Source organism: Triticum dicoccoides, chromosome 5A (assembly GCF_002162155.2).
Source record: "Triticum dicoccoides isolate Atlit2015 ecotype Zavitan chromosome 5A, WEW_v2.0, whole genome shotgun sequence".
NCBI lineage: Eukaryota > Viridiplantae > Streptophyta > Magnoliopsida > Poales > Poaceae > Triticum > Triticum dicoccoides.
Genome location: NC_041388.1, coordinates 706,318,167 through 706,390,255, shown reverse-complemented (window position 1 = coordinate 706,390,255; position 72,089 = coordinate 706,318,167). Strand labels below are relative to the sequence as shown.

General features: G+C 44.3%; 1 protein-coding gene across 1 annotated transcript; it reads left to right on the top strand.

Moving 5' to 3' along the window:
* The first annotated feature begins 42,688 nt into the window (after window positions 1–42,688).
* LOC119298557 lies at window positions 42,689–49,202 on the top strand. Its single transcript, XM_037575914.1, has 7 exons — window positions 42,689–42,983; window positions 44,382–44,460; window positions 44,573–44,662; window positions 46,132–46,748; window positions 47,475–47,559; window positions 47,669–47,731; window positions 48,621–49,202. The coding sequence occupies exons 1-7, from the start codon at window positions 42,766–42,768 to the stop codon at window positions 48,957–48,959; spliced, it is 1,491 nt and encodes a 496-aa protein (XP_037431811.1). The 5' UTR covers window positions 42,689–42,765; the 3' UTR covers window positions 48,960–49,202.
* The last annotated feature ends 22,887 nt before the right edge of the window (window positions 49,203–72,089 follow it).

Below are 72,089 nucleotides of genomic sequence, written 5' to 3'. Positions count from 1 at the left end.
TTTGCGCATTTGAAAAAACAATTCATGAATTCGAAAAAAAAATCATGCATTTGCGAAAAAAATCACAAATAAAAAAAAGTTTGGTGCACTCGAAAAAGGTTCACAAATTTTTAAAATGTTCATAAATTTGGCAAAATTTCATGAATTGGAATTGTTTCGTGATCCTCAAAAAAGTTCACAGAAAATAAAAAAATATCATGAAATGTTAAAAGCAAAAAATAAAAGAGAACAGAAATAAAAAGTGAAAGACAAGAGAAAACAATAAAAAGCTACAAAACTAAAGGAAACCTTCTCGGAAAACCGGTGGAGGACAATATGAGCCGGTAGGCAGACGGGAATCTCTATGTCTCGCACAAGGCGAGAAACAGGGAAGGCTCGCCTAAAGTAAGGCACGAGATGGGCAGGCCGAAACGCACGGGACGCCACCGACTAGTGTTTTTCCTCGGATTTGTTTTTTTTTTCAGCTTTATTTATTAACCTTTTTGTACTTACAGTTATTCAAAATAAATATATTAGATCAATACTTTATATAAAAATATTTTAAAAATGTTTACCAAACATTTAAAAAATGCTAAATGTGCATGGAGAAAATGTTTCGCATGTTTACAAAAAAATACAATGTGTATGAAAATTTGATAATGTATTATAAAAAATGTTAATCAAGTATTAAAAAAAGTCTATATAGGTATTTGAAAAATGTTAATCAAGCTTTTGAAAAATGCTAAATGTGCATAGAGGAAATGTATACTATGTATACGAAAATATTTAATTTTGCATTTGAAAAAAGGTTAATCAAGCATTGGAAAACTAATGAATGTGCATAAAAGAATGTTGACAATGTATAAAAAAATGTAAATTTATTATTTGAATTTTTTATCAAGCATTCAATAATCTTAAAATGCGTATAGAAAAAATGGCGACTATGTATTGGAAAATGTTAATGACCATTTAGAGAATGAAAAAGTATAAAAGAAATACTAATCATTTATTTTGAAAATGTGAAATGCGTATATAAAAATTGTTCCCGATGTATGCAAAATGTTTGTGGCTCATAATAGTATACATCAGAAATTATATAAAAAAAATGTCACCCATGTATTTCAAAAATATTAAACATGTATATAAAAAATGTTCTTGATATGTTAAAAGTTTTTACAATGTGTATGCGAAAGGGAGAAGCCAAAAGTTATAAATGTTCCTGATCTATTATCGAAGTTTAGCAAAGTATCTTGAACATAATAAAAATTATATTGAGATTCCAAGACCACCAAACAATCACTACTGTCGCGAGAATGAGCCATCGATGTACCGCTGTCGCCGCTCCCCAACTGGAACCGGCTTGACCTTAAGCCGCAGTAGTCGCCCTTGAGCCCTTGCACAGATCTGAAGCACCTAACACCAAATCTCCATTAGTAGAAAAATGGCCATTTGTCCCGGTTGGTAAGGTCCATCTGTCCCGGTTGGCGAACCGGGACTAAAGGGTCGTTACTAATGCCCTAGGCCTTTAGTCCCGGTTCTTACACGAACCGGGACAGATGGGCCTCCACGTGGCCGCTGCGGCGAGCCCAGGCAGGAGGGCCTTTTAGTCCTGGTTGGTGGCACCAACCGGGACAAAAAGGCATCCACGCGTCAGCAACTAGCAGGAGCTGTGGTTTTTGTTATTTTTTTGAAAGGGAGTGGTTTAGGGGTTTTGGTGGTTAATTTAGGTTGTTAGCTAGCTAATAGAGAGAAGTGTCATCTCTTATCTCCGTGCTTGGTTTACCAACTTTACTGGTATGCCAAAACATGGTTTAGATTGAAGTGAAGGCAATATGTGGTGCATGTCAAAAGTAATACTAATCCTAACTTGATCAAGTTAGGATTAGTATTACTTTCGACATGCACCACATGCATGTTGCCTTCACTTCAATCCAATCCATGTTCATTTCACCCACTGATATATAATAACTCTTCATGCTCGCATCAGGCATCATCATAATAACAAGTCCTACTAATCATCATCATACAACTTCTACTCGTTATTAATAACAAGTCATACGATCATAATCCTCATAGTCATCGAACCAACCCTACTTAATTGTTCTTAGCTCATGATCATCAGTATTAGGTAGGACCTAAATACCCTCTTTAAGGTAAAATAGTATAAAACAATATAGACCCTGACTCTCCATTATGGAGAATGGAGATCATCCTGTCTCCAATTCTTGCACTTCGCTTCCTTTTGCTTCCACGAACCTCCTTGCGACTGTCCCTATATTTTTTCCATTGTTTGATTAGCATGTCTCCACTTTTTTTAGAAATCCGGTATGGACAGTTCAGATTCGTAGGATGACCCGGGTATATGTTCAAAACATCAAGGCTACCATTCTAATACATCAAATGAGGCACACAATCCATCGGGATTCTCTGTTGAAAAACATAGTAATAACTTCATAGTTAGCAATGATGTACTAGCTTTAGAAGTATGCAAAACATGCACAGATGTCGTAATACTAAAAAATCTTACCAGGGTATCTCCATGGTAGTTACCGTGGTTCAACACGTGCACTAGTGGCAGATATTGACCATAATGTTGAGGAGTTTGATTGTAGATATTGTAATTCTCAATATCAGTATAAAATGCCATCAGATGATTTTTCTCCTGATAAGTTAATTCGGAGCCATCGGTGTAGTGGGTTTTGTCTATCATCTTCCGCACATTCTTTGAAGAATGAAAATAAGTTGTCAACTATGTTTGAGAAACTCACATAGTGGTAGAATTGGAGGCATATCAACAAGGACCCAAATGTCCATATTGTCTTGCTCGATGTCAGGATCACCAAGATCCATGGTGACAAGCATATCCTCATGAAAACCATACATCTTGCAAAGTGCTTCCCATTTTTTGCAACCAAAATGTATTACGCTCTGAGAATTGTATAGTTTTACTTCGAAATCCATACCATGATGGGTCCTTAGGTGAATTTTCTTTGTTTCCAGCCTTTCATGGTCTTCAAAACCCATCCTCTCCAAGACATAGCGTCTTGCATGGCATGATATAAGCTAGTCGAATTGTAAAAGATGAAAATTACACGTTGAAATAGTTAAAGTCGTTCTTAGTTACGAAAAAAACACTTGTCGTCGTTGCGTATCGTTTCAACATCGAAGGTCTCCTCGAGCTTAATGCTGAAGCGCCGATCTTCGTCTAGGTGAGGCATGTCGCACGGACCTCGGTCGTCGTGGCACCAGTCGCACTCCCCCGGGAGACTTTCGTCGTCCGAGTACGACATTTCATATGTTCATAATTCAAATATTAAACTTGTACAATTAATCAAATGCATACGCCTTGCATAGTGCTCTCCAATTTTAGCATTCAAAGTAGGAGTAGTTTTCCAATTTAAGCATTTAATAAGCAAAACCAAATCGTAAAATAAAGTAGTATTCAAATTAGCATGCATTCAATTATAAGAAAAACTATATCATCTCTTGCGTCCGTACATCATGGAATATTATCACTAATAGACCTCAAATACTATCATACATATAGCATCGCTAATACAACTAGAACCGTAGCGCCCGACGGGTATTGGCGCGGGCGGTGAACACCCAAAGAGAAGGAACCATCACATGATCATAGCTCCAGTGAGATCCCTGAAGAACCTGCCAGGTATTGTCGAACCTGCCTTCCAACACAACCATGTAGCGACGGACATGCTCGTCCTCCTCGCTGACACGGTGACGTACCACCTCCGCGGTGTCCGGAAGCCTCGACACCGTCACTGGCCCACATGATCGCCACCAAACAAGGATTTTGTGAACGACGGGCTGGCTCCGCACCAACCTACGCCCCCGGAAGGTAGCACCTCCCAATACCACCCCGGCGGAGCCCAGTCCCGGAGATGGCCCCTTTGATCAAGCCAGCTTCCTTCGCTGAGTCGACGACAAGGATGCGGGATAGGCATTGTCGACGTCGATGCGGAAATAATTGCTTGAACTAAAAAAAACTAGTTCTATTGATTTTGTTGCTAAAAATAAACTACTTATATAGTAAAATAAAGTAGTTTTATTAAATCAACTAATTCAACTACTAAGCACTTACTATAAATAAAATAAAGTAGTAATTACTAAAAATAAACTACTTCTATAGTAAGTAGTTTTATTAAATCAACTAGTTCAACTACTAGGAACTTACTATAAATAAAATAAATTAGTACGTACTAAGAATAAACTACTTCTATAGTAAAATAAAGTAGTTAAATTAAATAAACTAGCTCAACTAGTAAGCACTTACTATAAATAAAATAAAGTAGTACTTACTAAAAATAAACTAGTTTAACTAATTCTATTATTTATCGACCCCCCCCCCTCATGTCGAAGTTATCGGGGAGGGGATATATCGACAACGACAAACCCGATAAAAAATAAGAAGAGGGAGAAGAATAAAAAAAGAGGAGAAGACGAAAGGAATAGAGGAGAAGATCAAAGAAAAAAAGAAAAAAAGAAGAAGAAGAAGAAAGGAATAGAGGCCTCTTTTCTTCTTCTTTTTTCCTCTTCTTATTTATTTCTCCACTTCTTCCTCTCCTCTTCTTCTCCTTCTTCCTCTTCTTATTTTCCTTTTTTCCTCTCCTTCCTTTTCTTCTTCTTCCTTTTTCCCCTCCTTCCTTTTCTTCTTCTTCCTTATTCCTTCTTCCTCTTTTCTTCCTTTTCATTATTTTACTTTTTCCTCTCCCACCCACTAACCTAGAATCTACTATCCTAAAATGCACTAACAGTAGAACTAATTACCTAAAATGCACTAAATCAACTAACCTTAAATGTAACTTTTGCAACACAATTTTTTCTAAATATGCACATATATATATGAACATATACAATAATTGACAAAAAAATCTATGAACAAAAAAAATCATAGATCAATGCATACATATCCATGGATCATACATACATCTGCATATATATACATATACATACAACATCCATATATACATACATCAATGAACAAAAAATTGTATGAAAAAAAGCAGCAAAGAGCAGGCCGGGGCGGCGGCGGCAGCGCGGGCAAAGCAGAGCAGGCCTGGGCGGTGGCGGCGGCGCGCGGCAAGCAGAGCAGGCAGGGGCAGTGGCGCGGGGGAAGGGATGGCTCACTGGTGGCGACGGCGAGGTCGGGGCAGAGGGCAGCGACGGCGAGGTCGGGGTAGAGGGCGGCCACGATGAGGCCGGGGTAGAGGACGTCGACGCGCGAGGTCGGGGCAGAGGACGGCGCGAGACGGCGTCGGAGGCAGGGCGACGACGGCGACGGCGAGGCAGAGGGGCAGCCTGGCGGCGGCGTCGGGGCGGGGAAGACGAACTGAATGAAAATTTTCACAAGTGCTACTTATATAGACGAAGCATAGGTCCCGGTTTGTGACACCAACCGGGACCAATGCCCCCTTTAGTCCCGGCTGGTGCCACCAACCGGGACCAAAGGTCTCTTTTCAGCAGCCCAAAGGGCGGGAAGTAGAGACCTTTTGGTCCCGGTTGGGGCCCCAACCGGGACTGAATGGGGGCATTGGTCCTAGTTGGTGGCACGACCCGGGACCAAAGGTAGGTATTGGTCCCGGTTGGTGGCACCAGCCGGGACGAAAGGGTGGTGCTGCTGCCGCGGCCAAAACTTTAGCCCCACCTCGCTAGTTGAGAGGGGCTCGGAGTGGTTTATAAGCCCCACTCCCGCTGCCCTCTCGAGCTCCTCTCAAATGCAGGCTTACTGGGCCTAATAACACACTATGCTGCATGTGGGCCTACTGGGCCTTATGCGGGCCTGAATCCTGGCCCATGCTGGGTTTCTAGTCGTATTCAGGCCGTGGTGGCCCAGTAGGTGGCATTTTTTTTCTTTTATTTATTTTTGCATTATTTATTTTATTTTGTTTCTACTTACAACAAAATACTTACTGTTGCTATTTTTATTTATTTTATTAAAGTTTATTTTCTTTTATTTTGTTTCTACTTATTTATTAAAGTTTATTTTGTTTCTACTTATTTATTTTATTTTGTTTCTACATATTTATTTTATTTTATTTTTTGATTATTTATTTATTTTATGAAAATTCTTTTTGCTTATAATTTTTTGAATAGAAAATACTTTGATAATTTTAGTTCCATAAATTTTATATAATTTTAGTTTCAATAATACTAGAGGTTTATAAAAGTTTTTTAGTTTATTCCTTTTGCTATTAGATTGCAGGGTTGCTTGAGAGAGACCATCTTCATCCTACGCCTCCTACGGATTGATAAACATAGGTCATCCACTTGAGGAAAATTTGCTACTGTCCTTCAAACCTCTGCACTTGGAGGCCCAACAACGTCTATAAGAAGAAGGTTGTGTAGTAGACATCAAGCTCTTTTCTGGCGCCGTTGCCGGGGAGGTGAGTGCTTGAAGGTATATCTTTAGATCTTGCAATCGAGTCTTTTAGTTTCTTGTTTTATCACTAGTTTAGTCTATAAAAGAAAACTATAAAAAAATGGAATTGAATTTGTCTCATACGCTTCACCTTTTTAATATCTTTCATAAGTATGATGGAAAGGATAATTGTGCTCAAGTGCTAGAAGAAGAAATCTATAAAATGTTTGGCACTAAATATTTGAATGATGAGAATGATTGCAATGTTGTTAGTACGAATTCCTTGAATACCCATGATGCTAATGATATGCAAAGCCACACGCTTGGGAAAGCTATGTTTGATGAAGATGATAATTTTTGTCCCCCAAGTTTTGATGAGCAAATTTATTATGATGAAAGCATGCCTCCTATTTACGATGATTATATTGATGAAAGTGGATTTGGAGAAGTCATGACTTTATTTTGTGATGAATCCACTATTCCGTGAGAGGTTCCAATTGATTATGAGAACAAAGTTGCTATCTATGATGATTATTGTGATGACTTGTATGCTATAAAGAATAATGATATCCATGAAACTTGTCATCATGATTTTTGTTTTCAATTGTATTGTGCCTCACATGATAATTATTTTGTTGATTTGCTCCCACTACTATTTAAGAGAATTTTTTTGCTTATGTCGAGAGTAATAAAATTTCTATGCTTGTAGATCATGAAAAGAATGCTTTATGTGATAGTTATATTGTTGAATTCATTCATGATGCTACTGAAAATTATTATGAGGGAGGAACATATGCTTGTAGGAATTGCAATAATATCATGTTTCCCCTCTATGTGCTTAAAATTTTGAAGTTATGCTTGTTTTGCTCTCCTATGCTAGTTGATTATTGTTCCCAGAAGTTGTTTGCTCACAAAATCCCTATGCATAGGAAGTGGGTTATACTTAAATGTGATAGTCATATTCTTCAAGATGCTCTATTTACGTTACAATTCTTATCTTTTATGTGAGCATCGTTGAAATCATCATGCCTAGCTAGGGGCGTTAAACGATAGCGCTTGTTGGGAGGCAAACCAATGTTATTTTTGTTCCTTGCTTTTTATTCCTGTTTAGTAATAAATAATTAATCTATCCTCTGTTTAGATGTGGTTTTATATTTTAATTAGTGTTTGTGCCAAGTAGAACCTTTGGGAAGACTTGGGGTGAAGTCTTTATGATCATGCTGTAAAAACAGAAACTTTAGCGCTCACGAGAATTGCTGCCATTTTTTATTAGAGAGTGCTATTTAGTTAATTATTTTTGAAGATTATTAACAGACAAATTCCTCAGGTCCAGCAATTTATTTGAGAATTTTATGAGTTACATAAGTTTGCGTTAGTTACATATTACTACAGACTGTTCTGTCTTTGACAGATTCTGTTTTTCGTGTGTTGTTTGCTTATTTTGATGAATCTATGGCTAATAAAATAGTTTATAAACCATAGATAAGTTTGAATACATTAGGTTTAACACCAATATAAATAAATAATGAGTTCATTACAGTACCTTGAAGTAGTGTTTTGTTTTCTTTCGCTAACGGAGCTTACGAGTTTTCTGTTAAGTTTTGTGTTGTGAAGTTTTCAAGTTTTGGGTAAAGATTCGATGGACTATGGAATAAGGAGTGGCAAGAGCCTGAGATTGGGGATGCCCAAGGCACTCCAAGGTAATATTCAAGGACAACCAAGAGCCTAAGCTTGGGGGTGCCCCGGAAGGCATCCCCTCTTTCGTCTTCGTTCATCGATAACTTTACTTGGAGCTATATTTTTATTCGCCACATGATATGTGTCTTGGTTGGAGCGTCAATTTATTTTTTTTAGGATTTTCTTGCTGTTATTTAGAACAATGTTTTGCATTATTTCAATAAAAGTGGTATTGATAGCCTTTACTATGCCTATGTTACAAGTATACATGTTGCTGTTTGAAAACAGAAAGTTTACCGCTGTTGCAATAATTCCCTAGAAAAGTCAGAATGTGATAAAATGTTGAAACCTTTTGCATATTAATCTCTGATAAATTTACTACAGTGGGAATTTTCTTTCATAATTTTTTGAGCTAGGGAAGTATGGATGTTGCAGCATTCTTTACAGACTATCCTGTTTAGGCAGATTGCTGTTATGTTTGCATTGTTTGCATATGTTTGCTTCTTTAATAATTCTATTTGAGGATACGAATATTAAATATGCAGAGGCATTTAGTATGCAATGTTGAATAATAATTTTAGTGATTTGCTACAGTAGAGTATGATAAGGTTTTTGCAATGGTTTATACTAACTTATCTCACGTGTCCTTACTGAGTTTTGTGTATATGAAGCTTTTGAGATTTAGGGAGACCGTGATATGAGAGGAATTAAGGAGACACAAAAGCTCAAGCTTGGGGATGCCCAAGGCACCCCAAGAGAATATTTCAATATGTCTCAAGCGTCTAAGCTTGGGGATGCCCCGGTTGGCATCCCACCTTTCTTCTTCAACAACTATCGGTTAGTTTCGGTTGATCCTAAGTTTTTGCTTCTTCACATGATGTTTTCCATTCTTAGAACGTCATTTTATTTTTCTTTGCTTGCTGTTTGAATAAAATACCAAGATCTGAAATTATTAAATGTTAGAGAGTCTTCATATAGTTGCATAATTGTTCGACTACTCATTGATCTTCACTTACATCTTTCAGAGTAGTTTGTTGTTTGCTCTAGTACTTCACTTATATCTTTTAGAGCACGGTGGTGGTTTTATTTTGAAGAAATAGATGAACTCTCGTGCTTCACTTATATTATTTTGAGAGTCTTTAGAACAGCATGGTAGTTTGCTTTGGTTATGAAACTAGTCCTAATATGATGGGCATCCAAGAGGGATATAATAAAAACTTTCATATAAAGTGCATTGAATACTATGAGAAGTTTGATACTTTATGATTGTTTTGAGATATGAAGATGGTGATATTAGAGTCATGCTAGTTGAGTAGTTGTGAATTTGAGAAATACTTGTGTTGAAGTTTGTGATTCCCGTAGCATGCATGTATGGTGAACCGTTATGTGATGAAGTCGGAGCATGATTTATTTATTGATTGTCTTCCTTATGAGTGGCGGTCGGGGACGAGCAATGGTCTTTTCCTACCAATATATCCCCCTAGGAGCATGCGCGTAGTACTTTGTTTGGATAACTAATAGATTTTTGCAATAAGTATGTGAGTTCTTTATGACTAATGTTGAGTCCATGGATTATATGCACTCTCACCCTTCCACCATTGCTAGCCTCTCTAGTACCGCGCAACTTTCACCGGTACCATAAATCCACCATATACCTTCCTCAAAACAGCCACCATACCTACCTATCATGGCATTTCCATAGCCATTCCGAGATATATTGCCATGCAACTTTCCACCGTTCCGTTATTATGACACGCTTCATCATTGTCATATTGCTTTGCATGATCATGTAGTTGACATCATATTTGTGGCAAAGCCACCGTTCATAATTCTTTCATACATGTCACTCGTGCAACATTGCACATCCCGGTACACCGCCAGAGGCATTCATATAGAGTCATATCTTGTTCTAAGTATCGAGTTGTAATTCTTGAGTTGTAAGTAAATAAAAGTGTGATGATCATCATTATTAGAGCATTGTCCCAGTGAGGAAAGGTTGAGGTAGACTATGATTCCCCCACAAGTTGAGAGGGTTACGACAAAAACTAGATGCACTTCGTGTACAAAATGGACAATCTCTTTCAAAGTATCAGGGTTTCGGACGAAAGCTCATCTGTTACAAAGGGATTTCATTTTTTGAACTTATTTGAACTCCAGACTTTTTGTGTGTTCAAAATGCAACATTCAAAGCCACATCATCAATTTTCAACCCTTTCTGACTTCATTTGTTATTTTTCATGCATTTACTAATTTATTTGCGCTATATGACCCAGAAAATGAAAAGCACTAAAATGAACTCTGAAAAGGTTGAAAGTTGGCATGGTATCATCATTTCACCCATATAGCATGTTCTAAAAAGTTGAGAGGGTTACGGCAAAAACCGAATGCACTTCGTGTACAAAACGGACAATCAGGGTTTTGGACAAAAACTACACATAGCTCCATGCAGTCTACACTATTTCCTTAAGGCCTGAAGCTAAGCAACATGCAGGTGAGCATTGCGCCTCTTTTTTTTAATAACTTATTACAACTCTGGACTTCTTGTGTGTTCAAAATGCAACATTCGAGATATCAGGGTTTCATACGGAAACTCGTCTGTTACAACAGGCATTTCAAATGAACTACAAAAAGGTTGAAAGTTGGCATGGTATCATCATAATAGTTGTAGTGAGAAAGTCTTCACTTTTTTCGGTTGTGTCCTTTGCTTATTGCACCGTAACCATGGATAATCTTCATCGTTTATCAGGATGCTTGGGCCAGCCTTGACTTTGACGGGAGGAATTTCATGAAACTTTTCATAATCTTCGGACATGTCTGTCTTGCCCTCCACTCCCACGATGTCCCTTTTTCCTGAAAGAACTATGTGGTGCTTTGGCTCATCGTATGATGTATTCGCTTCCTTATATTTTCTTTTTCTCGGTTTGGTAGACATGTCCTTCACATAGATAACCTGAGCTACATCATTGGCTAGGACGAACGGTTCGTTATGTACCCAAGATTGTTCAGATCCACTGTTGTCATTCCGAACTGTGGGTCTACCTATACCCGCCCTCCTGACAGATTGACCCATTTGCACTTAAACAAAGGGACCTTAAAATCATGTCCGTAGTCCAGTTCCCATATGTCCACTATGTAACCATAATATGTGTCCTTTCCCCTCTCGGTTGCTGCATCAAAGCGGACAACACTGTTTTGGTTGGTGCTCTTTTGATCTTGGGCGATCGTGTAAAATGTATTCCCATTTATCTCGTATCCTTTGTAAGTCAGTACAGTCGAAGATGGTCCCCTGGACAACGAGTACAGCTCATCACAAACAGTGTTGTCACCTCTGAGACATGTTTCCAACCAACTGCTGAAAGTCCTGATGTGTTAACATGTAATCCAGTCGTCACACTGCTCTGGGTGTTTGGAGCGCAGACTCTTCTTGTGTTCATCGACATACGGGGTCACCAAGATAGAGTTCTGTAGGACTGTGTAGTGTGCTTGAGACCAAGAATGCCCGTCCCTTCATATTATTGAGTCTCCTCCAAGTGTGCCTTTTCCAATCATTCTCCCCTCATACCGCGATTTAGGGAGACCTATCTTCTTAAGGCTAGGAATGAAGTCAACACAAAACCCAATGACATCCTCTATTTGATGGCCCATGGAGATGCTTCCTTCTGGCCTAGTGATGTCTACTACACAACCTTCTTCTTGTAGACGTTGTTGGGCCTCCAAGTGCAGAGGTTTGTAGGACAGTAGCAAATTTCCCTCAAGTGGATGACCTAGGTTTATCAATCCGTAGGAGGCGTAGGATGAAGATGGTCTCTCTCAAGCAACCCTGCAACCAAATAACAAAGAGTCTCTTGTGTCCCCAACACACCCAATACAATGGTAAATTGTATAGGTGCACTAGTTCGGCGAAGAGATGGTGATACAAGTGGTATAAGGATAGTAGATAATAGTTTTTGTAATCTGAAAATATAAAAACAGCAAGGTAGCAAGTGATAAAAGTGAGCGTAAACAGTATTGCAATGATAGGAAATAGGGCCTAGGGTTCATACTTTCGCTAGTTAAGTTCCCTCAACAACAATATCATAATTGGATCACATAACTATCCCTCAACATGCAACAAAGAGTCACTCCAAAGTCAATAATAGCGGAGAATGAACGAAGAGATTATGGTAGGGTGCGAAACCACCTCAAAGTTATTCTTTCCAATCAATCCATTGGGCTATTCCTATAAGTGTCACAAACAGCCCTAGAGTTCGTACTAGAATAACACCTTAAGACAGAAATCAACCAAAACCCTAATGTCACCTAGATACTCCAATGTCACCTCAAGTATCCGTGGGTATGATCATACGATATGCATCACACAATCTCAGATTCATCTAGTAAACCAACACAAAGGACCTCAAAGAGTGCCCCAAAGATTCTACCAGAGAATCACGACGAAAACGTGTGCCAACCCCTATGCATAGGTTCATGGGCGGATCCCGCAAGTTGATCACCAAAACATACATCAAGTGAATCACGTGGCATCCCATTGTCACCATAGATACACACGGCAAGACATACATCAAGTGTTCTCAAATCTTTAAAGACTCAATCTGATAAGATTACTTCAAGGGGAAAACTCAATCCATTACAAGCGAGTAGATGTTGGAAATATGCCCTAGAGGCAATAATAAAATGGTTATTATTGTATTTCCTTGTTCATGATAATTGTCTATTGTTCATGCTATAATTGTATTAACCGGAAACCGTAATACATGTGTGAATACATAGACCACAACATGTCCCAAGTAAGCCTCTAGTTGACTAGCTCGTTGATCAATAGACGGTCATGATTTCTTGACCATGGACATTGGATGTCATTGATAACGGGATCACATCATTAGGAGAATGATGTGATGGACAAGACCCAATCCTAAGCCTAGCACAAGATCGTATAGTTCGTCTGCTAAAGCTTTTCTAATGTCAAGTATCATTTCCTTAGACCATGAGATTGTGCAACTCCCAGATGCCGTAGGAATGCTTTGGGTGTACCAAACGCCACAACGTAACTGGGTGGCTATAAAGGTGGACTACGGGTATCTCCGAAAGTGTCTGTTGGGTTAGCACGAACCGAGACTGGGATTTGTCACTCCGTGTAGACAGAGAGGTATCTCTGGGCCCACTCGGTAGGACATCAAAATAATGTGCACAATGTGACCAAGGAGTTGATCACAGGATGATGTGTTACGGAACGAGTAAAGAGACTTGCCGGTAACGATATTGAACAAGGTATCGGGATACCGACGATCGAATCTCGGGCAAGTACTATACCGGTAGACAAAGGGAATTGCATACGAGATTGACTGAATCCTTGACATCGTGGTTCATCCGATGAAATCATCGTGGAACATGTGGCAGCCAACATGGGTATCCAGATCCCGTTGTTGGTTATTGACCAGAGAGATGTCTCGGTCATGTCTGCATTATTCTCGAGCCCGTAGGGTCTACACACTTAAGGTTCGATGACGCTAGGGTTATAGGGAAAGTATGTACGCGGTTACCGAATGTTTTTTGGAGTCCTGGATGAGATCTCGGACGTCACGAGGAGTTCCGAAATGGTCCGGAGGTGAAGATTGATATAGTCGACGAAGGGTTTTGGAGTCCGGAAGTGTTCCGGAGGTACCGGGTGATGACCAGCATGACCGAAAGGTGTTTCGGGAGCCCCGACAAGTGTTGGGGGGCTTCATGGGCCAAGGGTAGGGGGCAAACCAGCCCACTAAGGGGCTGTGCGCCCCCCTCACCTATTCCCACGTGACCAGGGGGTTTGGGGCGCTACATCTAGGGTTCCCACCTCCTGGCTTGGGGGCCAAGTCACCCAAGGGGGAGATCCCATCTGCCCTGGCCGCCGCCCCCCTAGGGGAAACCCTAGGGCGCCTCCCCTTGCCCTTGCCCCTATATATAGTGGAGGGTTTGGGGCTGCAGAACACACGAGTCTCTCTCGCCCAAGGCGCAGCCCTACCTCTCTCCCTCCTCGTCTCTCGTAGTGATTGGCGAAGCCCTGCAGGAGTACGCGCTCCACCACCACCACCACGCCGTCGTGCTGCTGCTGGACGGAGTCTTCCCCAACCTCTTCCTCTCTCCTTGCGGGATCAAGGCGCGGGAGACATCACTGGGCTGTACGTGTGTTGAACGCGGAGGCGCCGTTGTTCGGCGCTTAGATCGGAATCGACCGCGATCTGAATCGCTGCGTGTACGACTCCACCAACCGCCTTCTTGCAACGCTTCCGCTTAGCGATCTTCAAGGGTATGAAGATGGACTCCCTCTCTCTCGTTGCTAGTATCTCCTAGATTGATCTTGGTGACACGTAGGAAATTTTTTGAATTATTGCTACGATCCCCAACAGTGGTATCATGAGCTAGGTCTATGCGTAGATTATATGCATGAGTAGAACACAAAGTAGTTGTGGGCGATGATTTGTTCAATTTGCTTGCCATTACTAGTCTTATCTTGATTCAGCGGCATTGTGGGATGAAGCGGCCCGGGTGAGACAGGTTCCACCGACTGACATGCACTTGATGCATAAGGTGGCTGTCGGGTGTCTGTCTCTCCCACTTTAGTCGGCTCGGATTCGATGAAAAGGGTCCTTGTGAAGGGTAAATAACAATTGACATATCACCGTTGTGGTTTTGCGTAGGTAAGAAACGTTCTTGCTAGAAACCCATAGCAGCCACGTAAAACATGCAACAACAATTAGAGGACGTCTAACTTGTTTTTGAAGGGTATGCTATGTGATGTGATATGGCCAAAAGGATGTGATGAATGATATATGTGATGTATGATATTGATCATGTTCTTGTAATAGGAATCACGACTTGCATGTCGATGAGTATGACAACCGGCAGGAGCCATAGGAGCTGTCTTAATTTATTTATGAACTGCGTGTCAATGAAAACGCCATGTAATTACTTTAGTTTATTGCTAACCGTTAGCCATAGTAGTAGAAGTAATAGTTGGCGAGGCAACTTCATGAAGACACGATGATGGAGATCATGATGATGGAGATCATGGTGTCATGCCGGTGATGATGGTGTTCATGCCGCGCCTCGAAGATGGGGATCAAAGGCGCAAGATGATATTGGCCATCTAATGTCAGTTTATGATTTGCATGTGATGTTTGTCATGTTTACATCTTATTTGCTTAGAATGACGGTAGCGTAAATAAGATGATCCCTCGCAATAATTTCAAGAAAGTGTTCCCCCTAACTGTGCATCGTTGCTAAGGTCCGTTGTTCTGAAGCACCACGTGATGATTGGGTGTGATAGGTTCTAACATTCGCATACAACGGGTGTAAGTCAGATTTACACACGCAATACACTTAGGTTAACTTGACGAGCCTAGCATGTACATACATGGCCTCGGAACACGGAAGACCGAAAGGTCAAACATGAGTCGTATAGTGGATACGATCAACATGAAGATGTTCACCAATGATGACTAGTCCGTCTCACGTGATGATTGGACATGGCCTAGTTGACTCGGATCATGTATCACTTAGATGACTAGAGGGATGTCTATCTAAGTGGGAGTTCATTGAATAATTTGATTAGATGAACTTAATTATCATGAACATAGTCAAAAGGTCTTTGCAAATTATGTCGTAGCTCACGCTTTGGTTCTACTGTTTTAGATATGTTCCTAGAGAAAATTTAGTTGAGAGTTGACAGTAGCAATTATGCGGACTGGGTCCGTGAACTGAGGATTGTCCTCATTGCTGCACAGAAGGGTTATGTCCTTAATGCACCGCTCAGTGTGTTGAACCTCGAGCATCGTCTGTAGATGTTGGGAAACATTTTACATACACGTTTTGATGACTACGTGATAGTTCAGTACGTAATACTAACGGTTTAGAATTGTGGCACCAAAGACATTTTTGAAACGTCGCAGAACATATGAGATGTTCCAAAGACTGAAATTGGAATTTCAGACTAGTGCCCACGTCAAGAGGTATGAGACCTCTGACAAGTTTCTTAAGCCTGCAAACTAAGGGAGAAAAACTTAATCGTTGAGCATGTGCTCAGATTGTCTGAGTACTGCAATCGCTTGAATCGAGTGGGAGTTAATCTTCCAGATGAGATATTATCGAGGATTATCGATAATTATCGAGGATTATGGTGGAGGGGGGCACCGCACACGGCTAAGAGATCAATGATCAACTGTTGTGTCTATGGGGTGCCCCCTGCCCCCGTATATAAAGGAGCAATGGGGGAGGCGGCCGGCCTAGGAGGAGGGCGTGCCAAGGGGGGAGTCCTACTCCTACCGGGAGTAGGACTCCTCCTTTCCTTGTTGGAGTAGGAGAGAAGGAAAGAGGGGGAGAGGGAGAAGGAAAAGGGGGCTGCACCCCTTGTCCAATTCGGACCAGAAGGGGGGCGCATGCCTCCTTCCTTTTGGCCTCTCTCCTCTATTCCCGTATGGCCCAATAAGGCCCATATACTCCCCGGCGAATTCCCGTAACTCTCCGGTACTCCGAAAAATACCCCAATCACTCGGAACCTTTCCGAAGTCCGAATATAGTCGTCCAATATATTGAGCTTTACGTCTCGACCATTTCGAGACTCCTCGTCATGTCCCCGATCTCATCCGGGACTCTGAATTCCTTCGGTACATCAAAACACATAAACTCATAATGCAACCGTCATCGAACTTTAAACGTGTGCACCCTACGGGTTCGAGAACTATGTACACATGACCGAGACACATCTTCGGTCAATAACCAATAGCGGAACCTGGATGCTCATATTAGCTCCTACATATTCTACGTAGATCTTTATCGGTCAGACCGCATAACAACATACGTTGTTCCCTTTGTCATCGGTATGTTACTTGCCTGAGATTCGATCATCAGTATCTTAATACCTAGTTCAATCTCGTTACCGGCAAGTCTCATTACTCGTTCCGTAATATATCATCCCGCAACTAACTTATTAGTTGCAATGCTTGCAAGGCTTGAGTGATGTGCATTACCGAGAGGGCCCAGAGATACCTCTCCGACAATCGGAGTGACAAATCCTAATCTCGAAATATGCCAACCCAACAAGTACCTTCGGAGACACCTGTAGAGCACCTTTATAATCACCCAGTTACGTTGTGACGTTTGGTAGCACACAAAGTGTTCCTCCGGTAAACGGGAGTTGCATAATCTCATAGTCATAGGAACATGTATAAGTCATGAAGAAAGCAATAGCAACAAACTAAACGATCAAGTGCTATGCTAACGGAATGGGTCAAGTCAATCACATCATTCTCCTAATGATGTGATCCCATTAATCAAATGACAACTCATGTCTATGGTTAGGAAACATAACCATCTTTGATCAACGAGCTAGTCAAGTAGAGGCATACTAGTAACACTCTGGTTGTCTATGTATTCACACATGTATTATGTTTCCGATTAATACAATTCTAGCATGAATAATAAACATTTATCATGATATAAGGAAATAAATAATAACTTTATTATTGCCTCTAGGGCATATTTCCTTCAGTCTCCCACTTGCACTAGAGTCAAAAATCTAGTTCACATCGCCATGTGATTTAATACCAATAGTTCACATCACCATGTGATTAACACCCATAGTTCACATTGACATGTGACCAACACCCAAAGGGTTTACTAGAGTCAATAATCTAGTTCACATCGCTATGTGATTAACACCCAAAGAGTACTGAGGTGTGATCATGTTTTGCTTGTGAGAGAATTTTAGTCAACGGGTCTGCCACATTCAGATCCGTAAGTATTTTGCAAATTTTTATGTTAATAATGCTCTGCATAGAGCTACTCTAGCTAATTGCTCCCACTTTCAATATGTATCCAGATTGAGATTTAGAGTCATCTGGATCAGTGTCAAAATTTGCATCAATGTAACCCTTTACGATGAACCTTTTGTCACTTCCATAATCGAGAAACATATCCTTATTCCACTAAGGATAATTTTGACCAATGTCCAGTGATATACTCCTAGATCACTATTGTACTCCTTTGCCAAACTCAGGGCGGGGTATACAATAGGTCTGGTACACAGCATGATATACTTTATAGAACCTATGGCTGAGGCATAGGGAATGACTTTCATTCTCTCTCTATCTTCTGCCATGGTTGGGTTTTGAGTCTTACTCAACTTCACACCTTGTAACACAGGCAAGAACTCCTTCTTTGACTGTTCCATTTTGAACTACTTCAAAATCTTGTCAAGGTATGTACTCATTGAAAAAACTTCTCAAGCGTCTTGATCTATCTCTATAGATCTTGATGCTCCATATGTAAGCAGCTTCACCGAGGTCTTTCATTGAAAAACTCTTATTCAAGTATCCCTTTATGCTATCCAGAAATTCTATATCATTTCCAATCAATAATATGTCATCCACATATAATATTAGAAATGCTACAGAGCTCCAACTCACTTTCTTGTAAATACAGGCTTCTCCAAAAGTCTGTACAAAACCAAATGCTTTGGTCACACTATCAAAGCGTTTATTCCAACTCCGAAAGGCTTGCACTAGTCCATAAATGGATCGCTGGAGCTTGCACACTTTGTTAGCTCCCTTTGGATCGACAAAACCTTTTGGCTGCATCATATACAACTCTTCTTCCAGAAATCCATTCAGGAATGCAGTTTTAACATCCATTTGCCAAATTTCATAATCATAAAATGCAGCAATTGCTAACATGATTCGGACAGACTTAAGCATCGCTACGGGTGAGAAGGTCTCATCATAGTCAATCCCTTGAACTTGTCGAAAACCTTTTGCAACAAGTCGAGCTTTGTAGACAGTAACATTACCGTCAGCGTCAATCTTCTTCTTGAAGATCCATTTATTCTCAATTGCTTGCCGATCAACTGGAAAGTCAACCAAAGTCCACACTTTGTTCTCATACATGGATCCCATCTCAGATTTCATGGCTTCTAGCCATTTTGCGGAATCTGGGCTCACCATTGCTTCTTCATAGTTCGTAGGTTCATCATGATCTAGTAGCATGACTTCCAGAACAGGATTACCGTACCACTCTGGTGCGGATCTTACTCTGGTTGATCTACGAGGTTCGGTAGTAACTTGATCTTAAGTTTCATGATCATTAGCATTAGCTTCCTCACTAATTGGTGTAGGTGTCACAGAAACCGGTTTCTGTGATGTACTACTTTCCAATAAGGGAGCAGGTACAGTTACCTCATCAAGTTCTACTTTTCTCCCACTCACTTCTTTCGAGAGAAACTCCTTCTCTAGAAAGGATCCATTCTCAGCAATGAATATCTTTCCTTCGGATCTGTGATAGAAGGTGTACCCAACATTTTCTTTTGGGGAATCCTATGAAGACGCACTTCTCCGATTTGGGTTTGAGCTTATCAGGTTGAAACTTTTTCACATAAGAATTGCAACCTCAAACTTTAAGAAATGACAGCTTAGGTTTCTTGCCAAACCATAGTTCATACGGTGTCATCTCAATGGATTTAGATGGTGCCCTATTGAACGTGAATGTAGCTGTCTCTAATGCATAACCTCAAAACTATAGTGGTTAATCGGTAAGAAACATCATAGATGGCACTATATCCAATAATAGTACGGTTATGACGTTCGGACACACCATTATGCTGTGGTGTCCCAGGTGGCACGATTTTGTGAAACTATTCCACATTGTTTTAATTGAAGACCAAACTCATAACTCAAATATTTGTCTCTGCGATCAGATCGTAGAAACTTTATTTTCTTGTCACGATGATTTTCCACTTCACTCTGAAGTTTTTGAACTTTTCAAATGTTTCAGACTTATGTTTCATCAAGTAGATATACCCATATCTGCTCAAATCATCTGTGAAGGTCAGAAAATAACAATACCTGCCGTGAGCCTCAACATTCATCGGACTGCATACATCAGTATGTATTATTTCCAATAAGTCAGTTGCTTGCTCCATTGTTCCGGAGAACGGAGTCCTAGTCATCTTGCCCATGAGGCACGGTTCGCAAGCATCAACTAATTCATAATCAAGTGATTCCGAAAGCCCATCAGCATGGATTTTCTTCATGCGCTTTACACCAATATGACCTAAACGGCAGTGCCACAAATAAGTTGCACTATCATTATTAACTTTGCATCTTTTGGCTTCAATATTATGAGAATGTGTATCACCACAATCGAGATCCAACAAACCATTTTCATTGGGTGTATGACCATAGAAGGTTTTATTCATGTAAACAGAACAACAATTTATTCTCTTACTTAAATGAATAACCGTATTGCAATAAACATGATCAAATCATATTCATGCTCAACGAAAACACCAAATAACACTTATTTAGGTTCAACACTAATCCCGAAAGTATAGGGAGTGTGCGATGGTGATCATATCAATCTTGGAACCACTTCCAACACACATCGTCACTTCACCCTTAACTAGTCTCTGTTCATTCTGCAACTCCCGTTTCGAGTTACTACTCTTGGCAAATGAACCAATATCAAATACCGAGGGGTTGCTACGAACACTAGTAAAATACACATCAATAATCTGTATATCAAATATACCTTTGTTCACTTTGCCATCCTTCTTATCCGCCAAATACTTGGGGCAGTTCCGCTTCCAATGACCAGTCCCTTTGCAGTAGAAGCACTTAGTCTCATGCTTAGGACCAGACTTGGGCTTCTTCACTTGAGCAGCAACTTGCTTGCCATTCTTCTTGAAGTTCCCTTTCTTTCCCTTTGCCCTTTTCTTGAAACTAGTGGTCTTGTTAATCATCAACACTTGATGCTCTTTCTTGATTTCTACCTTCATCGGTTTCATCATCATGAAAAGCTCGGGAATCGTTTTCATCATCCCTTGCATACTATAGTTCATCACGAAGTTCTACTAACTTGGTGATGGTGACTAGAGAATTCTGCCAATCACTATTTTATCTGGAAGATTAACTCCCACTTGATTCAAGCAATTGTAGTACCCAGACAATCTAAACACATGCTCACTGCTTGAGCTATTCTCCTCCATCTTTTAGCTATAGAACTTGTTGGAGACTTCATATCTCTCAACTCGGGTATTTGCTTGAAATATTAACTTCAACTCCTGGAACATCCATATGATCCATGACGTTCAAAACGTCTTTGAAGTCCCGATTCTAAGCTGTTAAGCATGGTGCACTAAACTATCAAGTAGTTATCATATTGAGCTAGCCAAACATTCATGACGTCTGCATCTGCTCCTACAGTAGGTCTGTCACCTAGAGGTGCATTAAGGACATAATTCTTCTGTGCAGCAATGAGGATAAACCTCAGATCATAGATCCAATCCACATCATTGCTACTAACACCTTTCAACTTAGTTTTATCTAGGAACATATCAAAAATAAAACAAAGGAGCTAAACGCGAGCTATTGATCTACAACATAGATATGCTAATACTACCAGGACTAAGTTCATGATAAATCTAAGTTCAATTAATCATATTACTTAAGAACTCCCACTTAGGAAGACATCCCTCTAATCTTCTAAGTGATCACGTGATCCAAATCAACTAAACCATAACCGATCATCACGTGAAATGGAGTAGCTTTCAATGGTGAACATCAATATGTTGATCATATCTACTATATGATTCACGCTCGACCTTTCGGTCTAAGTGTTCCAAGGCCATATCTGCATATGCTAGGCTCGTCAAGTTTAACCTGAGCATTCTACATGTGCAAAACTGGCTTGCACCCGTTGTAGATGGACGTAGAGCTTATCACACCCGATCATCACGTGGTGTCTGGGCACGACGAACTTTGGCAACGGTGCATACTCAGGGAGAAAACTTTTATCTTGAAATTTAGTGAGAGATCATCTTATAATGCTACCGTCAATCAAAGCAAGATAAGATGCATAAAAGATAAACATCACATGCAATCAATATAAGTGATACGATATGGCCATCATCATCTTGTGCTTGTGATCTCCATCTCCAAAGCACCGTCATGATCACCATCGTCACCGGTGCGACACCTTGATCATCATCTAGCATCGTTGTCGTCTCACCAATCTTATGCTTCCACGACTATCGCTACCGCTTAGTGATAAAGTAAAGCATTACAGCGCAATTGCATTGCATACAATAAAACGACAACCATATGGCTCCTCCAGTAGCCGATAACTCGGTTACAAAACATGATCATCTCATACAATAAAATTTAATATCATGTCTTGACCATATCACATCACAACATGCCCTGCAAAAACAAGTTAGACGTCCTCTACTTTGTTGTTGCAAGTTTTATGTGGCTGCTACGGGCTTAGCAAGAACCATTCTTACGTACGCATCAAAACCACAACGATAGTTTGTCAAGTTGGTGCTGTTTTAACCTTCGCAAGGACCGGGCGTAGCCACACTTGGTTCAACTAAAGTTGGAGAAACTGACACCCGCCAGCCACCTATGTGCAAAGCACGTCGGTAGAACCAGTCTCGCATAAGCGTACGCGTAATGTCGGTCCGGGCCGCTTCATCCAACAATACCACCGAACCAAAGTATGGCATGCTGGTAAGCAGTATGACTTATATCGCCCATAACTCACTTGTGTTCTTCTCGTGCACAACATCAACGCATAAAACCTAGGCTCTGATACCACTGTTGGGGAACGTAGTAATTTCAAAAACTTTCCTACGCACACACAAGATCATGGTGATGCATAGCAACGAGAGGGGAGAGTGTTGTCCATGTACCCTTCTAGACCGAAAGCAGAAGCGTTAGCACAACGCGGTTGATGTAGTCATACGTCTTCACGGCCCGACCGATCAAGCACCGAAACTACGGCACCTCCGAGTTCTAGCACACGTTCAGCTCGATGACGATCCCCGGACTCCGATCCAGCAGAATGTCGGGGAAGATTTCCATCAGCACGACGGCGTGGTGACGATCTTGATGTTCTACCGTCGCAGGGCTTCGCCTAAGCACCGCTACAATATTATCGAGGATTATGGTGGAGGGGTCACCGCACGCGGCTAAGAGATCAATGATCAATTGTTGTCTCTATGGGGTGCCCCCTGCCCCCGTATATAAAGGAGCAAGGGGGGAGGCGGCCGGCCTAGGAGGAGGGCGCGCCAAGGGGGGAGTCCTACTCCTACCGGGAGTAGGACTCCTCCTTTCCTTGTTGGAGTAGGAGAGAAGGAAAGAGGGGGAGAGGGAGAAGGAAAAGGGGGTGCACCCCTTGTCCAATTCGGACCAGAAGGGGGGCGCAGGCCTCCTTCCTTTTGGCCTCTCTCCTCTATTCCCGTATGGCCTAATAAGGCCCATATACTCCCCGGCGAATTCCCGTAACTCTCCAGTACTCCGAAAAATACCCGAATCACTCGGAACCTTTCCGAAGTCCGAATATAGTCGTCCAATATATCGATCTTTACGTCTCGACCATTTTGAGACTCCTCGTCATGTCCCCGATCTCATACGGAACTCCAAACTCTTTCGGTACATCAAAACACATAAACTCATAATATAACCGTCATCGAACTTTAAGCGTGCGGACCCTACGGGTTCGAGAACTATGTAGACATGACCGAGACACGTCTCCGGTCAATAACCAATAGCAGAACCTAGATGCTCATATTGGCTCCTACATATTCTACGAAGATCTTTATCGGTCAAACCGCATAACAACATACGTTGTTCCCTTTGTCACCGGTATGTTACTTGCCCGAGATTCGATCATCGGTATCTTAATACCTAGTTCAATCTCGTTACCGGCAAGTCTCGTTACTCGTTTCGTAATACATCATCCCGCAACTAACTTATTAGTTGCAATGCTTGCAAGGCTTGAGTGATGTGCATTACCGAGAGGACCCAGAGATACCTCTCCGACAATCGGATTGACAAATCCTAATCTCGAAATACGCCAACCCAACAAGTACCTTCGGAGACACCTGTAGAGCATCTTTATAATCACCCAGTTACATTGTGACATTTGGTAGAACACAAAGTGTTCCTCCGGTAAACGGGAGTTGCATAATCTCATAGTCATAGGAACATGTATAAGTCATGAAGAAAGCAATAGCAACAAACTAAACGATCAAGTGCTATGCTAATGGAATGGGTCAAGTCAATCACATCATTCTCCTAGTGATGTGATCCCGTTAATCAAATGACAACTCATGTCTATGGTTAGGAAACATAACCATCTTTGATCAACGAGCTAGTCAAGTAGAGGCATACTAGTGACACTCTGTTTGTCTATGTATTCACACATGTATTATGTTTCCGGTTAATACAATTCTAGCATGAATAATAAACATTTATCATGATATAAGGAAATAAATAATAACTTTATTATTGCCTCTAGGGCATATTTCCTTCATACCATGATGTCTCTTATCGAATTACCACTATCGTTTATGGGTTAGGCATTAGAGACAACCGCACTCACTTTAAATAGGGCACCACACAATTCCGTTGAGACTACACCGTATGAACTATGGTTTAGAGAAACCTAAGATGTCGTTTCTTAAAAGTTTGGGGCTGCGATGCTTATGTGAAAAAGTTTCAGGCTGATAAGCTCGAACCCAAAGCGGATAAATGCATCTTCATAGAATACCCAATAATAGTTGGGTATACCTCCTATTTCAGATCCGGAAGCAAAAGTGATTGTTTCTAGAAACGAGTCCTTTCTCGAGGAAAAGTTTCTCTCGAAAGAATTGAGTGAGAGGATGGTGGAGACTTGATGAGGTTATTGAACCGTCACTTCAACTAGTATGTAGCAGGGCACAAGAAGTTGTTCCTGTGGCACCTACACCAATTGAAGTGGAAGCTTATGATAGTGATCATGAAACTTCGGATCAAGTCACTACCAAACCTCATAGGTCGACAAGGATGCATACTACTTCAGAGTGGTACATAATCCTATCCTGGAAGTCATGTTGCTAGACAACAATGAACCGGGACCGGATTCCGACGAATGGCTCGAGCCCATAAAATCCGAGAGAGGATCCATGTATAAAAACAAAGTATAGACTTTGGAAGAACTACTTGATGGTCGTAAGGCTGTTGGGTCCAGATGGATTTTAAAAGGAAGACAGACAATGATGGTAAGTGTCACCATTAAGAAAGCTCGACTTGTCATTAAGATGTTTTCCGACAAGTTCAAGGAGTTGACTACGATGAGACTTTCTCACTCGTAGCGATGCTAAGAGTCTGTTGGAATTATGTTAGCAGTTACTGCATTATTTATGAAATCTTGTAGATAGGATGTAAAAAAACATTGTTTCCTCGACAATTTTCTTGAGCAAAAGTTGTATGTGATACAACAAGAAGGTTTTGTGAATCCTGAAAGATGCTGACAAGTATGCAAAGCTCCAGCAATCCTTCTAAGGACTGGAGTAAGCATCTCGGAGTTGGAATGTACGCTTTGATGAGATGATCAAATATTTTTGGGTTTATACAAAGTTTATGAGAAACTCGTATTTCCAAAGAAGTGAGTGGGAGCACTATAGAATTTTTGATGAGTATATGTTGTTAACATATTGTTGATCAGATATGATGTAGAATTTCTGGAAAGCATGCAGGGTTATTTGAAAAGTGTTTTTCAATGGAAAATCTGGATTAAGCTACTTGAACATTGAGCATCAAGATCTATAAGGATAGATAAAAAAAATGCTTAATAGTACTTTCGAATGAATACATACCGTGACAAGATTTTGAAGGAGTTCAAAATAGATCAGCAAAGAAGGAGTTCTTAGCTGTGGTACAAGGTGTGAATATTGAGTAAGACTCAAGACCTGACCACGGCAGAAGAGAGAGAAAGGACGAAGGTCGTCCCCTATGCTTTAGACGTAGGCTCTACAGTATGCTATGCTATGTACCGCACCTGAAGTGTGCCTTGCCATGAGTCAGTCAAGGGGTACAAGAGTGATCCAGGAATGCATCACACGACAGCGGTCGAACTTATCCTTAGTACCTAGTGGAGTAAGGAATTTTCTCGATTATGGAGGTGGCAAAAGAGTTCGTCGTAAAGGGTTACGTCGATGCAAACTTTGACACTAATCCGGATGACTCTGAGTAGTAAACCGGATTCATATAGTAGAACAGTTATTTGGAATAGCTCCAAGTAGCGCGTGGTAGCTGCATCTACAAGATGACATAGAGATTTGTAAAGCACACATGGATCTGAAAGGTTTAGACTCATTGACTAATAAACCTCTCTCACAAGCAAGATATGAACAAACCCCATGGGTGTTGGATTCATTGCAATCACATAGTGATGTGAACTAGATTATTGACTCTAGTGCAAGTGGGAGACTGTTGGAAATATGCCCTAGAGGCAATAAAAATGGTTATTATTGTATTTCCTTGTTCATGATATTGTCTATTGTTCATGCTATAATTGTATTAACCGGAAACCGTAATACATGTGTGAATACATAGACCACAACATGTCCCTAGTAAGCCTCTAGTTGACTAGCTCATTGATCAATAGATGGTCATGATTTCTTGACCATGGACATTGGATGTCATTTATAACGGGATCACATCATTAGGAGAATGATGTGATGGACAAGACCCAATCCTAAGCCTAGCATAAGATCGTATAGTTCGTCTGCTAAAGCTTTTCTAATGTCAAGTATCATTTCCTTAGACCATGAGATTGTACAACTCCCGGATACCGTAGGAATGCTTTGGGTGTACCAAACGCCACAACGTAACTGGGTGGCTATAAAGGTGCACTACGGGTATCTCCGAAAGTGTCTGTTGGGTTGGCACGAATCGAGATTGGGATTTGTCACTCTGTGTAGACGGAGAGGTATATCTGGGGCCACTCGGTAGGACATCAAAATAATGTGCATGTGACCAAGGAGTTGATCACGGGATGATGTGTTACGGAACGAGTAAAGAGACTTGTCGGGAACGATATTGAACAAGGTATCGGGATACCGACGATCGAATCTCGGGCAAGTACTATACCGGTAGACAAAGGGAATTGTATACATGATTAACTGAATCCTTGACATCGTGGTTCATCCGATGAGATCATCGTGGAACATGTGGGAGCCAACATGGGTATCCAGATCCCGCTGTTGGTTATTGACCAGAGAGATGTCTCGATCATGTCTGCATTATTCCCGAGTCCGTAGGGTCTACACACTTAAGGTTCGATGACGCTAGGGTTATAGGGAAAGTATGTACGTGATTACCGAATGTTTCTCGGAGTCCTGGATGAGATCCCGGACGTCACGAGGAGTTCCGGAATGGTCCGGAGGTGAAGATTGATATATTAGACGAAGGGTTTTGGAGGCCGGAAGTGTTCCGGAGGTACCGGGTGATGACCAGCATGACCGAAAGGTGCTTCGGGAGCCCCGGCAAGTGTTGGGGGGCTTCATGGGCCAAGGGTAGGGGGCAAACCAGCTCACTAATGGGTTGTGCGCCTCCCTCACCTATTCCCACGTGACCAGGGGGTTTGGGGCGCCCCATCTTGGGTTCCCACCTCCTGGCTTGGGGGCCAAGTCACCCAAGGGGGAGATCCCATCTGCCCTGGCCGCCGCCCCCTAGGGGAAACCCTAGGGCACCTCCCCTTGCCCTTGCCCTATATATAGTGGAGGTTTTGGGGCTGCAGAACACACGAGTCTCTCTCTCCCAAGGCGCAGCCCTACCTCTCTCCCTCCTCGTCTCTCGTAGTGCTTGGCGAAGCCCTGCAGGAGTACCGTGCTCCTCCACCACCACCACGCCGTCGTGCTGCTGCTGAACGGAGTCTTCCCCAACCTCTCCCTCTCCCCTTGCTGGATCAAGGCGCGGGAGACATCACCGGGATGTACGTGTGATGAACGCGGAGGCGCCGTTGTTCGGCGCTTAGATCAGAATCGACCGCGATCTGAATCGCTGCGTGTACGACTCCACCAACCGCCTTCTTGAAACGCTTCCGCTTAGCGATCTTCATGGGTATGAAGATGCACTCCCTCTCTCTCATTGCTAGTATCTCCTAGATTGATCTTGGTGACACGTAGGAAATTTTTTGAAATATTGCTACGATCCCGGCAGGGTGCCGGAACGGGTCTAGATTGGTTTTCGGTGGCTACGGAGGCTTCTGGCGGCGGAACTCCCGATCTATTATGCTCACGGATGTTTTTAGGGTATATGGAGATATATAGGCGGAAGAAGTACGCCAGGGGGGCCACGAGGGGATCATGAGGGTGGAGGGCGCGCCCAGGGGGTGGCGCGCCCCTTGCCTCGTGGCCTCCTCGTAGAGCCCCTGACGTGCACTCCAAGTCTTCTGGGCTTCTTTCCTTCCAAAAATGAGTTCCGTGAAGTTTCAGGTCAATTGGACTCCGTTTGATTTTCCTTTTCTTTGAAACCTAAAACAGGGTAAAAACAGAAACTGGCACTAGGATCTAGGTTAATAGGTTAGTCCCAAAAATGATATAAAAGTGTATAATAAAGCCCATAAACATTCAAAATAGTAGATAATATAGCATGTAGCAATCAAAAATTATAGATATGTTGGAGACGTATCACCTAGCGCGGTTACAGACATATTTCTTTAGGACTCCCTTGAACCTCTCAAAGGGGAACATATTGTGTAGAAATACGGGCCCCAGAATGACAATCTCGTCGAGTAGATGAACTAGGACATGCGTCATGATATTGAAGAAGGATGGTGGGAACACCAGCTTGAAACTGACAAGGCATTGTGCCACGTCACTCCTTTGCCTTGGTATGATTTCTGGATCGACCACCTTCTGAGAGATTGCATTGAGGAATGCACATAGCTTCTCAATGGCTAATCAGACGTTTTCCGGTAGAAGCCCCCTCAATGCAACCGGAAGCAGTTGCATCATAATCACGTCGCAGTCATGAGACTTTAGGTTTTGGAAATTTTTCTCTGGCATATTTATTATTCCCTTTATATTCGACGAGAAGCCAGTCGGGACCTTCATACTAAGTAGGCATTCAAAGAAGATTTCCTTCTCTTCTTTGGTAAGAGCGTAGCTGGCAGGACCTTCATACTGCTTTGGAGGCATGCCGTCTTTTTCGTGCAAATGTTGCAGGTCCTCCCGTGCCTCAGGTGTATCTTTTGTTTTCCCATACACGCCCAAGAAGCCTAGCAGGTTCACACAAAGGTTCTTCGTCACGTGCATCATGTCAATTGAAGAGCGGACCTCTAGGACTTTCCAGTAGGGTAGGTCCCAAAATATAGGTTTCTTCCTCCACATGGGTGTGCGTCCCTCAGCGTCATTCGGAACAGCTAGTCCGCCGGGACCCTTTCCAAAGATTACGTGTAAATCATTGACCATAGCAAGTACGTGATCACCGGTACGCATGGCGGGCTTCTTCCGGTGATCTGCCTCGCCTTTGAAATGCTTGCCTTTCTTTTGACATTGATGGTTGGTCGGAAGAAATCGACGATGGCCCAGGTACACATTCTTCCTGCATTTGTCCAGGTATATACTTTTAGTGTCAGCTAAACAGTGCGTGCATGCATGGTACCCCTTGTTTATCTGTCCTGAAAGGTTACTGAGCGCGGGCCAATCGTTGATGGTTACAAAAAGCAACGTGTTCAAGTTAAATTCCTCCTGTTTGTGCTCATCCCACACACGTACAACGTTTCCATTCCACAGCTGTAAAAGTTCTTCAACTAATGGCCTTAAGTACACATCAATGTCGTTGCCGAGTTGCTTAGGGCCTTGGATGAGAATTGGCATCATAATGAACTTGCGCTTCGTGCACATCCAAGGAGGAAGGTTATACATACACAGAGTGATTGCTGCTCTGCTCCCCGAAAGGATTAAATGCCATCCACGCTTAAACCAAACCATACGTTCCTTCGGTCACCTGCAAAATCATCCCAGTACTTTCTCTCGATTTTTCTCCACTGCGACCCGTCAGCGGGTGCTCTCAACTTCCCGTCTTTCTTACGGCCCTGTCTGTGCCATCGCATCAACTTGGCATGCTCTTCGTTTATGAACATACGTTTCAACTGTGGTATTATAGGAGCATACCACATCACCTTCACAGGAACCGTCTTCCTGGGGGGCTCGCCGTCAACATCACCAAGGTCATCTCGTCTGATCTTATACCGCAATGCACCGCATATCGGGCATGCGTTCAAATCTGCATACGCACTGCGGCATAGGATGCAGTCATTAGGGCATGCATGTATCTTCTGCACCTCCAATCCCAGAGGACATACAACCTTCTTGCTGCATACGTACTGTCGGGCAATTCGTTATCTTTGGAAGCTTCTTCTTCAATATTTTCAATAGTTTCTCAAATCCTTTGTCAGGCACAGCATTCTTTGCCTTCCAATGCAGCAATTCCAGTATGGTACCGAGCTTTGTGTTTGTTGACACACGAACACGTCACGTGTACCCTCGACGCCGGGGGTGATGCACCGCAGCTCACGTCGAAGGAGACCCGACCGACAGCGCGATACGCAAGACAGTCGACGGGCGCTTTTTGCAGACCCGAAAACCCCACACCCCCGGGAGGGACCCCGTCAGGGAGTGCGGCGGCTATGGGCTGCCCTAGGTCGATTCACTCGCCCCTAGAGCCTCGGGATTCGCAGCTCTCAAACACGAAGAACAGCGAAGAACGAGATAGAAAAACGGTGGAGAGATAAAACGTATATGAAAAAGTAGTATATTGATTTGTTCGATTATGTGTTATTCAATCGGCCGTCACCCCCAACATATATAAAAGGCGGCTGGACTTCCCGTACAAGCAAATGATTTATCTAGGCTTTCCTTACAAGAAAATTACATCAATTCACGTCCTAGAATCCTAGTTCTGGTCCCACTCGGATTCAGCCCGAATCTGGTCCAATCTTCTGTCTTGCGTGGGCTGTGGAATCTGCATATGACTTCCAATGGAGACGGTTCAAATATCAATTATGTGTGCTTCAACGAGGCCAACAATCTGTATGTTGATCACTTTTCCAAATAAGTCCATCTTGAATACTCCACGGGGTCATCTCTAATTTCGAGTCGGACTCGTTCATGTAGCTGACTGGACCGTCCGACTCTTGCAGCATCTTTGCAGGTCGTATACTACGTCGGATGATGATGACTCCAAAAGCAAAGTTGACCGTTTCGACGTTACGAACAACTCCCGTGTTGAACACTTCTTCATCCGAAGCTATCTAGATAAGTATTTGAGCCCATCTCCAGCATCTGGTCGGATTGGCCTCGACAGTTTCTACTGTTCACGGCAGCAAGCTTTCCCGGCAAGGTTACTGTTCACGGCGGCAATCTTTCCCCGGCGGGTTACTGTTCACGGCGACAAGCTCTCCCACGGCAAAGTTACTGTTCACAGCGGCAAGCTTTCCCCGGCAAGGTTACTGTTCACGGCGGCAAGCTTTCCCCGGCAAGGTTACTGTTCACGGCGGCAAGCTTTCCCCGGCAAGGTTTTTGAGGCAGCAAACGACCTCGGATGAAAATGTGTCCAAAAGCAAAGTTGACCGTTTTGACGAGACGAAAAACTTTCGTGCTGAACGTTTTCCGACTCGAGGCAATCTTCTGGGCCAAAACACTCACGCATTACATTAGACACTTGCCAAGACATGTCTGGTCTTCCGCGTCATATTTCGCCTCTTGACAGGGCTGCATCCAGATAGCTCTAACATTTGCATACGAACTCGGATTGAGATGATTTTTATATCAAAATCGACCGATTCGACGAGACGAAGACAATGCATGTAGAGCATTCCTTCATACGAGATTGTCCTGGAGGCGTACTTGACCAAAAAGCACTCAGAACACCTAAACATGACAATCTGAGTGTAGTTTTGGTCTTTGATATGATGCCGAATGATTATGGTCCAAACATCAAAGTTGTTCCACTCGGCAATGTGAAATTTCTCATTTAGAATATTTTGTCATTTGAGGCCATCTCCATTGCATTCTGCATTGTGCCAAAATCAGGTGTCAACACAGGCCCCCCTGTTTTTCGGCAAAGCTTGCATGCCGAAAAATAATTTGCACCATGTTTGTTCTAAGGACGATGTCAACACTCCATCGGCCATCTATTCTTCTCAGGGCGATAATTATGTATCGGCCATGTTTGTGCTAAGGGCGATAATCGTATATCGGCCATTGCCTACTTAGGCTTCCTGCCACACACTCGGGTGGTACTTCTTCAAATATTTGCCATTGAGAGCTCGAGGTAGAAATGCCCCTTGTATTGATTCCACCAAATATGAACTTCCGGGAACAACTCTTGTAATCCTAAAAGGACCTTCCCAACTTGGAGACCACTTCCCGAATTTTCTATCTCTTGAACCAATCGGTAGAATCACTTTCCAGACGAGATCACCAACTTGAAAATTCTTCAACTTGACTTTCTTATTGTAAGCCCTTGCCACCCTCAACTTATCTCTCTCTATGGCATTCAAAGCAGCCAAACGTTTATCAGCAACCTCATCAATGTTGTCCATCATCAAGTTATAGAAGTCTATTGCCGATAAATCATTTTGTTTGGCTATTCTCAAAGCATTCAAATTTACTTCCACTGGTAAAACAGCCTCCTGACCATATACTAGCTCATATGGAGTCACTTTCGTAGCACCATGCCTTGAGATTCTATGTGCCCATAATGCCTCAGACAACAAGTCATGCCATCTCCTTGGATTATCCTCAATCTTCTTCTTGATGAGCTTGATTAAAATTTTATTGCTAGACTCAGCTTGTCCATTAGCTTGGGCATAATATGGGGAGGAATTGAGCAACTTTATGTTATAAGATTCGGCAAACTCTCTGACTTGGTGTGACATAAAAGATGAACCTTGATCTATAGTTAACGTTTGAGGAATACCGAATCTATGAATAGTGTGCTCGGTTATGAATTTAATTACCTCCGTATGCGTCATGTTCTTGAGAGGTACTGCTTCAGACCACTTAGTGAAATAATCAGTTGCCACCAATACAAACTGATGCCCCTTTGAAGAAGACGGATGGATTTGCCCAATAAAGTCTAAACCCCATCCTCTGAAAGGCCACGGCTTGATAATAGGATGTAACATAGTAGCGGGAGCCAATTGAATATCACCAAATTTTTGACAAGCTTCGCACCCTTTATAATATCTGAAGCAATCATTAATCATGGTCGGCCAATAAAACCCAGCATGTCGTAATAACCATTTCATCTTGGGAGCCGACTGGTGAGTACCACAAATGCCTTCATGTACCTCTCCCATAGCAACTCTTGCTTGGCCCTCATCCAAGCACTTTAAAAGAACATCATCAACTGTTCGGCGATAAAGATCATCATCCCTCATAGTATATTTAAAAGCCATACGCCGAACAGCCCTGTCCATCCTTTCACTCGGATTACGCAAGTAAGCAACAATGGGCTTCCTCCAGTCGGAATTGTCACCTGCACTAGATTTTTTGTTAATGACCGAATCAGTGGGTTCTGGTTCGGCCTCTTCTATACTGGTAAGACAAGACATCGGATTTTGAGAAATATGAAACATGCCATGATCAACATGGTATCCAGATGCTTGTTGTGCCAACTCATTTGCTTTCCAGTTGTCATGTCTAGATATATGTGCAATGCTAAAACAATCCAAAGTAGAGATTATATCTAGACATTTATCAAGATAAACATTAAGTGATTCGTCCAAACACTGAAAGACTTTGGATATTTGCTGTACCACTAGTAACGAATCACCATAAGCCTCAATATGTGTAACACCTATAGCAAGTAACATCTCTAGGCCGAATAACAATGCTTCATATTCGGCTTGATTGTTTGTGCAAAAATATTCTAAGCGGCATGAGGCTTCAAAAACAGCACCATGAGGAGATATATAAACAATACCAACACCTTGGCCATTGCTACAAACTGACCCATCAAAGTATAATATCCATGGTACTAATGAAATAAGGTTCATATCAACATCATGCTTGTCATTAATCCGATGTTCAACAATGAAATTAGCAATAATTTGGCCTCTCATGGACTTTAGAGATTCATAAGCCAAATCATATTCAATCAAAGCATAAGCCCACTTGCCAATTCTACCACTAAGAATTGGCCTATGCAACATGTATTTAATGACATCGGTTTGACAAGCTACTACACAAGCACTCGGCACTAAATAATGTCTCAGTTTTGTGCAAGCATAATATAAGCATAGACATAATTTCTCAATAAATGTATACCTTGTCTCTGCGTCCAATAAGCGGCGGCTTAAATAAGTGATGGCATGCTCTTTTCCTTCGGTCTCTTGAGTTAGAACAGCACCAATAACTTCTTCCTCTGCTGCAATGTAAAGTCTGAAGGGTTCCCTATGCTTGGGTGCTCTCATCACCGGAGGAGTGCACAAATAATTCTTGATCATATGAAATGCTTCTTGATGTTTTGCCCCCCAAGTGAAATCAGCATCATCCTTTAACCGAAGGATAGGAGTAAATGCATCAACTTTCCCTGACAGATTAGCTATGAACCTTCTCAAATAGTTGACCTTGCCAAGGAACTTTTGCATATCTCTCTTGCATGTTGGAGCCTCCACTTTCTGTATAGCCTCTATCTTTTTGGGATCAATCTCTATGCCATCTTCATGAATAATGAAACCCAAAAACTTGCCAGCTGATACGCCAAAAGCACACTTCAAAGGATTCATCTTCAGTCCATACTTTTTCATTCTTTCAAAAGCTAAACGCAAATCGGCCAAGTGAGATTCAAAAGCATCCGATTTGACAACAATATCATCAATATAAACTTCAAGTATGATACCGAGTAAATCATGGAAAATCAAATTCATAGCCCTTTGATATGTGGCTCCAGCATTTTTTAATCCGAATGTCATCACTGTCCACTCGAATAAACCAACGAAACCAGGGCATCGAAAAGCAGTCTTGTACATGTCCTCTTCGGCCATAAAAATTTGATTGTATCCGGCATTACCATCTAGAAAGCTAATAACCTTATGCCCAGAAGCATCATTAATAAGCATATCGGCTATTGGCATAGGATACTCATCTTTGGGTGTAGCCCTATTCAAATCTCTGAAATCAATGCACACCCTCAACTTCCCGGATTCTTTCTTATCCACTGGGACAATGTTAGAAATCCACTCGGCGTACCTGCAAGGTCGAATGAAATTAGCTTCAAGCAGTCGACCGATCTCTTCCTTGATCCGGTCATATGTTTTCGGATTAAATTTTCTGGCCGACTGTTTATAAGGTCTAAGACCGGCCTTTATAGGCAACCGATGCTCCACTAGCTCTCGGCTTAACCCTGGCATCTCATGATATTCCCATGCAAAGCAACAAACATATTCTTTCAATAGCTCGATTAACTTAGCTTTACAATCGGCTTTCAAATTTTTGTTTATAAATGTTGGTCGAGTGACTAAACCATCTCCAATATCTACCTCTTCTAATGGATCAGCCGACGTAAAACCTTTTCCAAGTTTATCTATGTCATCCAACTCCTCTATAGACTCATACATATCGTTCTCGCTGGACCGATATTTCACAAGACGTTTTTGTAACCACTCAGAGCTAGAATCCATTTAAACATATCATACCTTGGAGCCGATTGCATTCAGTCGGCTTTAAAGAGACGGGCACAAAACCATTCTTGGTTGCGCTGAGAAAATCAAACTCTGATAAGTCACGTCCTGTCAAGCAAGTAGCATTGGGATGTTGCCAATCCACCGATGCATCGGCCAAAGCAACACAGGCCGAGTTATCCGCATGAATGACTTCCACTTCATCATCAACCCACTGAATCAAAAACTGGTGCATAGTGGATGGCATGCACTGGTTTGCATGAACCCATTCACGGCCTAGTATGACGTTGTAGTTACCTTGCACCTCAGCGACAAAGAATGCAGTAGCCAAAGTTTTGCTTCCGACTGTAAGCTCCACACACATCACACCTTTGGCTTCAGTTTTCTCTTTGCCTTCAAACCCGTTAAGCACCATATTGGTCTTGATCAATTCTTCATCAGGCAAACCCAATTTCTTGAAGACCGAATAGGGCATAAGATTTACCACAGCACCACCATCAACAAGCATCCGAGTGAGCGGCGACCCATTGATATGACCTCTGAGATATAATGGTTTCAGATGCGTTACTGGTTCCTTTGGCTTCTCGAATATCGCGTTTTTAGGGCCAAAATCCAGCTGAGCCACCTCCCCTTCCTCATCTATAGCACGAAACTCAGCAGGCAAGTAATACACCATATTGATATCCATACCTTCATGAACCGGTGTAGACTCATAGTCCAACATATCAGCCTCCTCCTCAAGTGCATCCACCGATTCAGAAATTTGTCCGAGTGAAGAGGAAGCAATAGGTAACGTAGACGATGCAATGATTGCGTCGTCCTTTTTTGGTAGTGTAGGTGTTGCTGTGATAGGCGTAGAGGCCACTGTATCTCGTATTTGTTTGGGCCTCCACACTTGTTTTGTAGGTACCATAGGCCGAGTGTCATTGAACAACTTATCCCTTTGCTTCTCAGCCTCTTGTTCTGCCATCGCTTGGCTCCTTAACCTCTGTAGTTTCCTCTTCTGTGTCTTTGTTAGCCCTGGAGGACACTACTTTGGCTGAGTGTATTTAGGATCTCTCGTTTTTACTCGGCTGGTGCTTGCTTCATGGTCATTAGCCGAGTGCTTTGGCGCGATAGAAAGTATCGGCTCAGTCGGTTTGCTATGCACAATTGGCTGCTGTATGGCAAATGTTTTGGTGCCCAAGATAAGTGAGTCGGCATCCGTTTTCTCCTTGCTTTTTCCCGACTCAACTGCTGCAACACTTGGTGACTTAACACGCCATTCTTTTCGACTTTCCAGATGCATGAAATTTCCACTCGGGCGCAGCTTTTTACTCTGATGGAATCCACTCGGATGGATGTCACTCGGATGGAATCTACTTGGCCACATTTTTTCACTCGGATAGCTTCCACCTGGGTGCATCCTTACACTCAGATAATTTCCACTCGGTCGCATATTTTGACCAGCCGACTGATAGTCACCGATGTTGAGTCGGCCATTATATGAGTAATCAAGTCGATCCCACGCAGATTGCCTCTGCTCTTCTGAAAACTGCGCCCTTAGTCCACTCGGTTTTGTATACCGACTGAACATATCAGCTGATGGTGACCTTGGTCGTTTCAGATGAGTCTGTCGATTGAAACTAGAACCGGCCGACTGGTTAGCATACTTGGACAGCAACATATCAAAAGTTGGCTTCATCCGCTTGCGCTGCACTTTAGCTTCATTCTTCTTCCACTTGCCATCTTCTGGACTCTTGGGCTTGACAAATTTAACACGAGTATTTTCTTGCACTTGCGGTTGCCCCCCGAGTGTAGGATTATTGATGGTGATTTTGATCACTTCCTTGCCATCGGGTTGCTTATCAAGCACAACCTGTCTCCCCAAGACCTTGTTGTCCTCCTTGTCTTTCCTGGGCTCACCGACAATGACATTAGCTTTATTAGCAGATTTGGCTACCTCCGGCCGAATGAGTAGCTTCTTCCCCTCCAAATCCATGGTATTCATTGAAAAAGGCTGTTTATCAACTTGCATTTCAGAAAAGTTCAATCATCCGTCATTAATGGCCGATTGTATCTGTCGTCGAAAAACATTGCAATCGTTAGTAGCATGAGAAAAAGAATTATGATACTTGCAATAAGCGCGCCGTTTCAGCTCTTCAAACGGCGGCAAAGTATGAGTTATTCTAATAATTTTAGCTTGCAGCAAAGCATCAAAATTTTTATCACACTTGGCAACGTTAAAAGTAAACTTCATCTCTTCATCACGATTCTTATGAATCGGTTTCAGATCATTGCAAGTAAATGGTTTGGCCTTAGATGGCCAAACAAATTCAATAGAAAAAACATCACCCTCATCGTCGGAGTGATCACTATCATATTCGATCATATTCATCTTTGGACGATCGGCTTTGTATCTATGCACTTCTTTGAGGTCTTTGCTTTGGCTTTCCTGAGCCAAAGCCCTTTGTAAGACTTGGTTGATATTTAAGAACTCATAGCCTTCTAGCTTTTCTCTGATGGGAGTTCTCAAACCACTCAGCACTAGGTCTGCCAAGTCTCTCTCGGTTATCACCAAACTAAAACACCGGTTTTTTGTTTCTCTAAATCTCTTGACGTAATCGGAGACCAATTCATCATGCTTCTGCTTAACCGATGTTAGATGTGACAACTTGAGTTCATTGTCGCCGCTATAAAAGTGATCATGAAACTTCTGCTCTAGCTGCGACCAAACCCGAATGGAACCATGGGGTAAAGAAGAAAACCATGAAAATGCGGTACCAGTTAATGATAAAGGAAATAAACTCACTTTCAATTCGTTCAATGAGCCTGCCTCACCCAATTGTTCTAAATATTGACTAACATGCTCCCATGTGGTTTTTGTGCCTTCTCCATTAAATTTAACAAAATCTAAATTTTATATCCTGGAGGGCATTGGATGGCATCAAAGTACTCGGGGTACGGCTTTTGGTAAATCCGATTCCGAGGTAACTCAATTCCAAAATTCTCTCGAAGCATCTTAGCCATCTCCTCTCTAAGATTAGCTAGACCATCATCCATAGTGGACGATGACGCTTGTGGCAGTGGCATAGGAGGAGTAGGGTTACTAGCCGTAGGTAGGAATTGTGGCATGTACGTCGACCCATATTTTGGTAATGGTCGAGTGGATGTAGCTGTAGGTAGGGTTTGGTTCGGCGTTGCCATCGAACCTGGCACGCTCATAATAGGATTAATGGGTGCAGCCACAATCTGATTTGTTTGGGTAGGATAATAAGTCATCGGCATGGGAGGCGCCGATGAGATGGGCAAAGACATATTAGGGTTTTGCACACTAGCAGCTACACCATCATTACCACTAGACGATTGAGATATATTCTTCTGAGCATTAGTATTTTCGATGAAAGTTTGATAGACTAGATTGTTACCATCAGCAATACGACTTTCAATCTCAGCCCACTGCTCAGGAGAAAAGGCAGTACTTACAGAAGGTTTAACCTGTTCAGTTTGAAGAGGAGGGAACTTGATTTCTTCAATCGGAGTGATGTTGCCTTGGCGATCTTTCTTGAATTTTGCAAGGAACTCCTGCAGGTCCTTCTCCTCGCGCGCCTTCTTGTACTTCTCATAGACTTGGCGATGATCGGCCGATATCTCATCAAGACTGGGCTTAATGATGTTATCGGCGTCTACCTCAGATGGCTTGGGAAGATCGGACATGGTGGATGATGATGATTGATCTTCGTCCCCAGCGGAGTCGCCAAAAAAGTGTGTTGACACACGAACACGTCACGTGTACCCTCGACACCGGGGGTGATGCACCGCAGCTCACGTCGAAGGAGACCCGACCGACAGCGCGATACGCAAGACAGTCGACGGGCGCTTTTTGCAGGCCCGAAAACCCCACACCCCCGGGAGGGACCCCGTCAGGGAGTGCGGCGGCTATGGGCTGCCCTAGGTCGATTCGCTCACCCCTAGAGCCTCGGGATTCGCAGCTCTCAAACACGAAGAACAGCGAAGAACGAGATAGAAAAACGGTGGAGAGATAAAACGTATATGAAAAAGTAGTATATTGATTTGTTCGATTATGTGTTGTTCAATCGGCCGTCACCCCCAACATATATAAAAGGCGGCTGGACTTCCCTTACAAGCAAAGGATTTATCTAGGCTTTCCTTACAAGAAAATTACATCAATTCACGTCCTAGAATCCTAGTTCTGGTCCCACTCGTATTCAGCCCGAATCTGGTCCAATCTTCTGTCTTGCGTGGGCTGTGGAATCTGCATATGACTTCCGATGGAGACGGTTCAAATATCAATTATGTGTGCTTAGACGAGGCCAACAATCCGTATGTTGATCACTTTTCCAAATAAGTCCATCTTGAATACTCCACGGGGTCATCTCTAATTTCGAGTCGGACTCGTTCATGTAGCTGACTGGACCGTCCGACTCTTGCAGCATCTCTGCAGGTCGTATACTACGTCGGATGATGATGACTCCAAAAGCAAAGTTGACCGTTTCGATGTTACGAACAACTCCCGTGTTGAACACTTCTTCATCCGAAGCTATCTAGATAAGTATTTGAGCCCATCTTCAGCATCTGGTCGGATTGGCCTCGACAGTTTCTACTGTTCACGGCAGCAAGCTTTCCCGGCAAGGTTATTGTTCACGGCGGCAAGCTTTCCCCGGCAGGTTACTGTTCACGGCGGCAAGCTCTCCCCTGGCAAAGTTACTGTTCACAGCGGCAAGCTTTCCCCGGCAAGGTTACTGTTCACGGCAGCAAGCTTTCCCCGGCAAGGTTACTGTTCACGGCGGCAAGCTTTCCCCGGCAAGGTTACTGTTCACGGCGGCAAGCTTTCCCCGGCAAGGTTACTGTTCACGGCGGCAAGCTTTCCCCGGTAAGGTTTTTGAGGCAGCAAACGACCTCAGATGAAAATGTGTCCAAAAGCAAAGTTGACCGTTTTGACGAGACGAAAAACTTTCGTGTTGAACGTTTTCCGACTCGAGGCCATCTTCTGGGCCAAAACACTCACGCATTACATCAGACACTTGCCAAGACATGTCTGGTCTTCCGCGTCATATTTCGCTTCTTGACAGGGCTGCATCCAGATAACTCTAACTTTTGCATATGAACTCGGATTGAGATGATTTTTACATCAAAATCAACCGATTCGACGAGACGAAGACAATGCATGTAGAGCATTCCTTCATATGACAATCTGAGTGTAGTTTTGGTCTTTGATATGATGCCGAATGATTATGGTCCAAACATCAAAGTTGTTCCACTCGGCAATGTAAAATTTCTCATTTAGAATATTTTGTCATTTGAGGCCATCTCCATTGCATTCTGCATTGTGCCAAAATCAGGTGTCAACGGTGTTACCATCTTTGCAATTGGGGTACAACCCTTTTTTGTGATCCTCTACCATGCGATCGAACTTCAGCTTCTCCTTTTGACTTTCGCACTGTGTCCTTGCATCCACAATGACCCGGCGGAGATCATCATCATCGGGCACATCGTCTGGTTCCTCTTGATCTTCAGTAGCTTCCCCCGTTGCAGCATCATGGTATTCAGGGGGCACATAGTTGTCATCGTCCTCTTCTTCTTCACTGTCTTTCATCATAACCCCTATTTCTCTATGATTCGTCCAAACATTATAGTGTGGCATGAAACCCTCATAAAGCAGGTGGGTGTGAAGGATTTTCCGATCAGAGTATGACTTCGTATTCCCACATATAGGGCATGGACAACACATAAAACCATTCTGCTTGTTTGCCTCAGCCACTTCAAGAAAATTATGCAGGCCCTTAATGTACTCGGAGGTGCGTCTGTCACCGTACATCCAGTGCCAGTTCATCTGCGTGCATTATATATAATTATGTGTGTCAAAAGTAAGAAAATTAGACAAGTATCTATCTAAAGTAAGAATTATTTTTCTTTCAGAAAGAAGATAAGAACAAGAGGCTCACCATGGTGGTGTCGGCGATGAGATCAGTGCGGGCGATCGATGGCGGTGAAGATGTGGACGGGACGTGACGAACCGCTAAATCTATGCAAATCTCGGGGAAAATAAAGCTTGGAGGTCGAGTTTCGAGAGGAGAAAACTTAACCGTGGCTCGGGCATTTCATCGAACACCTCATGTGCATAGGAGGTGAGCTAGAGCACCCAAATACCCTCCCCTCGCCGGCCAAAAAAATAGAGCAGTGTGGACTGCTTTGCTCGCCGGCGAGGGGGTATATATAGGCAACTCATTTGTCCCGGTTCGTGGCTGGAACTAGGACTAAAGGCCGCCCTTCTGTCCCGGTTCTAGGCACGAACCGGGACCAATGGCTGTGGGCCAGGAGCGAGGCCCATTGGTCCCGATTCGTGCCTAGAACTGGGACAAATGGGTCCAATAAACCGGGACAAATGCCTCCCGAGGCCCGGCCGGGCCCCTGGACGCACGAACCAGGACGTATGCCCCCCATGGGTCCCGGTTCTTTACTGAACCGGGACTAATGGGCTTGGCAGGCTCCAACCAAAGCCCTGTTTTCTACTAGTGCTCGCCACAAGACGAGAAACCATGACCTCACCGCCCCAAAGAGATGGCAGGAATCTACGCCGGAGCTCCGTCGATTACATCCAGACGGACGAACTCGAGGAGCATCAGAGCACGGAAGAGACTAAACATGTGGTGTGTGTGGCAAGGGTAGCAGTGGAGGACGACTTTGGGATGTATCCAGTGGGATCGAGACATTGTCGATGAGATCGGATCATGGTGAGAGGGCTTGAGCTGCCATAGTTGGGCCAGACGAATCCAGATAATGAACCAGGGGGGGTGGGGGGGGGGGTGGCAGTGACAAAGCAAATGCAGTAGTGAGTAGGGGAACACTGCGGCGAGGGCGTGCGGTTGGAGGGGTCTGGGTCAGGCTTAGAATGAAGCTGATAGAGACATGAGAAATCTCACGTGCATATAGGCTCAGTCCTACATGGCGGTGGACAAAGTTCCTTGTTTCTTCAATTTTTTGAGAATTCATTTCTTCAAATTAGGGGAATGGGCCATCCACATAATATAGGAGCAGGGAGCCCATTGAAAAGGATTTTTGGTCTGAAAAATAAGCCCACAGGAACGCACACATATGAGCCGATACGGAGCCGCCCCCGTGGAGTTGACCTAACCCCACTCCAGTCCATCGCGTCAAAAGAAGAAACCCCACTCCACCCTCCCTCCTCCCGAATTCGACCTCGCCCCAAAACACCCTTTTCTCCGTTACTCCTCCGCCTCCCTCCAATGTCGTCCCCGCCGCCCACATCTGGTAGGGAGCAGATCGCCGACATCAAGGCGCCGCGTCCGCACGCCGCGGACACCACCGGCGCAGCGGGAGACATCGGAGCTGTCGAGGCAAACCAAGCAGTGTCCGTCGGTGAGGCCAAGGCGACGCCGTCGCCGGCGACCATCTGCCCCGCCTGCACGGAGCCCTGGAGCAGCGACGGCCCTCATCGCATGTGGTGAGCGAGCGAGGGCATCCACTCCCACGGCCTAGTGCAATTTCGCTGCTGCTTCTTTTTTCCGGCGGTGATGTTGCGTCTCTGTTGGGGCCTAGGGTTTCTTGGTTTTTCTGCGGGGGACATGGTCCTAGTACCATCACGCTGGCTTCCTTTTGGATTGGGGCTTATCAGCACAGTATCGTATTTGTTTTGCACTGGCTAATTAGATACTGAAGAAGATTAGATATGGCATGAGATCTGATTTTGCCAGGTCCATACACCACTGCTAATCTGATATTGAAGAGAATTGCATTCCCTTTGTATAGTCCACTGCAGTGGCGGAGCTAGCCAAGATCTTGTGGGGGGCGAATCACAAAATACAGATATTTGGGAGGGCCAAATACTATATTTTCTCCAATCTCAGGACCTCAAAAACTTTCCCTTCACAATTTTAACCAAGATTGGGGGCGAGGGGCATGACCCCTGCAAGCACCAGCCGTAGCTCCGCCAGTGGTCCACTGCGTGCAATGCTATTCTCGTGCGATTCTTTCTCTTCTATGCTTGAAGAAAAATTAGTGGGTTATAGCGCCACAATAGCCTTCCACATGAGTTTTCGCTACAACGACGTAATTTCTAGGGCTATTGCAGCCACAAGCGCAAAAGGGCTGATAACCTCCGCTAAAATCCATAGCAGTCGGAGGAGCTTAGCTGCCATTTGAAATTTTGCTTGTCAAATCGCCAGAAAAGAAGCTGTGCCGTTTTCCATCAAACGGCAGCTCGAGTCAAGACCTGTGTTTTGAATTTCGGCCGAGAAAAACAGTTTTCGGCCGAATTTTGGCCATCTTGGCCTGGGGCGAAATATATCTTTCGCCGAAATTGATCAAACTTGGCAAATTCTGGTCAAACTTTAGTCAAATTTTGGTCAAATTCCGGCCAAATTTTTTGAAAATGGCCGAAATTCGGCCATCTCGGCCTGGGGCAAAAAAAAATCTCATACCGAAAATCAAAACGCTGGTCAAGAGCTAATCAGTAAACCAGCGTGAACGCCGTGGCCCTTGCCAGTTCGCGCCCCTAGGACCATCAATTAATTCGGTGTCTTAGAGATGTCTGCTTAGCTGGAAGGTGCATCTTGGCACGAGGGCTCTAATCAGGACTCTGGCCCTTCACTGAACACCCGACCACAATAAATATTTATGAGCTTGTGGATCTATGTTTCATCTAAATATTCCTTGTTTATGGTCATATTTTTTTCTAAATCCGTTAAATGGTTTAGCTTCCGCTGTAGCATCGGATATTAGTTTCTATTATTCATGTTAAATAGATGCACTCACGCTACATACATATGCATGGCTTGTATTCTAACTATATGAGGCTAGTGATACTTTTGGAATACTAATCATTATCTATCTCTAAATGCAGTTGTATTCCTTGTGGGCATGTGTACGGCAGATCTTGTATGGAGACGTTGCTCGGTCGTTCTGGCCAGAATAGTGCCAAGGTACCGTGAGTGGGTCTGCATATACTCAGTGAACAGACTATATCAAAGATATATATCCGATATCTGAATGGAAATTCTCAACTTATCCATGACTGTTGATATTTCTAACCAGTGCCCTCAGTGTGGCAAACAATTTGAGGAGAAGCTTATAATCAACCTCTACGCACCAGAGAACATGTTGGAGGGTTGCTGCAGTCCTGAGGTTCTGTTTCTTTCATCCGCTGTACATCTATAGATGTGTCGAGTTTGTTTTTAAAGACATCCACTTTAGATGTAGGATGTTGGTTTATGTTGATCTATATATATGACGATATTTTTCTTACCTTTTATGAGATAACCGGACCTTTTGGTTCAATTCTATAAGTAATAATAGTATCTTTTCATATTCAACCCCCACTAATAGCGAAAAATTACATAGAATCAAGATATTGGGAACGGAAACAAATAATTCACTAGAATCAATAGCATCCATTTCGCCCTATTTCTTTCTCACAATTCGGGTCTTGCATGAGTACAATTTGGCAACAAAATGATACCCCATTCCAATTTAAACCTTTACATATTAAAGAAACACATATATTTGGTACTTTGAAAGTTAGTATTAATTTTAGAATTTGCTGGTTAATTCAATATATCTGACTTATTGAGCAATTTAATCTGGATATGTAGATAATCTATTTCAAAAAATAAATTGAAACATTACCTATGTACTTCTGAATATGAGTTGTTTGAAATTTACAGTTAATTATCCATGAGTAAATATCTAAAACATAATGAAAAATCATCAATTTGGACCATGTTCAGAAGTTGACCATTAATGGCCATTAAATCTTAACAATGTCCTATCAGTCAATTGCTCAGATTTTAATATTGCCTTAGCTTTAGTGTGGTAAGGTGGAGCGCTGCAAAATCTCTTAGAACCTTTTCACGTTACGCGCTATCTTTTGTGGCTTTCCAATAGTAGAAACATTAGTTTTTTCTACCATCACCCTGGTTAGTCTCATTGCTGCTAAAATCCGACAAGAAAACAAAAAAAAATAGGTCAACATGAGACACCAAATTTTTATGTCCATAACCCTTCTGGGAAAAACAAGGATGCATGATGGTTATTGCAAAAGCAATCATTTTTGTTAAGCCTGGTGGAAAACTATTATATCTTTATTTGCCCATAGAGTTGTGGCACTTTTGTCCTATTATGCTGGCCTGAAATGACTTGTCGATCTATTCATCATTAACAGTTTGTTCTCTGTTGACTTTAGATTCACTAACAAAGTGAAGCACTTAGGTTCATCCTTTTCATTCTGGATGTCTTCTAAAACCATCCTTATGGATGATATTGCATTTGAACATGTTCACCCTTACTAGTTAGTACTCCCACTGTAAAGAAATATAAGAGCGTATAGATCACTACTTTAGTGATCTAAACACTCTTATATTTATTTACGGAGGGAGTGCATAGTAGTAATCATGTAGTAAATTACTTTATACTAGGTCCTACTGAATGGGTAACCAGACATCGGAAAAAATGTTATAAACATATAATCAACTGTAGCAGTATCCACCTTAAGGTTTTTATTACTATAACTAGTATCGTTGTTAGGGGGCTTGTTTAGTTTTAATGTTGATTACATCTCATAAATTCTTCTTTTGCTCAATTGACCTGAACTGCAGGAAATTACAACGTTTTACGAACATATATTTGTTGCAGTAAGGGCAACGTGTATTGAGATTCAACAATGGTTTAGAGAATGGGTTGCTCAGATGGAGAGAATAGTAAACAAAAAGTTGACAATGGCTAAGGCCAACGTGATGTTAATGAAGGAGCGATTGAAGAAGATGGCTGAACAAGAAAAGATGGTGCCAAAGGATATGATAGTGTTCATGGAGCAGAATTGCCCTCAGCTGATGATTTGTGTGTCGTGCGTGTTCTCGTCCATACCAGCACCTGGTATGGAAGGTAGGGATGAGATTGCCAATGTCGAAATTATGGTCAGAGAGGGGCCTTGTCACCATGCCGTGGAAGCTAGCGAACGGGGTGGCAGAGGCAATGAGTTAAATCATACTGTATCTGGTTCGGGCGAGGAGACCGATGGCTCATACAGAGAGAGTAGCTACTTTGGTGAATATAATGCGAACATCTCCAACAAAGAAGCAAATAGGATGCTGGTGAGTGCGAACATGGAGGCTTCAGCTGAAGGGGGGAAAGGCATTGATGCTAAGGCACCAGCACGGCCAACCTGCTCTATCTGCATGGAACCGTGGACCTCCACGGACGAGCATCACATCTGGTGAGGAATATGCTTTCCACTGTTGATTTTTTTGGGTATATGCTACTTAACTGACGTCTTATTCCATGATACTGTGCTGAAAGTGAGCCTCATATGCTAGCTTGCTGAAATAACTTCAGTTATGTCCTGCTTTGATTAATACCATCTCCATGTTGGGATTCGAATTTTATCATGACAATATATACATGCAGTAGCCACCACTTGGGGATCATTACAACTACTCCTAGTGGATGCAGCTGATTTTTTAACATCATGCACCAGCTTTAACAATCCATTGTTTCTGATCCTTTTTTTTCTCACCGAGAGGAATAACGCTTGTGTTTTGAGTAATGTTAAGATTTAAGTTTATGATAGGTTAGGTATAGCGATTGAATTAGTAAGAATGTTTCCTTCTCGCCATCAACTAGACAATTGTTATAGGCATAGTTGCAATCCATTGTTGAATTATTCCAGATCATGAATTCATTATCCATTTGACATGATTGAGCTAGGTGATCACTGTGTATGCATATTAGGCGGGTTTGGGTTGAGGATGCTGAGGATGTGGCACCAAATGATCATATAGTGTAGGAGGGCAGTCTTTGCTGGACCTTTCATGGTGCTTACTTTCATTTGGTGACCAGATCAGAGGTTTTCCATTTTTCTTGTCTTGGGGTTACTAGATTTTATTCAGTATCCATAGACAGGGTTGTGTTCTCTAGATCATCTCCCATCTCCAACTTGCAGTTGCATTCCTTGCGGGCATGTCTACGGCTGGTCGTGCCTAATAAGGTGGCTCAGGGATCAGCTTTCAAGGAATGAGAATCTGAAGGTAACATGCCAGATTCTGTATGTACTTCATATTAACTTACATTCATGAATCAAATCATGGGAACCTGAGATTTCTCTACTTATGGATGCATATTTATCTTTCTAACCAGTGCCCTCAATGTGCGGAAAAATTTGAAGGCAATCTTATCAACCTCCATGCACCATTGTGTCAGGTTCTGATTCTTTTGTCCGTTGTACTTTCACTAGGTGTTGCATTGTGGACTATTGCTTTCTTTGTTTTCTCGTATAGTAGAAACAATAGTTGTCTGTCTCGCCAGTCCACATCAGCTTATATTGTCTCTAAATCATTAACGTCCGTCCCTCACACTCCATTGTTGGTTGTTCGTTTGCCTATACCCACATCACTTATATCCCAACGCGCATCTTAAAGAAATACCTGGACTTAGAATTGTAGGTGTGCTCAAGTTGTATGTTCAATGATAGTTTATAGTTGAGACATGCAAGTGTTCAGGTTATACTTTTAATACTTGGATATAGTAGGACGATTTTGCTTTTCAGCCATTTATGAAACTGCCATTCCTTTTTGCCACCGCCTTTGCTTTTGGAACGTTACCATCCTTCAAACTGGTTTACTGGCTCCACCTGTTAGCATTTTTTGGCAAAAAGGCAACCTTCTCTTTTCATTATTGGCCTTGTCCCTAATCTTGGAAGATGTAAGAAGTTTCAAGGGAATAATGAAATTTTGATAATTAGACCTAAGTATTGGCATAACCAGAATTCCAGGTGCGACTAGTGGCATTGACATAAAATTGCCGTACATTATTTTTTTTCTTCCAAATTTTGAGCACATTATTGTTAATACATAGTGATGGAGGCTATCATTGTTGGGACTTCTTATGTTATGTTTACATCCCCCATTCTAAAACGACCCAACCTACCAACGTCCTATAAACCACAGGATTTTCATCTGGTTGGTGATGAACATTAAAAATTCAAGTGCTATGCAGTTGTATAATTTGGTGTATATAGAAGAGGTTTTGTTTTGCTAGATGTGGATTATACATATCACAATTTCTCATCTCAATTAACCTGCCGGTGCAGGAAGTGCATGAGTATTATGAAACTAAGTTGGCTGAGTTTGAGGCATCGAGGGAAGAATGTATGATATTTGCAAAATATCATTCTCAGTATGACCTGCTAAGTGCACAGGCGAAGTTTCGGGATGAGCTGCGTGCACTAATTAGCCCTGAAATTGCTGAGGTTGAAAGAGTGATGATGGAACACGTGGCAAAGGCTAACAGTAGCTTGGTGCTGATGAAGGAGCACATGAAGAAGATGGCTGAAGAAGACACGGTGACAACGGAGCATCTGATCGGATACATGGAACAGACTTGCCATTGCTCTTGCCTCTTTCCTACCCTACCCAATCTACCCATATGACCCTGCTGATCAAAGCTGATGGATGGTCTGCTTTGTACCACACATTATGTATTTGTACTTCATCATATGTACTGTGGTGTACCAGGACTCTGGTTTGACCTCATCATTTGTCAAGAACATGGCAGCTGGCGCTAGGGTCACCAAGTCTTCCTGTGTGGAGATGTGGTGTGAACACTAAGTATGTTCAAACAGTCGAAAATATGTGGTACTTGCTTCTTTTAAGGTAAACCATTGGTCTGTTTATTACCTCGGTCTTCTACTTTTGAGTTGCTTCATTTTATTTATATATAAATTTCAGTCAAGCACACAACTATAATTGCATACCACTATGTCTAAAGTTGTGCCCCGTACTCAAATTGCAGCGAGCAACATGATGTTACTTGCATGTGCGGTGTGCTGGCTGAGGAAGGGAAAGCAATATATTTTCCCGACAAAGGGTAATGTATTAAAATCAAGATGATACCAATTCCATGTCGTCATCACAACGATACAATATCTGGAGCTAGTTGAGACATTGAGGGTGCACACATACAGAAAAAGAAAAATTAGAAAATAAAGAGAGTAGAGGTGACCAACGACACACAACAAGCAAACAAGCATCAACACCACCCATCACCCTTGACAACACATGAACTACGAAAGAATTCTCTGATGGCAACACCTTCAAGATGGAAATGCAACAAGTCTAATTTGTTCTTGAGATTCAAAAGCTTAGGGCAACTCCAATAGGGAGTACCAAACAGATGACACCAAATGTCAGCAGACATCGGGCTGGGTGTCGACAATCCAGCGGTAGTCATCAAATTAGGATAGTGTGTTATGACTGACAGTGAGCCTGGTGGACTGAGAGGAAAAGGAGCCAAGTGCAACACATGAGTTGCACGAAGATGTGGTCCAACTAGCATTGGGTCGGGAGGACGCCCGGACTCCCCCACACCTTCCCCCAATTTGGTGATCAGTCTGAACAAATTAGATGCCTGTGTGCATCCTAGCTGTGCAGAGGCCGGGTGTGTGCTCGTTGTGTTTATATTCACTTGATGCTTCATTCTGAGTCAATAAAATTCACCCTTTGTCGAAAAAGAGTTTTTTTTGGAAATGGAGGTATATCCCCGGCCTCTGCATCATGATGATGCATGCGCCCCTTTTATTAAAAATGCAAGAAGTATCATCATAAAGGTCTTACAGCTCACAAACGGAGCAAAAACAAAGAAAGGGCCTAAAAAAACAACCGATACGGTGATAATAAGGACAAGCTCTCTAGCCCTCTATCCTGTTATGTGAACGCCATCCGAACCGTTTGAATATAGCCCGAGCCACCATGTCCCATTGGTTGCACCCAGTAACCAAAGGCTCCCTGGAGTCCATAGGAGTGAGTAAGGACCACGTACGGATCCAAGCTGTAGCTCTGAAGATAACCTGCAAAAAAGTTAAGTTGTGTTGTCTGTTAAAAATCATATCGTTTTTGCAGTTCCATATAGCCCATAGTAACACACATATTCCAATCCGAATACGAGCCGCCGTGATCTATTCAACCCCAGCCAACCACGTCCCAAACAAAGACGCAATATCTACTGGGGGATTAATATTAAAAGCTATATGGATCGTTCTCCACAGTAATTTGGCAAGTGGGCATTCAATGAATAAATGTTGTATTGTCTCATCTTGAGCACAAAAACAACTCCGCGAGTTGCCTACCCATCGCCTCTTAATTAAGTTGTCCTTTGTGAGTATAACTTGCTTGTGGACAAACCACATGAAAATTTTAATCCAGAAAGGAACCTTAACCTTCCATATATGAAGTGACCTTGAGAGGGGGCCAGAATCAATCAAATCCGTATAAAAGGATTTCACCGTAAATATCCCATTTTTAGTTAACTTCCATTGTGTAGAATCCGGCACGTCGGAGAGTCGAACTTCAATCAATCTCCGGACCAAGTGCATCCGGACCAAGTGCATCCAGGATGTCCATCTCGCACCTACTAACGTACGTCTGGACTGGATATTCAAGGGAATAGTTTGAAGGACGATACCTACGTAATCTTCCATACGTTGCACAATATTGTAAAGGGTAGGATATTGTAAGGCCAAGGGTGTCTCTCCTAACCATGTATCCTCCCAAAATCTCGTTGACATCCCGTTGCCAACCAAGAATTTGACCTTACGAAAGAACAGATCCTTCGTTCGCATAAGTCCCTTCCAGAACGGTGAATCAGTTGGTATGATGGTAGTCTGGGCTAACGTTTTCGAGTGCAAATACTTATTGCGCGGGATTTGAGACCACATGCCCTCTGGCTCTGTCACTAACCTGTGCAACCATTTGCTCATAAGACATTTATTCTTAATTTCCAAGTTCTCAATACCGAGACCCTCTTGGTCTTGAGGTCGACAAAGGATATCCCAACACGCGAGACGGTATTTCCTCTTGGCCTCATCAGACTGCCAAAAGAATCGAGATCTAAAGAAATCAAGTCGCTTTCGGACCCCTTTCAGAATTTCGAAGAACGAGAGTAAAAATATTGGCATGCTCGTTAGTACTGAGTTGATCAGAACTAATCGGCCCCCATATGACATCAACTTGCCCTTCCAGCAGCTGAGTTTTTTTCGATTTGTTCTTCAATTACTTTCCATTCTTTATTAGATAATTTACGGTGATGAATCGGAATACCCAAGTAACTGAATGGTAAGGCACCTACCTCGCATCCAAACAATTGTCTGTAAGTGTGTTCCTTGTCTTTTGCCTTCCCAAAAGAGAACACCTCGCTCTTATGGAAATTGATCTTTAAGCCAGACAATTGTTCGAATAGACATAAGATAAGTTTCATATTACATGCCTTAGCCATGTCATGTTCCATGAAAAGGATAGTGTCATCAAGATATTGTAGAATGGACACCCCTCCATCAACTAGATGAGGAACTAGACCCTCTACATGCCCATGTTGCTTGGCCCTGCCAATAATGACGGCCAACATATCTGCCACAATATTGAACAGAAGGGGTGACATGGAATCCCCTTGTCTCGGCCCCTTATGCGTCTGGAAATAATGACCAATGTCATCGTTCACCTTAATTCCGACACTACCCTTCTGGACTTGAGTATCCACCTGGTGCCTCCAGGTTTCACTAAAACCCTTCATGCGGATTGCCTGTTGAAGAAAAGGCCATTTTACTTTATCATAAGCCTTCTTGGAATCCACTTTTAAGATAACCCCATCTAGTTTCTTCGAGTGAATCTCATGAAGAGTTTCATGTAAGACAACTACTCCTTCGAGTATGTGTCGTCCCGACATGAAAGCTGTCTGACTAGGTTGAATCACTGAGTGAGCAATTTGTGTCAATCTATTGGTTCCAACCTTTGTGAAGATTTTGAAACTCACATTCAGCAGGCAAATGGGTCGAAATTGTTCTATCCGGATCGCCTCCTTCTTCTTCGGTAATAACGTTATTGTACCAAAATTTAGATGAAATAACTCCAAATGGCCTTTGAAAAAATCATGAAACATAGGCATAAGATCATCTTTAATGATGTGCCAACATTTCTTATAGAATTCAGCTGGAAACCCATCTGGTCCCGGTGCTTTATTCGGCTTCATTTGAGTTATGGCCAAATAAACTTCTTTTTCAGAAAACGGTGCAGAGAGAACATCGTTCTCCGCTGCCTGTAATTGAGGTATATCATCAATCACAGACTCATCAAGAGACACCGTGGAAGTATTGGGAGGTCCAAACAGACTTTTATAATAGTTGGAGATATACGATTTTAAATTCTCATGCCCCACTATTGTTCCCTCGTCCTGTTCCAGCTGTATGTTTTTCTTCTTCCTATGTTTACCATTTGCAACCATATGGAAGAACTGTGTGTTGTCGTCCCCTTGGACAACCTTAAGCGTTTTCGCACGCAAATCCCACTTGAGTTCCTCCTCTCTCAGGAGAGCACGTAGGCCTTGCTCAGCTTCGGACTTGGTTCGATGTTCATGGACTGAGAGACCATCCAGTCCGGACATTTGCGAGTGATTTCATGAGCCGTATTGAAGTTGCCCTTAGAAGTGTGTTCACTTATTTCAAGTATAACTAGAAAATTTACACCAGAGTGTTTCCGAGGGTGAATCAATTTTGAACTTGATCAATATATTGCTTGTGAAGTAGGTTTTGCGTATATGCCCTATAGATCTACCCGTTGTGGACTGGAGATTTGAAACAATATTAAAAGAAAAAAATGCTTCATCATAGTAACCATGATCAGGCGACCAGTCTCACATAGCACCGGTCACTTCACGCGCGTGTCGCCCCACCTACTCAGCTTACAACACCTGGCCCACCGATCCCAAGTGGGAGTAGAAGCTTGCCTTATCCCTTCTCGATCTTTCTTATACATCCATTTTTATGTAGAGCACCTTCTTCCCCAGATTTCCTCTCGCACGCTAGCATCGGCACAACTTTATTCCTGAGCACCTTCTTCCCGGCGCAATCCCATCCCACCTCACACTCTAGCAAGTCCACTGCAATGTCTTGATTTCATGTTCGCACTCGCCCCCATCCTCGTCCTTGTCATGGAAGATGAGTCGCATCCTCAGCTTTCCTTCCCACTTCTGGCGCATCGGCATGAACATATTGCCCGGAGATGTCGTGAGCCTGTCCTGGTCATCCCGTCACGCCATGGCGAGCACGTACTACGAGAGGCGCTGGATGGGGCCACGACCACACGAGTTGCGATGGTGATTTCCATGGGATGCTACAAGCGGTTACGACGGGGATTTCCACGGGTGCTGCAACCGCCTGTGATGGGGATTTCCATGGGTGCTGCAACCGGCAACCACCGGAGCTGCAACTGCCAACCGCCATTGTTGGATACAGTGCCACCTAATGGTGAGTGTTGCAACCAGCACCAGACGATGGCGACCGGTGCTGCAACTGGAAATCACCGATGCTGGAGTGACGTGTTGTCTACACAGCGACGAGCCAAGGTGCTGCAACCGACATGATACTGAGGTACAACCGGCGAGTCTTTTTCCAGGGACCAGCATGTTGTTTTTCCATGATTGGCGAGCATGAGCCATTTTTTGCTGGGACATGAAGTTTTGCGGAATGCTTTCGTTATGTTTGCAAGTAGATGGGAAGGGGATACATATAGGGTTGCCAGGGAAACTACTGCCGAGATGTGGAGACGATCGTGGGAGGGTGAGAGCAGAACGAGTCCACAGTCTAACACTCCCCCCCCCCCGCAGTGTCAGCGGCGGCGTCGACGACATTAATACCGGAGCAAATGTCGAGGAAGGTTGCTGACGGGAGCCCCTTGGTGAAGATATCAGCAAACTGCGCTGTAGTTGGGACGTGAAGAACGTGAACCTCACCTAAGGCTATTTTCTCTTTTACAAAGTGTATGTCTATCTCTATATGCTTAGTTCTACGATGCTGAACAGGATTACAAGACATATACACTGCTGACACATTATCACAATACACAATGGTAGCTTGGTGCACTAGACGATGTAGCTCGGTGACGAGTTGGCGAAGCCAGACCGTTTCAGCCGCAACATGCACAACCGAACGATACTCAGCCGCCGTAGATGACCTGAAAACACTTAGCTGCCTCTTCGAAGACCATGAAATCAAATTATGACCTAAGTAAACAAAGTATCTCGAAGTGGAACGACGTGTATCTGGGCACCCTGCCCAGTCTGCATCAGAATATGCGGTGAGAGAGGTAGGAGAAGAGGGAGAAATAGATAGGCCATGATCAAGCATGCCTTTGAGGTAACGAAGAATATGCCGGACGTGGTTCATGTGAGGGAGACCGGGGTCATGCATGTGTAAGCAAGCTTGCTGGACAGCATAGGCGATGTCAGGTCGGGTGAGAGTAATGTATTGGAGCGCGCCAGTAATGCTACGGTAGAGAGTGGCATCAGGAAGTGGTTCGCTGGCAGAAGATAGTTTGGCGCCGCTCTCTGCAGGTGTACGAGTAGGACGACATTCAAGCATGCCGGCTTTGAGAGCAAATCGATGGTGTACTGACGTTGTGAGAGGAAGAGACCCCTAGAGGACCTGGAGACGGCGATGCCGAGGAAGTGATGGAGCGGACCAAGATCGGTCATGAAGAATTCGACACGGAGAGAGGAGATGATGTGGGTAAGAAAGGTGTAAGATGAGGTGAAGGAAATATGCCCTAGATGCAATAATAAAGTTGTTATTTGTATTTCCTTATATCATGATAAATGTTTATTATTCATGCTAGAATTGTATTAACCGGAAACTTAGTACATGTGTGAATACATAGACAAACAGAGTGTCCCTAGTTTGCCTCTACTTGACTAGCTCGTTAATCAAAGATGGTTAAGTTTCCTATCCATAGACATGTGTTGTCATTTGATGAATGGGATCACATCATTAGAGAATGATGTGATGGACAAGACCCATCCGTTATCTTAGCACTATGATCGTTTAGTTTATTGCTATTGCTTTCTTCATGACATATACATGTTCCTATGACTATGAGATTATGCAACTCCCGTATACTGGAGGAACACATTGTGTGCTATCAAACATCACAACGTAACTGGGTGATTATAAAGATGCTCTACAGGTGTCTTCGATGGTGTTTGTTGAGTTGGAATAGATCGAGATTAGGATTTGTCACTCCGTGTTTCGGAGAGGTATATCTGGGCCCTCTCGGTAATGCTCATCACTATAAGCCTTGCAAGCAAAGTGACTAATGAGTTACTTGTAGGATGATGCATTACAGAACGAGTAAAGAGACTTACCGGTAACGAGATTGAACTAGGTATGATGATACCGACGATCGAATCTCGGGCAAGTAACATACCGATGACAAAGGGAACAACGTATGTTGTTATGCGGTTTGACCAATAAACATCTTCATAGAATATGTAGGAACCAATATGAGCATCCAGGTTCCACTATTGGTTATTGACCGGAGATGTGTCTCGGTCATGTCTACATAGTTCTCGAACCCGTAGGGTCCGCAGGTGCGCTTAACGTTCGATGATGATTTATATTATGAGTTATGTGATTTGATGTACCGAAGGTTGTTCAGAGTCCCGAATGAGATCACGGACATGACAAGGAGTCTCGAAATGGTCGAGACATAAAGATTGATATATTGGACGATGTTATTTGGACATTGGAAGTGTTCCGGATGGTTTCGGGTAAAACCGGAGTGCCGGAGGGGTTACCGGAACCCCCGGGGGAACTAATGGGACACCATGGGCCTTAGTGGAGAGAGAGGAGGGCAACCAGGGCAGGCCGCGCGACCCCCCCGCTTGCCGTCCGAATTGGACAAGGGAAGGGGGGGGGGCGCCCCCTTTCCTTCTCCCTCTCTCCCTCTCCTTCCTTCCCCCTCTCTCCCTCTTTTTGGAATCCTACTAGGACTAGGAATCCTAGTAGGACTCCCCTCCTTGGGCGCCCCCCTATAGGGCTGGCCGGCCTCCTCCTCCCCTCCTTTATATACGGTGGAGATGGGCACCCCATAGACACACAAGTTGATATTTAGCCGTGTGCGGTGCCCCCTTGCACAGTTTTACAACTCGGTCATATTGTCGTAGTGCTTAGGTGAAGCTCTGCATCGGTAACTTCATCATCACCTTCACCACGCTGTCGTTCCGACGGAACTCCCCCTCGGTCTCAACTGGATCAAGACTTCGAGGGACGTTACCAAGCTGAACGTGTGTAGATCGCGGAGGTGCAGTACGTTCGGTACTTGGATTGGTTGGATCGCGAAGACGTTCGACTACATCAACCGCGTTACTAAACGCTTCCGCTTTCGGTCTACGATGGTACGTAGACACACTCTCCCCCTCTCGTTGATGTGCATCTCCTAGATAGATCTTGCATGATCGTAGCTAATTTTTTTGAAATACTGCGTTCCCCAATAGTGGTATCTAAGCCAGGTCCATGCGTAGATGTTATATGCACGAGTAGAACACAAAGAGTTGTGGGCGATAATAGTCATATTGCTTACCAGCATGTCATACTTTGATTCGGTGGTATTGTTGGATGAAGCGGCCCAGACTGACATTACTTGACCGCGTTCATGAGACTGGTTCTACCGCCGTGCTTCGCACACACGTGGCTAGTGGGTGTCTGTTTCTCCAGCTTTGAGTTTGACTATGCCCAATCCTTGTTGAAGGTTAAAACAGCATACTTGACGAAAAATCGTTGTGGTTTTGATGCGTAGGTAAGAATGGTTCTTGCTAGAAGCCCGTAGCAGCCACATAAAACTTGGCAACAACAAAGTAGAAGACGTCTAACTTGTTTTTGCAGGGCATGTTGTGATGTGATATGGTCAAGACGTGACGATATATAAATTGTTGTATGAGATGATCATGTTTTGTAGAAGTTATTGGCAACTGGCAGGAGCCATATGGTTGTCGCTTTATTGTATGAAATGCAATCACCATGTAATTGCTTTACTTTATCACTAAGCGGTAGCGATAGTCGTAGAAGCAATAGTTGGCGAGATGACAACGATGCTACGATGGAGATCAAGGTGTCAAGCCGGTGACGATGGTGATCATGACGGTGCTTTGGAGATGGAGATCAAAGGCACAAGGTGATGATGGCCATATCATATCACTTATATTTATTGCATGTGATGTTTATCCTTTCTGCATCTTATTTTGCTTAGTTCGGCGGTAGCATTATAAGATGACCTCTCACTAAATTTCAAGGTATAAGTGTTCTCCCTGAGTATGCACCGTTGCTATAGTTCATCATGCGGAGACACCACGTGATGATCGGGTGTGATAAGCTCTACGTTCACATACAACGGGTGCAAGCCAGTTTTGCACGTGCAGAATACTCGGGTTAAACTTGACGAGCCTAGCATATGCAGATATGGCCTCGGAACACTGAGACCAAAAGGTCGAGCATGAATCATATAGTAGATACGATCAACATAGTGATGTTCACCATTGAAAACTTTTCCATGTCACGTGATGATCGGACATGGTTTAGTTGATATGGATCACATGATCATTTAGATAACTAGAGGGATGTCTATCTAAGTGGGAGTTCTTAAGTAATATGATTAATTGAACTTTAATTTATCATGAACTTAGTACTTGATAGTACTTTGCATGTCTATGTTGTTGTAGATAAATGGCCCGTGCTACTGTTCCTTTGAATTTTAATACGTTCCTAGAGAAAGGTAAGTTGAAAGATGATGGTAGCAACTACACGGACTGGGTCCGTAAATTGAGGATTATCCTCATTGCTGCACAGAAGAATTACGTCCTAGAAGCACCGCTAGGTGCAAAGCCCACTGTACGAGCAACTCCAGATGTTATGAACGTCTGGCGGAGCAAAGCTGATGACTACTCGATAGTTCAGTGTGCCATGCTTTATGGCTTAGAATCAGTACTTCAACGACGTTTTGAACGTCATGGAGCATATGAGATGTTCCAGGAGTTGAATTTAATATTTCAAGCAAATTCCCAGATTGAGAGATATGAAGTCTCCAATAAGTTCTACAGCTGCAAAATGGAGGAGAATAGTTCTGTCAGTGAACATATACTCAGAATGTCTGGGTACCACAACCACTTGACTGAAATGGGAGTTAATATTCCGGATGATAGTGTCATTGACAGAGTTCTTCAATCATTGCCATCAAGATACAAAAGCTTCATGATGAACTATAATATGCAAGGGATATGGGTAAGACAATTCCCGAGCTCATCGCAATGCTATAGGCTGTGGAGGTAGAAATCAAGAAGGAGCATCAAGTGTTGATGGTCAACAAGACCACTAGTTTCAAGAAGAAGGGCAAAGGGAAGAAGGGGAACTTCAAGAAGAATGGCAAGCAAGTTGCTACTCAAGTGAAGAAGCCCAAGTCTAGACCAAAGCCTGAGACTGAGTGCTTCTACTGCAAAGGGATTAGTCACTGGAAGCGGAACTGCCCCAAGTATTTGGCGGATAAGAAGGATGGCAAAGTGAAAGGTATATTTTATATACATGTTATTGATGTGTACCTTACTAATGCTCGCAGTAGCGCCTGGGTACGTATTTGATACTGGTTCTGTTGCTCATATTTGCAACTCAAAACAGGGGCTACGGATTAAGCGAAGATTTGCTAAGGACGAGGTGACGATGCGTGTGGGAAATGGTTCCAAAGTCGATGTGATCGCGGTCGGCACGCTACCTCTACATCTACCTTCGGGATTAGTTTTAGACCTGAATAATCGTTAGTTGGTGCAAGCGTTAAGCATGAACATTATATCTGGATCTTATTTGATGCGAGACGGTTATTCATTTAAATCATAGAATAACTGTTGTTCTATTTATATGAGTAATATCTTTTATGGTCATGCACCCTTGATGAGTGGTCTATTTTTATTGAATCTCGATAGTAGCGATACACATATTCATAGTATTGAAGCCAAAAGATATAAGTTTAATAATCATAGTGAAACTTATTTGTGGCACTGCCGTTTAGGTCATATTGGTGTAAAGCGCATGGAGAAACTCCATGCTAATGGGCTTTTGGAATCACTTGATGCTTGCGAACCATGCATCATGGGCAAGATGACTAAGACTCCGTTCTCCGGAACAATGGAGCGAGCAGCAGACTTACTGGAAATAATACATTCTGATGTATGCGGTCCGATGAGTGTTGTTGCTCACGGCGGGTATCGTTATTTTCTGACCTTCACAGATGATTTGAGCAGATATGGGTATATCTACTTGATGAAACATAAGTCTGAAACATTTGAAAAGTTCAAAGAATTTCAGAGTGAAATTGAAAATCATCGTAACAAGCAAATTAAGTTTCTATGATCAGATCGTGGAGGTGAATATTTGAGTTATGAGTTTGGTCTTCATTTGAAATAATGCGGAATAGTTTCGCAACTCACGCGACCTGGAACACCACATCGTAATGGTGTGTTTGAACGTCATAACTACACTTTATTAGATATGGTGCTATCTATGATGTCTCTTACCGATTTACCGCTATCATTTTGGGGTTATGATTTAGAGACGACTGCATTCACGTTAAATAGGGCACCATCGATATCCGTTGAGACGACACCTTATGAACTATGGTTTGGCAAGAAACCCAGGTTGTCGTTTCTTAAAGTTTGGGGCTGCGATGCTTATGTGAAAAAGCTTCAACTGGATAAGTTCGAACCCAAATCGGAGAAATGTGTCTTCATAGAATACCCAAAGGAGACTGTTGGGTACACTTTCTATCACAGATCCGAAGGCAAGATATTCGTTGCTAAGAATGGATCCTTTCTAGAGAATAAGTTTCTCTCGAAAGAAGTGAGTGGGAGGAAAGTAGAACTTGATGAGGTAACTGTATCTTCTCCCTTATTGGAAAGTAGTTCATCACAGAAATCAGTTCCAGTGATTCCTACACCAATTAGTGAGGAAGCTAATGATGATGATCATGAAACTTCTGACCAAGTTACTACCGAACCTCGTAGGTCAACCAGAGTAAGATCCGCACCAGAGTGGTACGGTAATCCCGTTCCGGAGGTCATGTTACTTGACCATGACGAACCTATGAACTATGAGGAAGCGATGATGAGCCCAGATTCCGCGAAATGGCTTGAGGCCATGAAATCTGAGATGGGGTCCATGTATGAGAACAAAGTATGGACTTTGGTTGACTTTCCCGATGATCAGCAAGCCATAGAGAATAAATGGATCTTCAAGAAGAAGACTGACGCTGATGGTAATATTACTGTCTACAAAGCTTGACTTGTTACAAAAGGTTTTTGACAAGTTCAAGGAGTTGACTACGATGAGACCTTCTCACCCGTAGTGATGCATAAGTCTATCCGAATCATGTTAGCAATTTCCGCATTTTATGATTATGAAATTTTGCAAATGGAAGTCAAAACTAAATTCCTTAATGGATATCTCAAAGAAGAGTTATATATGATGCAACCAGAAGGTTTTGTCGATCCAAAAGGTGCTAACAAAGTGTGCAAGCTCCAGTGATCCATTTATGGACTGGTGCAAGCCTCTCGGAGTTGGAATATACGCTTTGATAGTGTGATCAAAGCATATGGTTTTATATAGACTTTTGGAGAAGCCTGTATTTACAAGAAAGTGAGTGGGAGCTCCTTAGCATTTCTGATATTATATGTGGATGACATAGTGTTGATTGGAAATGATACTGAATTTCTGAATAGCATAAAAGGATACTTGAATAAGAATTTTTCAATGAAAGACCTCAGTGAAGCTTCTTATATATTGGGCATCAAGATCTATACAGATAGATCAAGATGCTTAATTGGACTTTCACAAAGCACATACCATGATAAAGTTTTGAAGAAGTTCAAAATGGATGAGTCAAAGAAAGGGTTCTTGCCTGTGTTACAAGGTGTGAAGTTGAGTCAGACTCAATGCCCGACCACTGCAGAAGATTGAGAGAAAATGGAAGTCATTGCCTATGCCTCATCCATAGGTTCTATCATGTAGGCAATGTTGTGTACCAAACCTGATGTGTGCCTTGCTATTAGTTTAGCAGGGAGGTGCCAAAGTAATCCAGGAGTGGATCACTGGACAACGGTCAAGAACATCCTGAAATAACTGAAAAGGACTAAGGATATGTTTCTCGTTTATGGAGGTGACAAAGAGCTCGTCGTAAACAGTTACGTCGATGCAAGCTTTGACACTGATCCGGATGACTCTAAGTCACAAACCGGATACATATTTTTATTGAATGGTGGAGCTGTCAGTTGGTGCAGTTCTAAGCAGAGTGTCGTGACGGGTCCTACATGTGAAGCGAAATACATAGTTGCTTCGGAAGCAGCAAATGAAGGAGTCTGGATGAAGGAGTTCATATCCGATCTAGGTGTAATACCTAGTGCATCGGGTCCAATGAAAATCTTTTGTGCCAATACTGGTGCAATTTCCTTGGCAAAGGAATCCATATTTCACAAGAGAACCAAGCACATCAAGAGACGCTTCAATTCCATCCGCGATCAAGTCAAGGAGGGAGACATAGAGATTTGCAAGATACATACGGATCTGAATGTTGCAAACCCGTTGACTAAGCCTCTCTCATGAACAAAATATGATCAACACCAAAACTCCATGGGTGTTAGAATCATTACTATGTAATCTAGATTATTGACTCTAGTGCAAGTGGGGGACTGAAGGAAATATGCCCTAGAGGCAATAATAAAGTTGTTATTTATATTTCCTTATATCATGATAAATGTTTATTATTCATGCTAGAATTGTATTAACCGGAAACTTAGTACATGTGTGAATACATAGACAAACAGAGTGTCCCTAGTTTGCCTCTACTTGACTAGCTCATTAATCAAATATGGTTAAGTTTCCTAGCCATAGACATGTGTTATCATTTAATGAACGAGATCACATCATTAGAGAATGATGTGATGGACAAGACCGATCCGTTAGCTTAGCACTATGATCGTTTAGTTTATTGCTATTGCTTTCTTCATGACTGATACATGTTCCTATGACTATGAGATTATGCAACTCCCGAATACCGGAGGAACACCTTGTGTGCTATCAAACGTCACAATGTAACTGGGTGATTATAAAGATGCTCTACAGGTGTCTCCAATGGTGTTTGTTGTGTTGGCATAGATCGAGATTAGGATTTGTCACTCCATATTTCGAAGAGGTATCTCTGGGCCCTCTTGGTAATGCTCATCACTATAAGTCTTGCAAGCAAAGTGACTAATCAGTTAGTTGCAGGATGATGCATTACCGAACGAGTAAAGAGACTTGCCTGTAACGAGATTGAACTAGGTATGATGGTACCAATGATCGAATCTCGGGCAAGTAACATGCCGATGACAAAGGGAACAACGTATGTTGTTATGCAGTTTGACCGATAAAGATCTTTGTACAATATGTAGGAACCAATATGAGCATGCAGGTTCTGCTATTGGTTATTGACCGGAGATGTGTCTCGGTCATGTCTACATACTTCTCGAACTCGTAGGGTCTGCACGCTTAACGTTTGATGAAGATTTATATTATGAGTTATGTGATTAGATGTACCGAAGGTTGTTCGGAGTCCCGGATGAGATCACAGACATGACGAGGAGTCTCGAAATGGTCGAGACATAAAGATTGATATATTCGACCATGTTATTTGGACATCGGAAGTGTTCCGGATGGTTTCGGGTAAAACGGAGTGCTGGAGGGGTTGCCGGAACCCCCGAGGGAACTAATGGGCCACCATGGGCCTTAGTGGAGAGAGAGGAGGGCATCCAGGGCAGCCCCCTTGCAGTTTGAATTGGACAAGGGAACAGGGGGCGGCGCCCCCCTTTCCTTCTCCCTCTCTCTCTCCTTCGTTCCCTCTCTCTCCCTCTTTGTGGAATCCTACTAGGACTAGGAGTCCTAGTAGGACTCCCCTCCTTGGGAGCGCCTCCTAGGGCCGGCCGGCCTCCTCCTTCCCTCCTTTATATACGGGGGAGGGGGCACCCCATAGACACACAAGTCGATCTTTAGCCATGTGCATTGCCCCTATCGGTGTCAAAACCGGCGGATCTCGGGTAGGGGGTCCCGAACTGTGCATCTAGGCCGCATGGTAACAGGAGACAAGGGACACGAAGTTTTACCCAGGTTCGGGCCCTCTCGATGGAGGTAAAACCCTACGTCCCGCTTGATTAATATTGATGATATGGGTAGTACAAGAGTAGATCTACCACGAGATCGAGGAGGCTAAACCCTAGAAGCTAGCCTATGGTATGATTGTTGATGTGTATGTTGTCCTACGGACTAAAACCCTTCGGTTTATATAGACACCGGGTAGGGTTAGGGTTATCGGTTACAATGGTAGGAGATCTGCATATCCGTATCGCCAAGCTTGCCTTCCACGCCAAGGAAAGTCCCTCCCGGACACGGGACGAAGTCTTCAATCTTGTATCTTCATAGTCCAGGAGTCCGGCTGAAGGTATAGTCCGGCTATCCGAACACCCCCTAATCCAGGACTCCCTCAGTAGCCCCTGAACCAGGCTTCAATGACGACGAGTCCGGCGCGCATATTTTCTTCGGCATTGCAAGGCGGGTTCCTCCTCCAAGTACTTCATAGAAGATTTTGAACACAAAGATAGTGTCCGGCTCTAAAAAATAAATTTCCACATATTGCGATAGGGTGAATAATATTTACACAAATCTGATCTGCTGAGGTATTCCGTAGTGTGACATCACACCACGGCCAAGCTTTTATTCGAACCGTTTTACTGTCCCATCTCAGTGCGTTATGCGAGGTAGTTTCCTTGGCACGTCTTGTTAAAGCAGAGATCGTGTCCCCTTATTCCGGGATTCTCATCAATACGGGCATGGGTAACCCAACCGCGCCATTGATTACGGCGCTTGGAGATAAGCGAGTTTTATCAGGCTGGTGGGGACATGTAGCTGCGTCCACCCATATAAGGGGATAAAGATCCACCTTTTCACCTACGCCTTCTTCCTCCTTCGCCTATCCATTCTTGCGCACTCGAGCTCCAGTGCCCAAGTCCGCACTCCTCACCTCAACCTTCTCCAGCCATGTCCGGAGCGGGAGGCAAGTGGATGGTCTCCTCCATCACGGAGGGACATATCAAAAAGCTGATGAAGGCCGGAGACCTGTCTAACGACATCGCGTACCGGCTCCCCGAAAAGGGCCAGCTCATCCCCACCCCTAGGCCCCATGAGAGGGTGGTGTTCCTCCCCCATTTCCTCCGCGGACTGGGCTTCCCTCTCCACCCATTTGTCCGGGGGCTCATGTTCTACTACGGCCTGGATTTCCATGATCTGGCCCCGAACTTCGTCCTTAACATCTCGGCGTTTATCGTCGTGTGCGAGGCCTTCCTCCGCATCCGCCCCCATTTCGGCCTATGGCTCAAGACTTTCAACGTCAAGCCGAAGGTGCTGCACAGCAGCCAGGCGGAGTGCGGAGGCGCCATGGTGGGCAAGATGGCCAACGTCCTCTGGCTCGAGGGCTCTTTGTGGAGACCCAGAAGGGGTGGCAATCGGGGTGGTTTTACATCGCCGAGCCATGCGACGCCGAATGGGTCGCACCCCCCGAGTTCCGGTCCGGACCCCCAACGTGGCTCACGTCCTGGAAAGAGATGGGCCTGTCATGGGGTAAAAAAGGAGAGCTGACCGGACTCCAAACATGCGTCAAAACCCTGGTGGACAAGAAGCTCAAACTTGTTAACGTAGTTCAGGTTATGCTCATCCGCTTGATCCTCCCGTGCCAACAACGGGCTTTTAACTTGTGGGAGTTCGACCCAGCGCGGCACAAAACTCTGAGCAGGCTCTTCGACACGACGTACGAAGATGCCTGGAAGGTGCTTTTCAAGGGCGCCGAGGCTCCCGCATCCGGTACTGAGGATCGCGGATTCAGTGCGCAGCGTCATGCTCTCGCAGTAAGCTGTTTTTTCCTTTTACAGGGCATCAGTTTTTCATAGTTTGACTCCATGCGGGATCTAAGCTCCCTTTCCTTTGATAGGATTGCCAGGTGACGTCCGGACATATCAACTGTCCGGCCCCTTTGCCCGAAGGCCCAGCGGACGCTCGCTTGGCGAGGCTGCTGGTTCCGGCACCCTATGTGGTGCCGGAGAAGAAGGTCAAGAAGAAGGTCACGGGGACTCGAAAGAGTGCCCGACGCCCAGAGGTGTCGGATTCATCATCCGACGAATCCAAGACGCACTCCTCCCATGAAGACAAGGAGGAGGAAGAAGAGACCCCTCCCCCTCCAGCGGGGGAAGGGAAGAAAAGGAAGGCCGCCCAGCTGGGGAGGCCGAAGGGTCCAAGAAGGGGAAAACCCTTCCTTCGGACTGCTCCACCGACGTCGACGGCGGCGGAGAGGAGTGGGCTCCTAGGTCCAAGCCCCTAGCCACATCGTAAGTATCCAGATACTAGAGTAATTCATAGTATTTGTTTATTGCAGCTTTCCCTCATGTCGAATATGTTTATGCAGCCCACCCAAAGACCGGCTCGACGCGTCGTCGAGCGGCTCACTGGACTCGTCGGATGTGAACTCGCTTCCGACGGCTTCCTCCCCCCGCCCTACGGACGACACCGAAGTGTTGTCCCAACAGGTTCCAAGCCGGGAGGATGTGGTCCTGGAGGCGCCGCAAGGCGACCTCCCGGACTCCAGGAGCAAAGGGGATGAAACCCCCCAGGGCTCCAAGTCCGGCTCTAGGCCGGACACTGCTCCGGAACCTTCAAAGGTTCCAGAGTCTGGCGGGCGACCTCCTTCCAAGAGGAGCCAGCCCACTGTGCTGGTGGCCCCCATCCAACCGGAGGCACCGGACAATATGTTGGAGGCGCTCCAAGGCGCCTCCATCGATGAGGAGAACCGTGCCATTATGAGTCCGGTGGTCCAGAAGGTTCAGTCCGCGAAGAGCGGACTGACTGAAGCTTGTACTAGCCTTTTGACATGCTTTGAGGTAAGTAAAGAATGTGTAAATAATATTACCGCATAGACAGTAGCCCCTGATGCTCTGTTTGGCATTCGGGAAGAAAAGCCGAATAGAGGATCAAATAAAATTCGCAGGAGTCTAACAAAAGGAGTCAATATGCGTATGCAGGCTTATCTGCTTGCGTCCGCTGCACTGACTGTGGAAGTGGACACGCTAAAGCAGAACCTCGAGCGGTCCGAGCAGGAGCTCGGTCGTGCCAAGAAGCAGCTCGAGGACAATGAAGGTAAGAAATACCGTGTTTAAATATATATAAAAAAGGTGCAATTGCAAAAAAAATGACAGTATTATCGTGGCTATTGTAGGGGCCATGTCTGAGGTGGCGACCCTTAAGCAAGCGCTGGATGAGGCTGAGAAGAGGGCAGCCTCGGAGTGCACCGAGCGGGAGAAGTATGAGGCCAAAGTTGGCAAGGTGCGGCAAGAGCTCCAGGCTCTCATGGAAAAGCATGAGAGTTTGGAGCTTGACTCAAAGACGCGAGCGTTCGAGCTCGCGGTGGCTATTGAAAATGCCAAGTCTGCCAAGGCCGAATCCCGGAAGACCCTCCAGGAGTTGGATGAGGTGAAGAAGATAGCGGCGGGTAAGGCATTCTTTATGCAAAGCAAACACATAAACGTGAGTTACTTGTTACTTACCCGAATCCGGAGCTCTCCAGGAGCGTTCACAGATCTTCCCCGGAGTGTGTCCGATGCCGCCGCATTCTATCGAGCCGAGGAGGGCAGCTCGACGGAGAAGGTGTTCTGGTCTCAGTACGCTGAGGCCGGACACCCCGTGCCCCTAAGCGACCAGCTGAAGCAACTGGTCGAGCTTCACAAGGCGGCCGAACAGGCCATGAAGGGCCTCACTGTTCGGCTGTGGCCCGGAGGGGCTCTGCCTGGGAGCTATTTCGGGCTGGTGCGGCGGCTAGTGGAGGCCTCTCCATGGCTCGAAGTAATCAAGCGCTCCGTCTGCATTGAGGGTGCCCGTAGGGCCCTTGCCCGTGCTAAGGTGCACTGGGGCAAGCTGGATGCTGAGAAGCTTGTGAAGGATGGGCCACCGCCGGGGAAAGAGCATCGCAAGCCCGAGAATTACTATAAGGATGTTCTGAAGGGTGCCCGCCTTGTGGCGGATGAATGTTCTAGGGATGTAATTTTTGAGTGAAACTTGCTCGTTTTGTCCTGTGCGCTGAAAACTTGTTTATATGCGCTAAGCAATGCTGTTGGAATTTAAAATATTACCTTCTGTGCAGCTGTTTATCAATTCTGAGAGATGGCGAGTCGTCGGCTTCTGCCCCCGTGCCGCTAGTGCTGGGGTGTTCGGGGATAAACCTGAGCGCTCTTTTTCCCATGTTTGGGTCCTTCGAGGGAGGCGCTCAGCCCAACGAACAAGTCAATCGGACTATAATGCGTGAACACTCTCACTTAGCCATAGAATTCTATAATTTTAAATTTCGGCGAAGCCCCTGGTATTCGGAAGACCGAGTTCGGGGCGCTATCCACACCTTGGCCGGACAGAGCCGGCTCCTCGCCCTAAGCGGCATAAGTCTTTAGGGACTCGAAAAAACCTCTCGAACAGCGACCAGCTCTCGCTTCATCATGACAGTCAGTTTTAGCTTTCTCCACTGAGGTGCTCGACCCAGCTCAACCGGGGCACAATCGCAGTGGTTCTCCTAGTGCTACCTTAGCCGATATAGCGGAACGTAAGGCACGAAAACATAGGAGCCAGGCAAACCCAACTATTGACCCAAGACATGATTCGGAGCCGATGCATATAATACTATAAGTTCGGGGTGCCGCACTTGTTAAGGTGTTCGGACTTCTCACACCATATTGAGTGGTACTAAAGCCCCTGGCGTATTTTGGCCGTACCAACGTGTACGGGTGCACCATGTCGTTAAGGAACATTTATAAAGAAAAAAAGGTAATGCAAAAATAGACGAAAGCTATGCATTGTTTACTAAAAAGGGCTGCGATCAAAGCAGAACGATACAAATAATGCGATAAGTGGAAGGTTGGACTAGTTAACATGTCCGTTCGAGGGGCAAGCTGCGGAATAGTATGTGGAACGGGTATACTGCTCGTGATAGAGACCACCTGGGAGTTCCGTAGTGCGGCGTGGCTTGTCTGCTTCCCTGGTTCTTGCATCGTTTGTGTGGCAATTGTACTGCCGAACAGGCCTTCCGAAGGATGAAGTCCTGAAAGTAAGAGAAAATTAAAAAATCGGCAGCCCCTGGTACGGTTTAAGCCGTGTTTTGGGCGTGCCGTGATGGTGCCCCTCTAGAGCGTAGTTATGTACGCGAAGTACTGGCGTCGCCTTTTTGCGAGGGTTGGGGTTGGGGCCGCATTGCTACGCCTCCTCGGATCGTGCTAGCCGGTCTTGTTGTAGGTTACTCCGGGCGCGCTTGACGTGTCCGGTCGTTTAGTGGCCGGACTGGAGAACTGCCTGGAGAGGCTGCTTTGAACTTCCGCTGCAACGGCCGCCGTGTGCTCCTCCGTTTAGAGGGAGCGTTCGGTGTTTTCATTGACCGTAATTACTCCTCGAGGGCCTGGCATCTTGAGCTTAAGGTATGCGTAATGCGGTACCGCATTGAACTTAGCGAATGCGGTTCGCCCGAGCAGTGCGTGATAGCCACTGCGAAACGGGACTATGTCGAAGATTAACTCCTCGCTTCAGAAATTATCCGGAGATCCGAAGACCACTTCAAGTGTGACTGAGCCTGTACAGTTGGCCTCTACACCTGGTATTACGCCTTTAAAGGTCGTTTTGGTGGGCTTAATCCTCGAGGGATCTATGCCCATTTTCCGCACTATATCCTGGTAAAGCAGGTTTAGGCTGCTGTCGCCATCCATAAGGACTCTAGTGTGATGAAATCCGTCAATAATTGGGTCTAGAACCAATGCGGCGAATCCGCCATGACGGATGCTAGTGGGATGGTCCCTTCGATCAAAGGTGATTGGGCAGGAGGACCATGGGTTGAACTTTGGGGCGACTGGCTCTACCGCGTATACGTCCCTTAACGCACACTTCCGCTCCCTTTTGGGGACATGGGTTGCGTATATCATGTTCACCGTCCACACTTGTGCGGGAAAACCCTTCTGTCCAGTGTTGTTCGGCGGCCGGGGCTCCTCGTCGTCATTGCTATGCAGCCCCTTGTCTTCATTTTTGGCGTTTATCTTGCCTGCCTGCTTGAACACCCAATAATCCATGTTGGTGTGATTGGCTGGCTTTTTGGGGGTGCCATGTATCTGGCACGAGCGGTCGAGTATTCGGTCCAAACTGGATGGGCCCCTAGGATTCCTTTTGAATGGCTTTTTCCGCTGATCGGATTTAGAGCCTTTGAATCCGACATTAACTGCCGTATTCTAGCATTGTCGCCGTTAATGTGGCGCTTCTGCTTGTTGCGACGCGACCTGCCACTACTGTCCCTGGTGTCCGAATTACCAGGGTTCTTGGTCATATTGTTGCTACGAGCAAGCCAACTGTCTTCTCCCGCGCGAAAGCGGGTCATGAGTGTCGTGAGTGCTGCCATAGATTTCGGCTTTTCCTGTCCAAGGTGCCGGGCCAGCCACTCGTCACGGATATTGTGTTTGAAGGCTGCTAGGGCCTCAGCGTCCGGACAGTCGACTATTTGATTTTTCTTTGTTAGGAACCGTGTCCAGAATTGCCTGGCCGATTCCTCTGTCTGCTGAATTACGTGACTTAGGTCATCGGTGTCTGGCGGTCGCACGTAAGTGCCCTGGAAATTATCGAGGAATGCGGCTTCCTGGTCCTCCCAACAACTGATTGATCCTGTTGGCAACCTGTTAAGCCAATGCCGAGCTGGTCCTTTAAGCTTGAGTGGGAGGTATTTGATGGCGTGGAAATCATCGCCGCAGGCCATGTGGATATGAAGGAGATAATCCTCGATCCATACTGCAGGATCTGTTGTGCCATCATATGATTCCATGTTTACGGGTTTGAAACCCTCGGGGATTTGATGATCCATTATTTCGTCTGTAAAGCAGAGTGGGTGTGCGGCGCCTCTGTACTGGGCTATATCATGACGTAGCTCCAATGAGCCTTCTCTACTGTGTTCGGCCCCGCCGATTTTGTGGCCGGCGTGACGGTTACCGTCTCGAGCCGTGGGGCGCCCACGCGATCCATAGATCGATCTTGTTTTCCTTGCCTTGTCCTCCAACATGTCTCGTAAGTCTGGCGCATATTCCCGTGCCTTGGTACGGGGTGCAGCTTGAGTGGAGGGCCGAGAGGCCTCTCTGTCGCAACAACGAGGTGGCCTGTCGGCCGCATCAAGTGCTTCCTCCTCAAATCGGGGTAGTAACCTGCGCTTTGGGTAGCTCTTGGAGGGGCGTTCAAGTTTATGCTATTCGGCCGCAAGGACTTTAGTCCATCTGTCGACTAGCAAATCTTGATCATCTCTAAGCTGTTGCTGTTTTTTCTTGAGGCTTCTTGCCGTGGCCATAAGCTTGCGTTGAAAACGCTTTTGCTCGATGGGATCCTCTGGCACGACGAATTCGTCGTCATCGAGGCTTGCCTCATCTTCGGAGGGAGGCATATAATTATCGTCCTCGACCTCTCTGTCTGCCGCTCTCTCATGAGGGCTGGTTTCTCCATCCTCCTGTGCTAAATCTTGCTGGAGGGGGTTTTCTTTGGCGCTTTCCGGAGTATTATTATCTCCCGTGCTGGAATCACCGTGTTTGTTTTGGCGGGATTTTGAGCGGCGCCGCTGACGCTGGCGCTTAGGCTGTTTCTTGGAGGGGTCATCCTCCGCTGTTCCATCGCCATCTCCCTCTTTTGGGGTGTCCACCATGTATATGTCATACGATGAGGTGGCTTTCTAGGTGTCGGGGGACTAATCCACGAGCACCTATGGGACCGGCGGACCGAGTCCCTTTCGGTTCGGCGGGGGCGAGGGTCGCACGAAGAGCGGATCGAGGCGAAGCACACGAGCAGTTTACCCAGGTTCGGGCCGCACGGATGCGTAAAACCCTACTCCTGCTTTGTGGTTTGTATTGAGTTCTTGCTCGGGAGCGCGGAGTGCTACAGTACACCCCAGCAGCTAACGAGACCGAGCGTGAGTGTTCTCTTCCCCCCCCCCCTCTACGTTGCGCATGGGCCTCCTTTTACATGCTCAAGGGGTCACCGATAGGTGGCAACGTAGACAAGGGTAAAAATGGAAAGGTGTTGCGGTTGGTACAACTACCTGCTACAGTGTATCATACCTAACCCTGACGGCAGGGGACCAGGGCATTAAATGCCCGTCTGCGTCGCCTAAATAGTGCAAAAGGGACCGTCAGGGACGCCACCGCTTGCCACGATGGCAATCTTGTCAGCGCCGCTTGCCACCGTGCACCGCTGGCTGCACAGCCTCCCGCCACGTATGCCTGGAAGGGTCCCAGAGCGACACGTTGGTGGATGTGCTGGAGCGCGGGCACAGAGTGGTGGCTTGCCGCGGCAAGCGCCTTGCCGCGGTCGTTGTCTTGTCGTGTCCGGGAGCTTGTCGCTCAGCGGGCCTTGCCGGGACGCGTGGCACGTCGCGGCAAGTTCCTTGAGATGCCTTGGTTAGCCTTCCCGGAAAGCTCCTCTTGCCGGGGTCTTGTCTCCTTGGCTTGGATACTTTGTCCTTGAATGGCTCCAAAGGAACCACGGAGGACCTTGGCGGTCACCCGGCAAGCCTTGCCGCGGGATGCTGTGACTGCCCGTACACAAGTTCGGGATACTAGGGTACCCCTACTCTAGTAC

Coding starts and splice junctions, on each gene's coding strand:
- LOC119298557 (XM_037575914.1), top strand. CDS start 42,766: ATGTCGTCCCCGCCGCCCACATCTGGTAGGGAGCAGATCGCCGACATC. Junction 44,461..44,572: donor CTGGCCAGAATAGTGCCAAG/GTACCGTGAGTG, acceptor ATTTCTAACCAG/TGCCCTCAGTGTGGCAAACA. Junction 46,749..47,474: donor ACGGACGAGCATCACATCTG/GTGAGGAATATG, acceptor TCCAACTTGCAG/TTGCATTCCTTGCGGGCATG.